Source organism: Haliaeetus leucocephalus, unplaced genomic scaffold (genome assembly GCF_000737465.1).
Source record: "Haliaeetus leucocephalus isolate CR32 unplaced genomic scaffold, Haliaeetus_leucocephalus-4.0 Scaffold263, whole genome shotgun sequence".
NCBI classification, from domain to species: Eukaryota; Metazoa; Chordata; class Aves; order Accipitriformes; family Accipitridae; genus Haliaeetus; species Haliaeetus leucocephalus.
In genome coordinates, this window is record NW_010972699.1 from 75,071 (window position 1) to 145,686 (window position 70,616).

The following is a 70,616-nucleotide window of genomic DNA, read 5'->3' on the forward strand; positions in this document are numbered from 1 at the left end:
CCATCCCACAGTGTCCTGGTTTCAGCTGGGATAGAGTTAATTTTCTTTCTAGTAGCTGGTATAAGTGTTATGGTTTGGATTTAGTAGGAGAATAGTGTTGATAACACACTGATGGTTTTAGTTGTTGCTAAGTAGTGTTATACCAAGTCAGGCATTTTTCAGCTTCTCACACCACCCAACCAGTGAGTAGGCAGGGGGTGCACAAGAAGTTGGGAGGGGACACAGCCAGAACAGCTGACCCCAACTGGCCAAAGGAATATTCCATACCATGTGGTGTCATACCCAATATAGAAACTGGGGGGAGCTGGCTGGGGGGGCAGGTCGCTGCTCAGGAACTAACCAGGCATCAGTTGGTGAGAGGTGAGCAATTGCATTGTGCATCACTTGTTTTGTATATTCCAATTCTTTTATTATTATTATTGTAATTTTATTATTATTGTCATTATTATTTTCTTCCTTTCTGTCTTGTTGAACTATCTCAACCCACGAGTTTTACTTTTTTCCCCGATTCTCTCCCCCATCCCAGTGGCTGGGGTGGAATGAGCGAGTGGCTGCTTGGTGCTTAGTTGCTGGCTGGGGTTAAACCACGACATGCAGTGACCAGATTATTCTTCTGCCACCCCATTCTGGCCAGGCAATAGATGATTATCAGGTTCAAGCCAAAAAAAGCCAATGCTGAACAGCTACAGTAAGTTTAACACTTTTGCAGCAAGACTAAGGTACCTGTGAACACTAATATATATTACAGCATCAGCTAGGAAACTTAATGTGCAAAAGGACTGAAATGGACGAGTAGATTTTTTTTTTTTTAAGAGAAGGCCAAGAGGTGAACTAAATGTCTTCAACTGAGGGAGGTTCTAGGGAAAACAGCCTTATACTCAGAGGTGCATGGCAAAAGGACTGGATGCAGCAGACACGGACTGCAGCAAGTACGGAGAAAACTCTTGACAACCTGGTGGTCAGACTTTTAACAAGAGTCCAGAGATAATTTTTTTCTTTGATTCTGTGACAGGCTTGGTTACTCTGTTTCATACACACCTCCTATGAATAGGATTCATACAGGTGTTTGGAGCTAAGGATTCATTTTTTTCATTGATAAACACATGGAAGAGAGAGGCAAGCCCATGGAAAGTAAAGGTAATCTGTCTGACTCTGTGCACAAGCAGTTTTGGAAGCAGTCATCCAAAGGTGCAAAAGGAAAGAATTTGGCTTTGCACCTGTGGCAGACTTAAGAGCACTTAACGTGGTTGGGTAGCGTTGCTGAATGCTGGTTTCCTGGGCTATGCATGATCAGGCTGCTTGCAGTTGAGGGAATTCAGTCCCAGTCTTTAGCCCCTGCAATCCAGAGAAAGCTGATGGAATTGCCTCTAGAGGAAAGGGGGAATGTGAGAACGGACTGCAGATACATCTAAAGACTGCTGCAGAAAGGATGGGCATAAATTCTTTCCCAAACTGCTAGACATAACAAGAAAAAATGGGGAGGATGTGTTAAATAAGCCTTTGATAAGTAGCTGCTGTCACTGAGAAATAAGTGAGGCCAATTCCTGGCCACATGACTGCATACCAAGCCAAATATTTGTCTGCAAACTTGATGAAAATTGTGTTTGGCAATGGATTTTGACATAACGGAGAAAGAGCTGTTATTTGAGCCTAAGGCTACTGCAACCCCCAGCAGCAAGTAACAGGAACAACTTGTTGAAAGGTGCAGAGGAGAAAGCGGGAAAGAGAGAGCATCTGACCCCAGTTGGCATTACACAAGTGTAGGGTGCCAAGGGGAAGAAAGCAGGGAGAAGACAAAGCAGATAGCTCTGTTGAAAGACAACTTTTTCTTGGAAAGAGGTGAAAACTGAAGCAGGAAGTCAACCTGAGACCTGTTGTCTGAGAACAGAAAGATGAGGAAGGAAGCAATAAGAAAATGCCTTTTCTCTCAAAGGTTATGAGAGAGAAGATCCCCCATGTTTGCTCTGTAGCCTGGAAAACACTGCAGCCACCTTTTCTTCTGCTGGAACTAGGTTTGTCTGACTGTAAAAGGAACTATGCCTTAAGCCTTATTGTTTCTAAGACTGCTCCTATCAGACATATAACTAATGATTAGAAATTTTTTTAGATATAAGCACCTGCATTCTATTAATCATAAAACAATATGCATAAGTTGCTTATTTGTCCTATGTGTCTCCCCCTCCATGGCTGGCTTGAAACCCAGTCAAGCTGAATCAACAGAAGAAGGATCCTACATCTTAGACCTAAGACATGGGAGTAAGTGATTAACTTTAGAACAAGATAAATTAATAGAATAGCCTGAGTGATTTTCAGAAATTCAAAGGTGATCTTTGATGTGTAAGAAGATAAGTGATTGTGGTGACCAAAGACCTTATGCCTACGACCACTAACTTCAATTCTCGTGTCGCGGTTCTTCTGATGAGATAAGATGGTGAATGATAACAACATGGGAACAGAGATCGACTGGAAAATTACAAAGACTTTGTACTGGGACAATGGGTGGTAAAAAGGTATATAAGATTGGGAAATTTTTGGAAGGTTGCCATTCACTGCAGTGGTGGCCCAACTCTGAGTTGTTAATAAAGCAAACCTAGAGAAACCCATGACTGAAAATCCTTTAACGCTGACTCCTCAGCGCTCTGCTGCAGCTTGAGAGGGAGTTTCTCTCTACTGAATGTTTTTCTTAATCTTCCCCATACCCCACCTTAAGGTTTTGTGGAAGGAGTAGAGGAAGAGGTACAGAGAAAAAAGATTTTTCCCTTGCAAACATTTGTGACAGATGATGCAAGCCACATTCAGCCCAGACAACAATAAAAACTTACTTGGGTCCACTACTCTCTGGGCTCTCACAGAGGTTTTCTTACACAGCATCTGGAGCTGCCGGAAGGACAAAGCCTCTCCGCAGAGTGGCAAGAATGCAACCCATCTGCCTGGAGGGTGGAGCTGGGATCCATACCCCCACCTGTGGTGTTCAATGCCGTGTCTTCCTTTGAAGAGCTGAGTGGAGGCTGAGTTGTTCCTGTTCTGCCTCCCTGGAAGGGGAGCAGCATGTCCCAGCCTTAGCTGGAGTCAGACTGTGGCCAGCTGGGAAAAGACAGTGACCATTTCTCCCAGGTCCATGAGAGGTGCTTGAAGACAGGACCATGGTCTCTGTTTTCCCTGGCAGTTTTTCCCTCTCTGCAGGAACTGCTACCCTCACAGCTCTGCCAGCAGCAGAGAGCTCATATGTGCTCCCACATCTCTGGTAGTGCCAGGTCAGGCACCACCACTCACAACCCATGGCCAGCAGCAGCCTAGGCTCCAGCAGAGGGAACAGCTGAAGGGCACCCACATGTTCTTTTTCAGTAGCAGAGCAAAGAGGTCCTGTCTTGAGTCTGCTTGTTCTACCCCTTCCATCTGGGACAGCAGATGATGGCCAAGCTGCAGCATTAAAAATCCTTTGGCAGCTCCCCACTCAGGAAAGCCCCTTCTCCTGCATGGAGGGAAAATTTGCTCTCTCCCCTTGAGCTCTTCTCTGAGAAACCTCCCCTGCCAGTCTCACAGGGATATTCATTTCCCTACCTACCCCTCACCTTCAAAACCAAGAATGGAGATCTGTTTGCATTACCTCCTTCAGTGAGGCACTTACAAAACAGGCCCTGGCTCATCTCGCACTGGACTTGAGAGCTGCATCAAGCCAGAGGTGAAAACACTTCCCTGGGGTATAGGCAAATATGTCAGAAGCAGAGCTAAATTACAGCACTCAACAGGGAGCTGATTGGTTAGGAGACCTCTCCTGAAATCATGTTGCAATGACATCACTTTTTTTTCAGGCCTGGGAAAATGATGGAAAAATCTGTTTCTTGGCCCTTTCCTTCTCCATGTGCAGTAAGTCAGCTGCCAAGAGGGAGCACTGTGAGTAGAAACTGTGCCAGGTTTCACCTGCATCTAGCTGACTAATATGGGAAGCAAACTGCAAGTGGTGTGGTTGTGATGGTGCAACAAAATGTAGAAACATCTGTTAGTAAGGGATTGCTGACCAGAAAGGACAGTGGTCCCAATCTTTTGGCAAAGTGACTATGTGGTTAGATGTTACCATTTTGCAAAAAACACAAAAAAATTATTTTCATCACCTGGCCTCCGTAGTATGAGAAAGAAAGTGTTCCTCTCAGACACTCAGTGTGTGTTAGGCAGTGGGAGTGAGAGCCACAGTCAGGGGCAGAAGGGAAGGGCAGGCTGCTCAGAGTTCAGGGCTGTACATGCTGTGGCTGGATGTGACCTGTGTGTCAGACGAGAAGACAGCGGGAGCAGCAGAGGAAGCATCTCATCACAGCATCTCCTCAGGTGTGGGGAGGGAAGGGTTTCCTCCCACCAGCTGCCCCTCTCTGGGGCATTGCATTGTGCCATTAATGCTTTCCCTGGATGAGCCAGCCCGGGAGGTGAGGGGTTGGGGCCTGTCCCCAGGTACCATGGATGAATGACAAGTGCTACTCTGTGCTTAACTGTTGTATAATCTCAGACTACAGCTGTATGTTGTGTCGCCGGTCCTCTCACCCCACCCTGCACCTCCCATCAGCTCCACCGGTGCAGATATGCTGCTTGCTGCAGACCTGCAAGGATCACTTCTGCCTCCTGTCACAGGTCTTTCCCCTCAAAGGAGAAGTTACCGACCGACTGTCCAGCAGGGATGCAACTTCTGTAGAGAAGACAGGCAAGAACTCTGCAGCCCCTGAGATTAAGCTGCAAGGAAAAAGTTATACCTACAGACTGTATCCTAACAGAAACAGGTATAGTGCAAGGGGAAAATAGAAGGAAAATGAAGTTCTTGGCTTGCTGTTTCTCTTATTGCCCTCTAGTTGCTGCATGTGTCTTCCCACAGTGACATGGGAGGCAGTAAGCTGCAGAGCAGCTAGGACACGCGACCACTGATGTACAGGAATGGTCCGATAAAACGGCCATGGGCAACAGAGCTGTGTGGTCTGCCTGGGGCACCTGAAGTGCCACAAGCAGACAGCAGAGTGGCAGGAGGGAGAGGCAGGAGCTAGAGGGGGAGACAGGGGAGGTGCTTGCCCTGTTCCCACAAGTGGGGCACAGCTTCCTGTGGCACACACGGGACTGCAGCGGGACTCCTGGGCTGCCCCAGCACCACTGTTACAGAATGGAGCCTTGGGGATCGTCCTGCTCCCATGGAATTGGGCCACCCTTGAGAAACAGCCTTCTCCACTGGCACCCCACCCTGCACGCCCACGGACACCCCGCCGTGCGCGTGCATGGTCCCCCTTGGAAATGCATGGCAGAACACCCCCTCTGATGCTGTTTGGGGCGAGCTGTGCTCCCAGCTGCATGCAGGCAGGTGGGGCACAGCTGCCCACACCCCCTGTGGGCTCACCAGCACTGCTGGGTGAGCTGGGCAGGCACCCTGTGCTCCTTGTGTGAGAAGCACTGCTGGAGCACCCTGCGGTGGTCTGAGCACCTTGCATTGGGCACAGCAGGTGGGAAGATTAGCCTTCTGGCTTTATTTCTCAGAAAATGTTTGAGGACGTTAAGGATCTTTTCTCAGCATTTAAGTGTACAGTGGCTTGTGGTGATCTTTAAAAGCCCACTGCTCACCATGCTGCAATACAATAACCTAGTGGCATTTTTCCCACTCTAAAAAATGACTTGTTTGATTTCGTATGCTGTATGATGAAAGCCTCCTACGTGGTTCTTAATGAAACTGAGGCATACAGCATGAAGTCATTACTAGTGGCATATTTAGCTTCCATGCAAGTGGACAGGCTTCTGTATCTTCCTGAAAGACAACTTGCTGCTCACAGAATTGCCGCATAGTGATAGAGGATTACATCTTGCTTACTGCACTGAAACATGGATAAATGATCACCAGGTACCACCATAGCTCTAGTTTTCCTTTTACTGGCAGTATTTTTGTAATGCAAAACAAGATACTGAAGGGTAAAAGCACTGAAGATAGCAGGAGTAATAGAAGAAGAAGAAGAAAATCCCCAGCAAAACAGATCTCCAAACACTTTAAAAAAAAGAGAAAGAGAGTGAGAGGAGCAGAGAAAGGTGTCTGTGCTGCTACAAGAGTGTAACTGAATGTTCTAATATGGTTGCATTAATAAGCATGAAAACTAACTTTCATCTGAAATAAAAGAGTACAAGTCATCAGTCTTTCAAAGTCTGGAGGGGAATCTAAAACCTGGACATCTCAGAACAGGAGGAGGAAAGGAAGGAGGGTTGGTACCGATTGGAAGAGGACTGCATTAAATAACATTGGCATTATGAGGCAAAACAGAACAAATTTAGGAGATGCCACGATTCAGGTTGCTTCTGGAACTGGAACTGGAACTGTAGTGGGTAACGATGACACTGTCTTCTTACAGTCACTTGTTACAGAGTGAAGCCTCAGTTAGTGCACAGTGTGGATCCTGCTCATGAAGATGGCGGCTACTGGGTGTTGCAGGAATGGCTCCATGCTTTAGAGCAGCATCCTATCCAGATTCTTGAAGTTGAGTGCAGAACTATTGTGAGTGTTTTCTGGATTTACATTGAATCGTAACTTTATAGAGCAGTTCAAATGTTTACTATGGTCAGTTTTCATGCTTTATCCCTAGCCACAGATTTCTTTCTGATATCCCAACAAATACAAGCTTAGATATGATATATTTGGCTCTTCTTCAGTTTTCCTGCTCTGTGGGCTATGGTTGCATACATTGTCAATCACATGGGGTTGTATGGAGCAGAATATGAATTCAACTGGCCCCATCAGCTTTGGGTAAGAAGTGTTTCAGTGCAGGAGAAATGCTCTTCCATAGTCATGCAACCTGATTTATTGGGCCAAACGTTGTTCTGACTTGCCGTATGCCATCTGACATCAGGTACATTAAATGGAGCAAGAGACAGGACAGAACTGGCTCTTCACCATCAGGAAGAGATACAATTAAGGCAAACAACATCTAGTCCTTCCCTGGTTGGTCATAAGCCTAATTAAAGTAGCAGAACGTCCAATCAGGAATGTATTTGTATGCCATGATTTGTTTTTTTTAATTTTATTTTTAAATCATGGGCATTCTTATTTTGGGGCATATATTGCATTGATAACAGGTCTAAAGTATGCTACAGGTTTTGGAAGCTGGAGCTGTTCCTCCATTACAGGTTATTCCATCTGCCATATAAAAAGAAACACAGAATTAGAGGTACAGTCATAAAAGTCCTTCTCAGTCATTACAGGAGGTTTTTAGCATTTTTAAGTTATCCAATGATCAATGTAGGTCATACCTATAGTACCCATATCTAGAGCTGTCTACTGTGCAAAGTAATCATACATGTAAGACTTCTTAGAAAGAGTGTTTTACAGTTAGTAGGAACCTTCCTCACTTAAATACTGATTACTTGGGAAAAATTCTTCACAAGTTTTCCAAATCATAGATAAAATACTTACTTTTGATATTTTAAGTTAATTACTATGAATTAAACTAAGATAAGACATCTAGATGGCTGTAGTAATTTCTACACTGTCATTTGAGGAATGTCCACCCCATGGGCTGTTGGGATTTTGGTCCAGTTTGGAACAAAAGGAGACTTCAGATGTAGCCTCTGTGGAGTAGAGTCACCAAGTTCTGACAGATGTTTCCTCAGACACTTGGGAGAGGCCAGGAGAGCCTTCTGCTTCCACCTTTCTGAGAGTCAAACAAATCCTCAGGCTATGAAACAAGCTTTCACCCAATGCCCACTGCAGCTGATGGATTTCAGTGGTACCCAGGCTGGGCCCACAGAAGAAGAAAAATGGATTTGACCAAAATAGGTACTACTACTACTACTACTAATGCTTGCTTCTAGGTAGTACCTAATCTGGGCTAGAAATGGCATGAACTGTAATTCCTCAACTGTTCCCCCTAGGAGCGTGTTAGCTTGTCTTAACTTCTGCTTCATGATCCATGGGACAGCACATTGACCACAGCCCCTGTGTACAAAGCAATGTCTCCCTGCTCTTTTCCAGGGACATACATATACTGCAAAGGACTGTCTGCTGTCCCCAGCTGCATGGGCACTGGTGCTGAATGTAGTTTCGCTAGTTTCTCAGGCACTAGCTCCTGGGCATTTGAGCAGGTGGCCTTTTTGACAGCCTGTCATGGTGTCAGGTTTGAAGACAAGCTGTCTTCAACCTTGCCAGTGGAGCAAGACTGAGGAAACTTGTTCTGGGCATTTGACTCTGCCATGTCAGCAAAGCTTTCTGCAGATCTAGGAGAGCATCACATAAGCATGTTTTTGAGTTAGGAATGAAAAGCTACATATTGTTTCTGACCTTTCTTTGCAGCCATCTTCTCTTCCTCTTTTTTCTTCTCTTCCTCCAGAGCTTTCATTTTTGCATCATACTCATCAGCACGGGTCTTCCACTCATTTCTGTTGTTCAGCAGCCCATCAAGCATAGGCTGAATTTCCTCGTGGAAACGTGAAAATTCCTAATGAAAACACACCTGTCAGTGCAACGCAGCGCAGAGGCAGTGCTTGTCCATCATACCCTAGGACAGATCCCGACACCTGACCTCCCCGGCAGGCTCATGCAGGGAAAGCATTATTGGCACAAAGAGGGACCATGCTGCAATACCCCAGAGAGAGGGAGCTGTTGTCTCCTCTACTTGTCTCTCTCACCCTGACTGGTGTTGCTGCACCGGGACTTACCTCAGCTTTGAATCCCTGTTGAGAAGGATGGGGTGTGCAAGGGTGTGCTTTGCTTACCTTATAGACAAACGTGCACACAAAATCGATGAAACCCACTTGAAGCTTCGGAAGCTCAGCAGCTTTCCTCCGGTCCATCATGGGCTGTGGGAGGACACAAGTTCACCATGATTTATGAGAACACTTCACTGAAAGACACACCTCTATTTTTTCCCCAAATTGCCTTGTTGTGCCAGCCTGGCAGTTCTGCCAGGCTGTCAGTAAAGGCTGTCCATCACAGCCCTCTTCCTCTGCTGCAGAGGAGTGAAGTGGGCTCATTTCCTTTGCCATTTTAGCAGAAATTTGAGAGAGCTATTTCAGTGTCTGTGGATGGGGAGAAGTACAGGGAGTTTTTGCCCTTGCACCTCTCAATCAGGTATCTGAGAGAAGGTTCATGTTATAAAGTGCTGAAGACGTTTTCAATTCTCTAAAACATAACTGAACATGAAATTATATTCTTACATGGCCTTGCTGCTTACTCTATCATTTGTGATGCCTCTGTGGGTAGAGGGGGTATATGAAAGTCTACTTAAAGAAAACCCAAATCACATAGTTGGAGGCTGCATTAAGGAATGACTCTTGGCTCTTTCAATGGCAAATGTAAGTATTTGTTATTATAACAGAAAAAATATGTTCAACCCCACTGCTTTAATGCATTTCCGTTTACCAGAAATAATTTCTGGACTCTACGAAGTTTGTGTTTGTAGTTTTTCTCTTTATTGGAAACTGTGCTTTCCTCTACAATGTATGTAATTAATTTTGCTTTTTTCTGTAAGGGACCAACACAAAGTCTCCAGGGGGAGAGTCACTCCATGCTGGTTCACAGCCATTGGGACCCATCTAACTATATAGAGAGCTGGACAAGAGGCTCTGTCACAGAGGGTCTTCCCTAGCTGAGTACCCACTTTTCCAATTGATTTTGGCAGGCATGGTGATTTCAGGAAGACACACAATGCTCTGAGAGCAGCATTGCTTGTAGTAAGTCTCTGCTGAGACTTGCTGTCTGAACTGAACTGTCTGGCTCTCACATGGTACTTACAATAGGCTGTTGCTGAAGGATGCTTATTTCTAAGTCTCCTTGCTCCCAGAACTCAGCTGCTACCAGGAGAGCTACCTACATTGCCAAGGAGGGAAAAAGAAAAGTTAGCACTGACTTCGGCTTTACAACTTGATGTGCTTCTGGTCTCCACCATGAAGCAAATCTCACTTGTAGCCCCTCTGTCGCTTTGTGTCCAACCCCAGCCCCAGCCTTTCTCCTGGGAAGGGCAGCAGTGGCAGTGGGACTGCAGCCATGTAGTGACAGCTCAACAACCTTATTGCACTGGAGCTCATTAGTCCACTGCTCATCTATTAAGAAACATTTCCAGTGTGTCTTCCTCAACGATTTGCCTCTTGGTCCCCGTTGTGGCTGCCTATTATGATTTTCTCAGCTGTCCTTTTTCCATGCTGAACAGGAAGGTGAGTTTTATTTCTTTTATCCTCCTTTAAATTGTAATGTTTCTTACTTAGCAACTGCTCAAGTACAGTTCAGGAAGGAACTCCTGAAGGAAATCAAACAACTGAGCAAACAGCAGGTATTGCTGTAAAAAAAAAGAACCCATACATTACATGCAAAAAACCTCAATGTAACCAAAAAAGCTAAATACTTGGGTTTTCTTCTTTTCTTTTTTGTAAACATGAATTTTCTACAGAATTCACAACTAGAATCTTAAAGATTGCTTTATCTATGAAAACCATGGTTATTCTAAAGTCCTTTTGGTAGTTTTGGTAGGAGACTTTGATTCAGCTTCTAGCAGCTTAGGAAAATGTATTACTTTGAAACATAAGCTAGAGAAATCTAACTCTATATCAAGCACCTGACCTTACTCTGGACTTCCCAAGGCTTTGTGATTGCTGACAAATCACAGGCAGTCATCATCATGGCCCTAAAAACAGGAAAGAAATTAGTTTCTTCTCTACAGCCTGCACCCTATCTCTTGCAGGGTCAGGATGCTCATGCCCCAGTATTGTGCCAGGTATCCCCCAGTCCCTGCTGAAGTGATAGATAAAGACAGACAGGTTGCTGTAACAGCCTGGGATCTGACTGGGACACTCATCAAGGGTTGCTCTCTTGATTAAAATGGATTTATGCTAGGGAACTGCTTGCTTCTGGTACTAGGATGTTTGCTGCTTTAGTCACTGCTGGGCTGAACTTCTTGACTTTACAGTAACATCGCTGGCTCCCTCATGGAGGTGTAGCAGTGCAGACTGCAGTGAGGTGGTGGGTGCACTTCATCGCCAGTGCATAGCATCCTGCAAAGCACCTGTGCAGTCACAACAACAGCATTGTGCAACTCAGATTGGTTGCCTCTGGGAAGAACAGCTCATGGACTGGATTCCTGTAGATCTGCCATTGCAGACTGCCCCTGCTTGTGGGGTGCAGGGTGGTCTGGTAGGAGTATATGGCTAGAAGGGATCCTGCATCTCGTTAGGAGTATATGACCAGAAGGACACTCCAAAAGCAGTCACTTATTGGGATGAAGAACCACTTTAAGCTTTTTTCCCCTGCTTTTCCAGAAGATCACATTTGAGTGGACAGTACTGTATCACACGCTGATTTTGCACTCAGTGCAGCACAAGGCAAGTTTTGGAGCTCTAACCAGGTGACTGCATCTCTCACCTTTCCAGAGCCAACTACTCACATTACAACCTCTTTCTTTGTTGTCTCCAGGGATAGGTATTCAGTCCAGGCAGTCATGCTATCATATGTCTTGGACTCATCAACGATCTTTTGAAACATTGTTCTCTTTCTTTGAGGGGAAGAAAGAAAAAAGAAAAAGCTCAAAAACAAGGAAACAAGTGTGTTAAAAACAGATGGCTGATCCTGGTATTGATAATCCTTCCAGAAGGATTTCAAGATATTGTCCTGGCATTTAGGTCCTCAAGGAAGCCCCCAACAAATCCAGGCACCATCACCTGCTTCTTTTAAGTAAGGGAAACTATTGTAAACGACTTAAAAATAAGTATAGTGGTGAGACATGAACAGGAACTTGAAAGTATGAGCTGCTGCAAGTTATGTCAGCCGAGAAATGCTTCCCCCTTTGTTGGCAGAAAGCTACTGGCTTTATATACTTAGTCTGGCCCTGTTAACCTTATTTATATACCTAAATATATGTAGGAAATTCGGGGGAGGTGTTTATGCACAATGCACCCATGTTTTGAGTGGTGTGAAATCCAGAAAAATCTGCTGTTTCAATGCTAGCAGAGAAGACATTTAGGCCAGATCCACAAAGTGACTTGTGTACATGTTCTGTCCATATCATTTTGCCTGGGTTTGATCTCAACCAAGCCTTCACTTGCAGACCATAGATCAAGGAGGCCAAAGACTGGCTTGTTCCCACCTGGTAAGGAAGTAGTGGTATCTGCTCCCATACAGCCATCCTACATCTGGAGTAAGAGGACTGGGTGTTGCACCCTCCTTTGTATTCCTCTTTTGTGGACTGTTTATATTTTGCATAATCTTTCTTCAGTGCAAAACACAGAAGCAATCTCTGGTCTCAGCAGTGTATTTTGAAAGCTCCTTGCTAATTAGGAAGTCATATGTTGTTGAAGTCCAGCCTTATGTCCCAGGAAGTCAGTGCATGCTGCTCCAAGATGTTTGGCATTTGGGGCTTTTGGGTGTGAAATAGACTATGACTATATTCACCTACAATGGACCACTTGTTATTTGGGTTATGCTGCTCACCCAGAGAAGTTACGTAGCCCTGGCCACGCCATTCACCATTTATAAGTACATTTAGTGCTGAAGTGCTAAGTAAAAAAAAAAAAAAATCAGACTTCTGTTTCTGTTAGGGGATCATATAGCACAGCCTTGTTGGAAATAAAGGGTTAAAAAGTCATGTATGTAATCTAATGAGTAAAAGTTAAAAATTCTTTTCAACAATTTGAGCTCACCCCACCAGCTCTGATGTCAGTATTAAAGGCAGCCTCCCAAAGGCAGTGTCTGTGAAGAGGATTGCTGCACGGGGAAGCTCTCAGAGCAAAGCATCACATTTTGCCTTTGCAAAGTACTAGCTGCTTTCTGCCCTTCACACACAGTGTATGTGACTGACTTACTTGAAGTAGAGTGCCAGGTCTGTTGCTATAATAGCAATTTCCATCAGGTGAATCATGTGCTCATGCTGTCTGCGGTTGAGGTTCTGACATATATTCAGCGACTGAAAAGCAAAGGAAATGGAGCTGCAAAATCCAAGCACTGTGGTGTTGTGAGTTCCTTGCCATCTCTCTTGAATGTGCTCACCATTTTTTTTTTTTAAATAGATTTAGCTTGCTCCTCTAAGGTGCAAGGGTTGTGAGCCCCGTTCACCGTATGTTGGTGCCTAGCATCCCCTTTTGTTCCCTGAACATGGTCAGTGTCCTGAAACTTGTTGCACAGCATGTGCCCAAACCCTGTGCCCTGGACCCAGTGTGAATTTGTCTGAAATGAAAACTTAGCTGGGGGAGTGTGTTGGCCTTGGCCCTGTCAGTAGGGCTACAGGAGGACAATCCTGTATTTAACATACTCCTATGGGGATAACGGTATGTCTTCTGAGGAAACCAAGTAATGCATTTAGGAAGCCCATGCGTTTTGGTATTGGGTGAACATAGAGTACTTGAGGAGTGAGGCAGCTGCAGTTTCTCAGGTATCTAAACCAGAGAAAGGTCTTGTGCTAAGCTGACAGCTCTGTTGTTGCTGAAAAACTTCCCGGAAGGTAAATTATTCATGTCCTTACATTACAGTTCATTACCAACCTCTTCAGAGAGCAAGAATTTTCCAAATTCCAAGTGATGTCTCTCTAAAATTGAGGATCCATGAAGTTTAGCTAAAGGATTTTGAGATCTGGTTGCGTACAGGAAAAATTAAAGATGTTAGTGCAGCACTTAAAATAGAAAGAGGTGTCCCATTTTATGTTTAATTTTGTCAAACACACAAGTTCATCTCATTTGAAAAGGCTTAAGAGTAATATTTTTAATAGCTAATGACATCAGTCTAGTAAAAGACTTTTGTGACACAGCTTATAACTATTTGGACACTGTATAAAACAGTCTTCCAACTACAAATTTCACCCAAAATGTTCTTTATGACTGGACTGTTGTTACCCAGCATAGTAAGCTTGTTTAATTCCTGAATAAATACATGTTGATATCTAGTCATAGGAACAGAAAAACCAGCAGTCCTTGGACACTTTCCTAGCTGAAAAGCAAGACCCTCTTGTACCCAGCCAGCTTCACTTGCATGTTTCAAAAGCTCCAGAAAACAGTAAGAAAGTATAACCAGCAAGCATTGCAGGAGAGCTGTGATCTGACATTACTTTAAGTGAGCAACAGAGGCTTGACCAATCAATGAAATCATGCAACTGTTTTTCTGTAGCTAGTAACTACCTACTGAGACCAGCACTCTCACACTCATAGGTGCTTTGTTTCTGCACGTGGTGAGGGCAGTGCCATGCATGGTGCTTTCTCCATAGATACCTTCCAGGAAAAAGTAGGCTTCTTATGTCCAGGATGCTCCTGGTGGCACCCTGAGCCTCCTGTTATGCTCAGGCCACTAGATGCCTGTGCTGCACTTGTTCCACCCTGTAATGGTAATGTAGTGTTTCTTTAACCAAAGGAGGTTTGCTAGGAGTTAACGAAAGCCCCAGAGAGCACTGCAAAGTTTCAGTTTCCCCACTGACCAAAGCATAAGCTCAAATGTAGCAAGCCAAAAAACAAGGTTATTTGCAAAAGAAGGTTGTTACCTCTGTGTATAAAACAGAGCTGTACTGGAGTTTGATGTGATCATAGCCTGATCCCGCTCCACACGAGAACAAGAGTAAATGGTTTGAAGTGGTAGGAAAGTGCTTACTTCATTTGATAAAGGTTGTTGGTTCCCCTGTGGTCAATATCATGGCACAGAGCAGCAGTTACCATTGCAAGGGCTTCAAGGTCTGAGTAATAACGCTTCAGTTTGCCAGTCTGGAGGGTGAGAATTTGCATGGCATCTGTTAGTGTCTCTTGCAGGAAAGGGTACTGAACTGTGACTGCTATGTGCTGGGGATCTCCTCACTGAAACAGTCCAGGAGAACTGAAAATACTTGTGAAGCTAAATGCAATACATGGTACATTTAGGTTAAAATGGGAAAGCAGCTGGGAACGGAATATTTCAGACTCAGGTAGGCATGCATGTTGTGCATATGTGCTCCATGCCTACCTGCAATGCTGGCTACCTGCAGCTACAGCTGCCTTGTGCCCTAGGGACACCCAGGTCCTCATAAGCACCCCTCCTGTCACTGGACACAAAGTAATTTGCGAAGGGGCTCTGCTTCTTTCTGAGCAATGAGGTCTCCAAGCTGAATCACCCAAAGGATTGTCCAGGAGTGTTAGGCATAATTCTGTTGCCAGTTGTGTGGGCCATACCATCTGCACTGGGTCCTGGTGCTAGTCCATCCCTAGTGTGGAGCAGCAGTATGACACTTGTTTTTCTTGTTGGGGCACCTGTTGGCCTGAGAGCCTGTGAGAAACGGCACTTGCCACATTCATACTAGTGATAGACTTACACCTGTACCTGTCCTGCCTGGAAATGGAAAGTGTGAGGTTGTCTTCCATCCCAGCCAGCTAACTTCATTCTGGCTCTTACTGTCAGAAACTACTGGAGGAAGGGAAGTCCTGTAGTTTCTCTCCCCTACCCTGTAGAAGGATTGAATCTGGAGGCTATTCAACACCATACACATCTGTACCCAAGAAAATTAAAGCACTCCATTCATTGGCCAGTATTGGCTGCAACTTTAAGTGTAACGCAAGGACTGTCACTTAAGGCGAATGGAGACCTTATTTAGCAGGACCTGTGCCAGGAGTGACAAACTCTTATCCTACACCAGGATTCAAAGGGAGCGCTGCATATCTCCAGGGCACAACAGAAGACCTCTTGTAAATAAAGCCATACCACAGAATTAACTGGGGTGGTGTTACCTTACCATCAGGAGAGTGAACATCGTCTGCGCAACGTTGAAGCCATGGCGCCAGTTGTGGTAAGTTATTTTACGATAGCCTTTGCTGACTGAGTACACAAACCTTACCAGAACCTACAAATTGGAGAAGAGGATGTTAGTTTGTGTGATGAAGCTCCTGCCCATTGCTCTTGCAATAAAGACCATGTACAGAAGTCATGGATGAGTTTCAGACAAAGTCTACAGAGATGGCCCCAGAAAGGAATCAGAAGCTGTAATACCATCAGGCTTCACTGATGATGTTGTTATAGTAAAGCCCAGTGGTGAGCTAAAGGGGACACTAAAACATAGCTCTCTGCTTTCTAATTTTTTTTTTTTTTTTTTTTTTAAGAAAAATGAAATCACAGAGGTGTCTGTGGGGGAAAGAAGAAACAGCAATGTCTAGAGGAAAAGAGATTTCATCCTACTGTTTGTGAATTTATTGAATTTCTGTGTTTCTCTATGTTATCACTCGTAAGATTTGCCCCTCCCATGCCTTGCGATTTACTAATACTGATATCTCTCTTCAAGGGATATGGGTCCATAGATGGAGAGACGGGTAGTGTTTATATCACCTAAATAATTACAATATAGGGCATTAAATAGCAAACTATTTTTCACCTCTACATTATACTTCTCTATGTGTGCTACCTCTTGTAGCTATATAGGTTTTCTCATTAGAGAGCAAATTAATCATGGATGAATTTTCATTTTTTAAAAGCTCTGCTGCTCAGAGTGGCAGCAAAGAATGACTGCTTTTCACACTTGTATCAGGGATTAGTTGTTCCAAAGCAGATATTTTGAATACTTTTTGACATTGACATGCTATAAGTAAGCAGCACAGCAGTAATTCCCATTCAGGACACTTCGCTTCCTTCCTACTTCCCAGCCTGCCTTTCCAGGGTGAAAACTCTTCCTGCAGCTACCTCCAGATCCCACTAGATGGCAATAAACTTCACACGATGAGCTGAGAAATCCCTTGGGGAGCAGCAGAGCTGCAGAAACGAAACGCCAGTTTCACACGTCCTGCAGCGGTTTGAACTGTGGCAAAAGCCGTGAACTTGCACATCAGGGGCTATGGGGGTCCTTGTGCCCACAGGGTCACACCGCTCCTATCGCCAGCAGTCAGGAAGATGGTACCAACTGCACCAAATGAAGTCACGTCTGTGTTTGCAGGGGAAAGAAAAGCGGAGGGACCTGCCAGTGTGTGTTTCAGTGTATGTTGGCTGAAAGCTATAGGGTACATACTATATAGCAAACGAAACATGCACATGAGTACGCACTGCCCTGTGTCGCACCTGGAAACTGTGTTTTTACACTGCGGCTGTGAGTGGCATTAGACACAGCAAGGGCAAGCAATTTTTTGCATGGTGTAGCCCCCATCTGTATAGACCCGACAGCAAACGCACAGCTGCATCAGGCAGTGCAGAGCAGAAGAGGCCAGCTTCATGCTCCAAACCTGCATGTAGGGACCAGGGGCTTTGAGAGGGGGGTTCCCTGCCCTCAGCGGGATGAGGGGGCTCAGGACGCACGCCCCTCTCCCTGCAAGCCCCTGTGAACCCAGACCTCCAGCCACTCCATGAGCTGTGCAGGGCATGCATGGGGACCTCAGCCATGCAGTGTCTGCTGGCCATCCAGGATGGGAGTCCCTATGTGTTGCCAGCTCCTACCTCCTGTGGGATCTGGAACTTTTTCACCACGCCGAGCTCGTAGTACATCTGAATGCCGCACTTCACCAGCTCTAGCTCAGTGCAGTCAAAATCAGAGAACCTGAATTCATAGATTTCAAACTTGGTGGGCCCCGGGAGTTCTTCTTTCTGGAAGAGAGGTGGGATGGTTTGTTGCTGTGCTACTTATGCCATCCCTAGAAACACCTGGAATGGATTTTCCCTAATAGAAATTTATCAGTCTGATGCTGCTAGGAACTTTACCTCTTAGAATATAACACATAAATAGACTGAAATGCAGCTTTTCATGATAACCCCATTAGTGGGGGAAGAGGGAGGGCATTTTTGGTCAAGTGCAAGAAATATTGCTTGTTTTCTGTTAAGTACTTTTCTTGTTGATTTGATGTAGTTTGACAGGTCTTACAAGGGAAGGCTTACAGCCCTCCATATTTACTCCAGAGAACAACATGCGTGACAAGTCAAGGTGGCTGATATGTTTCCAGATGGACTTTGAACCCCTTGAGATAAAGTGGCAGAGAGCAGGTACTCCCTAGGAGTTGGGGAAGGCATCTGATAGTAATAACCTCAAACTCACACAGCAGAGGAGGGCAGGGTATGCTTTGCCTTTGCCCTTCACCAAGTGCCCTGTCTATGTGTACCACTGTGTGAACACTGGGAAATCTTCCCTGCATGCACTCAGGCAATATTTGTTTGCCAGGGCTGTCCATTCCAGTGGTACATTGCTCTTACCAGGATGCTTGCCAGCTCCTCTTCCTCACACTCGCTTGGCTCTTTCCCCAGCTTTTCTCTTGTTGGCTGCAAAGAGCATGGATGTGTTAAACTGGCAACCAAACCCCACTGGACTTTGCACTGTGCAGCTTTGGGGCAATCTAGGGCAGCTCTCATATGCAAACTGTGTTTCCTTTCTGGACCTTACTTCTATTTCCGGTCTTTCAACCCATTCTTCCCGGTAAAAATGTTCTCCCTCTCCTTGATTTTGGTTTGTATTTCCCCCACTTGCAAATGTCTCCCTAGAGCCAGCATCCCAGCTGGGTCCTCTAACTCCACATCCTCTGCACTAAGGAGGTCTTGGGGACATAAATCAGCTCCTCTTCCACTCCTCCAGCCCTGCCCTGAGTAGCACCTGCGTGAGCCCACCTCCAGGGCTGGCTTTGCTGAGGAAATTAGAAAGGACACAGCGTGGCAGTGTGCCGAGGTGGAGGGCAGACCACAAAGCCAAAACAAAAACTTGTTCTGCTGTGCAGTAACTGGGGCCCAGGTGTTGCCTCCACATGATGGTGGCTGGAAGCATTTCTGTGGGATGGGAGACCTATGTCTGTGCCATATGTCACAGGCCAGGCAGGCCAGTACACCTGGGGGTGTGCTGCATGTTGCAAGGCATTACCAGAATTTCCTGTATTTCATCCTTGTCACATTTCACATGGTAAAGCACCATATCCTGAGCAATATCCTTCCGGTTCTCCAGCTTGTTCATCTTATCATACGTGTCTGTGTTGAGCACAGACCAACCCAGGAACTGTGTCAAGGACTTGGTGAGGGGAGAAGAAGGAAATGGTGAAATAAACAAAACATCTGTTCCTCAAAGACACAGAAATATAACACTGCATGATATACTTTTAGAGAAACACAAGCTCCACTTTGGCCACAAGTCTAGCAATGAGCAACTGTGTGTTTGCTCCCAACCTCTACCTGCTCCTCAGCACAGCAGCTCCCCAGCTATTGAATCTGCCTTGGCTTCCAGAGCATCCATGCTGTGGAGGTTCGAGGACCCTCTGTCTAGTTCAGCATATGGAAAGCTATTTCTGTGTTGTTGCAAGTGTCACCATGCCTGTGGAAAGGCTGGTATCACGATGGTGACAGCAGGTCAGGAACCCTTGTATCAAGGGAGAGCAAGGTGGTCTCATTACCTTTCACATATGTTTACTCACACACCGTGTTTGCTCTCAACTTGTTTGCTGTCCAGCGGTCAATTCAAACCGATTTTTTTTTTTTTTTGGCAGTCTTTTTGATTAATAAGAGAAGTCTATTTCAGCAAATGTTCTGATTGATAACAGATGTCAAGAGCTGAATACCTATATTGGATTGAAACTAGCATAGAAGCGTTTCTAAGCAGCAAGCTGCTGTTCGTAGATTCGATACTGGCCACCCTTTGTATCTTAGCTACACAGATAATTCCTGTGTAATTTCTCAAGGGAGTTGCCCAGCCAGTGTGAGCCAGCTGTCATGTATGTGAACACAGGTCAGAATGGTCATGTTAGTATATCATAACTGCTCATGGCTAGGTGTCCAATCCAAGAATGCTGAAAAAAAATGATGTGAACACAGCAGGGTTTCTAAGACAAAACCCCCCAGTATTTCATATAGTTGCTTTCAAAACTTTCAAGCTGATGCATAGCACCTCTATAAGCAACAAAGAAACTCACTTAGCTGCAAAAGACTGGGGAGTGCTTTGCCCGTGTACAATGAGCAATAGTGACGTCTCTCAACCATATGAACTACTTCCAGCTGCAGCAAGAAACTATACCTCCATGAGGGTCTCATCCTGTTCGTCAAATGGTTTCCCATCTTTTCTGTTATAAAATGTGACAACGCCAACAATTTCTTCCCTTTTGTTGACTATTGGCATGGAGAGAACGTTTTTGATAGTCCATCCTGATTCATCTAAAGGACCTTCCTTGAAGCAACAGCAAGCAGAAAGACACCATATACTTAATATGTTTCCTAAATACATCAGCACTCCCATTTTACATCAAGACTACAGGCTAAAGAAATATTTACATGCCTAATATTGACTCTAAATTACATTTCTGCAAACAAAGTAGAATCCTTGATGGGACTGGAAGTTTTCACGGTACCTGAAAGTTAAACATCTCATCTGCAGCAGCATTCATAATGTTGCAAATCTAGGGGATCACACAAAAGAAAAAGTTTTACAATATGGGCAATGAGAAGTTTAAATACCAAAACAAAAAACTGAATTGATGAGAAAGCAGCATTCGTATGACTTCATCTCAGAAAGCCTTGCTGAAGCCTAAGCTAAGTACTTACAAATCCACTTTCAGCCACATAGGTTGGCAGTCCAGTAACTAGTGCCCAGTGATCCAGGGTAGGATTTCTGAATGAAAGAAAAATGCATAAGGGAAATAAAGGATATATGTTTACTGAAGAACAATCATGGAGCTGAAATGTATCCAGCTGATTGCACAATCCATGTTTACATGTTTCACTTTCTAGTTACTAAACAGTCATGTTACTTTCAAAGGACCCCTGTGTGTGAGCAAAAATTTTTCACCTAAGTTAATACTTTTCCTGCAAGGATTCAATACAGACTCATTCAGTAACTCATAAAATATCATAGTCTGCAGAGACGTAAGTCATTCCTGGGAGTGGGGGCCATGTTTCAGACCTTCAGCACAGAGAAAAATAAAAGGAAGTTCCCAGCTAAGAGTGTCTGCCAGCCTGAACTTTTGAACACTGCTGTACCTAAGCAATGGGGGCCTTTCCTGCAGCACTTAAGCCGATGCAAAGAGGTGTGACCAGAACTGGGCAAAACTCCTGTCGTGTCAGATTTGTCCAGGGTGTCCAAGGCTCCTCTGAAAAATTCAGTGGCAAGAAGAAAGGGTGGTTTTCAGGAAGAGGGAGTCTCAACGTGGTGTCAAGAGAGGAAAGGCCAGAGGTAGCCTTGAGATGGGGTCAGTGACCAGAGGATAAAAGAGAAACAAGTAAGCTGGAAGACAGGCAGGGGAGCAGGACTGACCATGAGAGGTCGGGAGGGTAGCAGAGGGGTGAGGGGCAGGGCTGGGACAGCAGGTGCCTCAACACAAGGGCAACCTGGATGGGCTCAGCCACTGACACAGAGAAGGCACCAAGCAAGAGTGATGCCTCAGCCTGGCAAGGAGAGTGCCAAAACTGCAGGCAGTCAAGGCAGTTCACTTCTGCGTCTAAAAAGAATCGCTGGTTGCAGTGACTTTTGGAGCCTGACTTGCAAGCCAGGATCCCAATATCCTGGAGAAAATCTTTGTGCCACAGAAATGTGAGTCAAAGCACCAACTTAATTCTGGCTCTCTTACTCAGTCTTCTATTGGTCCTTTGCATATCTCCTCTTGAATGACTTTACATCATGGGGAACCTTGGTTTTAGCTACACTTCATGTCAGTACCTAGCATACAGAAACTGGGCACTTACGGGATGACTTTAATGTCTTCTTTTCCATGTAATATATAATCGATGACCTTGTAGAAGACTATTTCCTACAAATAAAAAGAGTGGTGTTAAAATTAGTGGTGTGTCAATCCAGCCAGACAGGAGAGAGTTTAAGAAATCTGGTTCTCACGTACTCGGCCATCCGGGGTGCGAGGTCCTGAGTAGGGGGGAACTTCTCCCAGCTGGACTGGCCACAGGTCAAAAAATTCCTGGTTTTAAAATGAAAGAAGGATTTTTAGAGTAGGAAAGTGCATTCTGCCTTGAACCTCAAAGTAACCACTTCTCTACCATGCTGGTTTTGCTACTGTGTAAACAAGGCATGAAATAATAAGACTAGGAAGTATCTAAATTGGGAAGTGTCAGGTGCACTATATGGCTGTATATAGTCATATACTGCCTATACACAGGATGCTGCTTCAGTCAGTGAACAGCACAGGCTGTATTCACAGAGCAAACGGCTATGGCAATATTTTACGTGTTCTCATTTTCCAGAGTGTGGCCATAGGGCTGATCTACTACTTGCTAGCTTGCTAAAGTGAAATTTTTTTTGTTGTTTTTCCTAGGCTACATTATAATGCTGATCAAAGTGTTTTTAACACGCTAATGATCTTTTAATACACCTCTTCACAAGACAGCTTGCTATGAAGGCTCTGGCAACGTGGTGGACATCAAAGTTCATGGTAGCCTCAGCCAGCCTGACCATGGAATAAAGCAGGGCTCTGATGACAAGAATGCTGTTTAACTCCCACATAAAGCTTGCCAAAGGTGCAAACAATCAGACCAAATCAGAGCTGCAGAGGTAACTCAGATTCTGTCAGCCTATTTTTATGAAGCCAAATTTCACCAAAAAGCCTGGATAACATGCACATGGATGAGTCCTTGAGGAAGGTGGCTGCTTTGTTGTTGGGGATTTCCACAGGTATCTCACTATACTTCTAATAACCACAGACTTTGTGAGGCTGTGCTTATGGTCTAGACTTTGACCAGTATTGACATGGTCAGACACATTTGCCCTTCCTTTGTCTTCCCAGCCTCTGGCTCCTTTGACAGTCCCATTCCAGGGATAAGCTTTTCCCTTTCCCTCTCTTTTCTTTATCCCCAGCTCTTTATTTGCACAATGGAATAAAAAAATGCCAACCAAAGCAAGAATAATGACTCAAAGCTAGCTTGCACTTTGGCTGCCCCAGTAAAACTTATGTCCACACATCACCCCTCAGTGGATTGCAGCAACACAGAAAGCTGTACAACACACATATGAAGAATGCTTACCTTCTGCTTCGTCATGTCCAGGAGACCTACTGAGTACCGGTCACAGTTCAGGTATGCTCTCACTGTGTAAAAAGCTTTGTGGAACTGCCTCTCGATGTCTGTCAGTTCCTCAAAAACCTTATTAGCTGACCACAACAGCACCTGCGGATAAAATCCAAATGTAAGCATAGCCTCTTCTTAAGAGCTGGGCTTCCCAAATGTGTTTGGAGTAACAAGGAAACAATTGGGGGTTTATACTACAGTTCCTGAAAAGTGCAATAGCAACCTATACTGCAAAATGTAAAAGGATTGCTTATGCACACTGGGAATTCTTAGAGGAAGATGCACTCTGAGGAAGAGTCAGGTCATCGTGAAGTGCTATGTAAAAGTCCAGTCTTAAAAATATAGCTCAAAAAAGTAGTAGTGCTAGATAAAGAGATGGCCCCACTTACATTTTATACTCATAAGTAAAATCTTGCATCCAAAACCAGTTAACACCAAAAGTGTTATAAATTCCAGAGGCTGGAGTTGGAAATACCCAAATTAACACTTTCCTCAAAGCCTTTGCACAGCTGCTTTGTGTGCACATCAGCCTATGGTCCTTTTCCCCATCCTGTGCCCTGCAGGTGTACGCTTAAGAAAGCTGTTGCTCTTAGGCTCTTTCATTTGTAAAAATGCAGGTTATGCAGCAGATTAGGCAAGTATTTCTGGTAGCACAAGGAGGATCTTTGTGGGCCTAATGGAGAACTTAATTTTCTCCGAAATGGTAAGAAAGCCATCTATGCAATAGCCTAGCTTAGCTAGTGCATGTATGCCTGTATCTGAGTGTATGTGCTTTGCTTTCTGAGCCCAGGAGACATGAAGAGCAGTGCTTCAGAAGCACTGAGAGCTACTACCTGAAGCTGACTGGACCTGTGGTTTGAACAAGAAGTACCATTATGTGGCCACAGTCATGAAATGTATGTCTCACCTCTTCACTAGGTGCTAGTAGATATTTCTGACAATTCTGAGCTGCACTGGTCTTTGTTTCTAACCCATAAATTGGGACAACTGTGCCACTCCTATGAAGTCTGAGATGTTCAACGTCACTGGCCTCTGAACATCCTTTGGATAGTATAGTGGTGTTGTCATACAAACCGTTAAAGGAAAATGAGCAATGGTTTATTTTTGGCATTTTACAGCATGCGATAAATAATGCTGAAATCCCCAAACCCAGGGAGGAGGACGGAGAGAAACACCTGAAGAATGGTCATTTCATGGAATGGTGTAAAGGAGTTAGGCAAAATGCGTTATATGGTCTTCTAATAAGACTCTTACACAGTATCTGAGCACAAGCAGACTGAACTGTCTTTGCACAAACCAATTTACTTACTTACAGTATTCCCCCAGTCTTTGCAGTTGGGATTTGCAATATTGAAATCCTAGACCACCTCTGAGAATGTCATTTACTCACTCTGTACTTTGGTACTTTTAAGTCTAACACAATGAACCATATTAACTCTCTCAAAGACCTTTAGGTCTAGATGGCCGAAGGTCTTCCAGTTGAACTATTGGCAGAACTAGCAGTGTGTCTTGCATCTTGTTCTCACTTTCCTCCCTTTCTGTGGGACTTGCTGATGCAGCAGTGATATGTGAACACAGAACTCCTGGGTTTAGCCCCAGACTGGAGCACCCTGTGGGAGGCATTAGGCCTTCCACTTCTTGGGTGTCCACTTTATCTTCTAGCCTCTTCCTTACCTCCCCCAGTCCTACTGCTAAACCCTCAACAGTTGTTTTTCACTCTGCATTTTCACTCTTACCTGGCCTCTTCGAGTCTCACAATTGTGAAGATAACTCAAGTGATAAATTTTCAAGTTCAAGGAGGCAAAATTCAAGTACTTCAGAAAAAGCTGAAAAGGCAAACAATGAGATTGAGTTGAATGTAGTAGCAGCCTCGTGTACACTAGATTTCATAACACCCCTTTAGCAACGTCATTGTAATTCCCCTGGACAAATGCTTTGCTTTGCACTGGTGTGAGATGAGGCTTATCTCACTGTAACTTCTCTGAAAGATTTCTGAGATAAGCATACTCATAATAAGGCTCTTCTGTAAGAGGGTAAGTCCCCTGTAGGGAAATTTGCACCAGTGGACCTTCACCAAAGCAGACATCCCTAGTGTAGAAAAGTCTGTGTTATGTGACAAAAGCGACAACTGCTTGATAGAAACTGAGCTACTGACCACTTACTGTTTCATCAGAGCTGGTGAAGTGTGGGCCGTTCAGCTTATTAATAGCCACAATGACAGCAACTAAATCTTTGCCGTTCAAGATGGGTGTTGCAAGGATGCTTTTCGTAGTGTAGTCGGTGAGCTCATCAACAAATGGACTGAACTGGGCACACTGTTCAATAGAGAATTTACAAATTAAGCTTTTTCCACAACATCTGTAGTCTTAAAACCAAGTTAAAGCACAGCCTCTCAAAGTAAGCTGCCTAAAGAAAGTTTTGCTTAAAAAATTATTGAGGGAGAGAAATGAATTAGCAGAAAATTGGACAATGTACAGGTGATAAAACTAGCAACAAGAGAACTGGCTGTGGCTTCTGACTGCAAGACCTGCACCTTTTCACTTTTTGCAAAGATCTTGCAAATCATAAGCTTTAACATGTCAAACTCTGTCAGAACAAGGAGGCTCTCCACTGGTCGTGCTCAGATCACTGACATTCTTCATGGCACCTCCTCCAACCTTTCCTCTGACTTCTCATTAACACTGCGAAGTGGGTACAGCCAGTTACCGTGCAGCACTGTGTAGCCACAGCTTATAGACCAGTGCTGTCTGGTACAGTCACTAGGAAGTTCACTCACCCTCATTTTTCTTCTGCTTTTGCCTGGGCCCTGAAGCTGCTGTCAGCTTGCAGCCTCCATGAAGCCATCTACCCCTGTTTCTGTTGAAAATGTTCTGCCAGGTATTTCCTCCCATATTGCTGGGCCTTTGTGCATGGGATGGTAGATGGCAGGGAAGGTGTCCCAATGGAGGATGCAGCTGGCACCAGTGGTGCATGGTTCCTGGCACTCTCCCCCTGTCCCTGAAAGCAACCCATCTCCTTCTGCCCCAGGATCATTTTGGCAGCAGTTGCAATATGCAGATAGCACTGTTATGGACTGGGCTGCACAGGGAGTTGCCCATGAGGGAATCACCATTCAAACCACTGGGAGAGCGCTAGGTCATGCTGTAGGGGCAGTCCAAAGGGAACGCATCCAGTTGTTCCTTATGTGAATGTCACTGTCCCGCTATTGCAAAAGAAAACAAAGCAGAGAAAGGGTAGTGCAGGGAAGGCAGGTGGTCCATCACCTCACCTGCACAGGGCCTTATTGACACCATCATCACCTGTCAACAGGGAGTGCAGGCATGGTCTTGCTGGCCCAAGATATTCTCTCTGCTCAGCTGAATAACTTGTCAGCTACAAGTCCTTCTAGCTGGGTTAGAAAAAGCCCCAAAGGTCTGATCAGATTCAGAAGGATGCACCAGAAAAAAAAATCAGTCCCTAATAGGTCTTCTCCCCATACCTCCCCCACTACTGGCCTTCCCTGCCAATGGGGTAGACCAAGCACTTAGTCTCTGTGTCTCCTTCAAAGGAATTGCCTTACAGCAATGCCTGAAAGCACTGGAGTTGGAGTGTAGTACTTGGATCACAGCACTGAAATCCTTCCATATTCTTGGAGAAATGTCTGAAGCCAGAAAGATTTAAAAAGTTTAAGTCACGTTCTTATGCCCCCCCCCCCCTCCCCCCCCCCCCCCCCCCAAAAAAAAAAGTTTGCAAAACCACATCAATGTCTCAGTACATTCCGTGGAGGACAACAAAGTTTTGCTGAAGCATTTGGATATGCTCGTATTGAGCAAAAAACGGATGGATAAAGAGATGGTCTCTTTGTAACTAACAAACAATCGATAGAGTAATCCCAAATGCCATAATTGGGTCACATGGATTTTAGTTTTATGCCTATGATTAGAACAAGCCGATTGTTATTGCTGCCATTCAGGTTTACATGATTCAACCCAGGAGTAGGGGGGGTAAATATTGTCATGAAGGCATAAAAATAAAACATTAAAATTCCTTGGATCCCTCCTGGTATCACAGTGTGCAGTGTTTGCTGAAAGAGTTTTTTTGGTCAAAGTTTGTCTCTTGCTGCTTGTGATGAAGATCACTTGTACACAGATTGCAGTTAACTCACCTGCTCTGAGGTCCACTCTCTCTGGTTGATAAACATGCCTCTAAATGCCCTTGGCACAAGCTTCACCAGACAGCAAACATTTTCAAATGTCATTTGTGGTAGAAAACCCTTTCTGGACTCACTGTAAAGGATATGTCTCTCTTTGCCAATTATTCATGGAATATAAATGTGTGTGTAAAACTTCATGTCCGTTCAGTGCAGATCTGACTGTACTGCACTCTCTCTTCTCTGCTGGACTAGATGTGATTTTGTTGTTTGGTGTTTTTTTTTTTAATTAGACAGGCAAGGTGTGACAGTGCACTTGTTTGCAGGCGTTAACACCTAGTGTAATTAATGTGCTTAGCTTCACCTCGCTCCATAAATGAAATTGGAAGCAACTTGCTACTGGTAGTTTGGTTTCCTCTATACAGCTATTACACAACACGAGGTTTGACCAAGCACCAAGACACCCTGCTACCTCTTGACCCCTTTGTACTAGTAAGCATGTGAGCCTTTCTTCTACCGAATGAATGAATAAATGGCAAACCTACCTCACTGACATCCTTGACGTTCATGGTTTTCTTGGTTTGTGCAACATAGCCCACAATGCCTATGTCCAGCGGATAGACAATCTCGCAGTCTGGGGAGACCAGGCATTCCTCCAGCGTGCTTCCCTCTTGGATGTTGAAAAGCCTTGTTGCCAGTTCAGGCGTGCCGTTTCTCTGCCTGTACATGAAAAGACTACAGCGGTCAGCGTGAATAAGGGACCTGATTCTTCTCAAGGTCTTGAAAACAACTTTCTCCATGTTGATGCTTTCTTGCATGTCTTGGATCAACTCAAAAAGGATTTCACCCTCATTACTATCCCAGGACTCTGTTCTTAGTTTCTTCTCAAAGTACTGCTTGGCAAAAGTAGGGTTGCCATCAAGAAACTTCTCCACGTCGTCTTCACTAATGCTCATTGTGAATGCCCTGGGTTTTCTGGCAGGAAGTAGTCCAAAGATCTGGCCTATGCAAACAGCACTCTAATTTCCAATGTAGTTCCTAAATTTTTGTAATAGAAGATGTTGCTTCTAGAATGACCAAGAGTGAGGTAATGGTGCAAAGAGAGCTTGTCATCAGGAAGAGGTATTCCTTTATAGTGCCGAAGGTGAGTCTGTGGGAGGACAGATCTTCTCAACCAAACAGATTAGATGACCTCTACAAGACCTTTGGGTCAACTTTCTTCTTCTTAATCTATATGCAAACAAAAACTGAGTACTCACTCACAATATCTGAAAACAGTCTCTTTTCTCTTGATAAGCAGAACACTTACTGAAACAGTTATATTGAGGCAGCAGCAACAGGGAAGAAGTGCATCTCCTAACATTGAAATAAGCTCTTTAAAGTCTAATTAAATATATACTGCTTGGGTCTAATCCTTGGCTAACAAGGTGAGCATCTTATTATTTCTGCTCTCCCAGCTCCCTGCAGTAGTAGGAAGTGCAACCTTCACAAAAGAGCACAGTGGTCAGAACAAAAATAGTGAGGTAACGCTGCTCTTTCAGGGCTCCCTCTACTATTGTGTGGTTCTTTATCTGCTGCTGTAAAGTCTGTTCTCAAATGGAAGCACCAATCCTGAATGCTTTAGTCCATGACTTGAACTTAATTTGCAAGGTCTGCGGCCTTTTCTTCTTGCTAGTAAGAACCAGGAGAGGAAAACATGCCTTTTAGTAGCATCCCTTTAGGAAGGAGTCTGGAGAGCTTCAGGTTGGGGTGGCTGGGTTGAAACACGCTGAGGAATCATGGGAAGCCCTGCAGACACAAAAAAACCCAAAACACTCAGGAAGGGAGAAAAATTTCCCTCATCACTATCAGTGGAGAAAGGGTGGGAATTATGGCTGTGAGGGACAGAAGTTGTTCCACATCAGTGAAGCCACCGTGCTGTGCAAACAGCAGGCGAGGGTCAGCGTCATGCTGGGAAGCAAAATGCCACAGAGGCCACTACTCTTCAGGGAAATTAAACAATGCACAAGAGTTTTTGTCAGTGGGGAACAGGGGTAAGTCCCACCCACTGCATTGCTGGAAGATAACCAAGGCTCACCTGCTCGGGGAGTAAAAGTCTAGCTTGCCTGTGCCTGTGAGCGTTGGCACTACTGCCAGGAGTGATGTAAACCAGTCCAAATGTGAACACAGGTGCCTGGGAGGAGGGTGACAAGAGAAAGAGCTGTGGTGACAGTGTTAGAAATACTTATGCAGGTAGGTCTGCAGGTCAGGAGGGGGACAGGTCAGGAGGGCCTTGGCTCCCATCAGCAGGGAGGACAGAACATATAGCTGCTGATCCACTCGTGTCCACCCCTGAAACAGGAGGTGAATACCCTCACATAAAGTCATGGGGGTATAGGGGAAGGGAGTTAGAGAGAAATCCTTCAGAATTCAGGATTCAGAATCCTTCAGAAGACTTCAGAAGATTGCAGGGAAAACAGTGGAAACCAAGACAAAGATCTATAAATCTATTATTTATAATTCTATTTTCTCCTATTACCTCTTTCAGTTCCCTGGGTCACTGGAGATGCAGTGTGAAAGTTGCTGGGTCAACTGGTTGAATATCTTAGATGCCTTTATGCTAGCATGGCAGAGACATGGTAATTCTCGTAGTCAGGCTATTAAAATAGAATTATTGGTCAAGAAGACCTGGAGGAGGTGATGTATGCAAGGGGTGCATACACTGCCTCCAACAACCATGTTCTAACGGAGAGACAAGGACCTGCTCAGCAGTAGCACGGTGGGGGTCTGCTCCAGGTCTCCAGAATGGGGGTGGATGAAGCCTTTTTGTGAGCAACAAGTGGGACTGTCCCAAGCACAGGTCTTGGTGGCAGTGGGGAATTTTAATTGCCTGACATCTGTAGGGATGGCAACACTTCAAGTTGCAAGCTGTTCAGCAAGGTCTTGCATGTTGCAGCAGTTTTCTGGGTACAAAGGGTGGCAGAAAGAGCAAAAGAAAATTTTCTTTGGTTTTGACTGGCAGCAAGGGAAAGAACTAGCTGAGAACTTGAGGGTGGGAGACAGTTTAGGTGAGTGAGACCATGAAATGAGAGTTTGACACTGGAAAAAAACAGGCCATTTTGTAAATTATGTGCTCTTGTTGATCTTAAGCAAGAGAAAAACAGGCAGAAAGTGTGTAAGCATGGCAAAATTATTGAAGATTAGTATAAAAATACCAGGGATGAGTAAAAATGGAAAGTCAGAAAGGTCAAGATCCAAAATTAGATTAAATTAGGAACATGAAAGGCAATGAGCATTTTCTGTTGTCATATTGGGAAGAGTAGGAATAGCAAGGAAAGTATTGAAGGACTGAAATGCTTAGAGGGTTGTATGAAGTAACTTCTAAGCTATTACTGGCTTTTTCTGATAATTAACAGAGGATATTCTGAGGTTCTGAAATGCCGGGAAAAGGTAGATGTAATGATTCATTCAGCAAAAGAGAACAAAGGAAGAACTGGAGAATTCCACAACAGACTGCTTTAAATATAGCTTCTACAAAAAGAACAAACATGTTTCTGTAAATAACTAGAGGACATAAGTAAGAGCAAGTGTGGTTTTGCCAAGAGCAAACTCTGTCATACCGGCATAATTTCGTCCATGTCAGAGTAAGATGACTGGACAGAAGGAAAGTAACAACAGTCACAGCTCTTGTCTCATGAGGAAATGACATACAAGATATGCTGTCTCTTAAGGTGAGGGCTTAGATGAAACAGTTAAAAGGTGGTGGCAAATCTATTTGGAAGATGAAGAGTTGTTAGTAGCTTACGAATGAAATGCAAGAACTTCTTGAGTAGGATTCTCAGTGGAGGCTGTATTAGATGAAGGGCATCTCAGTATTTCCACTGATGGGTGGAAAAATGCATATTAAAGCCAGCGTATGAGCCACAGTCAGGTGTCTGTAAATGTGAGCACCAACTATATTGCAGACAGTAGTGTACAGAAGAGGACTAGAAATCACCAAGGATGCGTGGAAAGACCTACTTATGTGGAGGACAGTCACCTGGTGAATTCATGGGGATGAGTCACTATCTGGGCTTATCACAGGCTGAACATGTGTCAACACTACCAGGCAGGAGGACATGTACATCCATTAGGATGAACCTTCTATTGTGTAACAGATTATGCCAAGTTGTACTAAACAGATATGTCACCCGGAAGACAGTGGGAGAATGTGACCTCTGAGGAAAGACTGAGGTTTGTCATGTCTCTTTTGAGTCATCTCTTTCCTAAAGAATACAGTCCCCAATTTTAGAAAAGGCTACTGCTAAGAAAAAGGGAACAGTCTGTTCTCCATAGTCATGTAGGACAGATTTCAGATCTGCACTGAAAGGGCTTCCACAACAGTGGGAAGAGATGGCTCTCACCTTATCTTAGATACCCCTGGAAACAGAGACACCATTCTTTTTCCCAGTGAACGCCTCTTGTCAAAAGTGATACACATGTAATGACACCAGCCTGCTGGAAGTGGTATGGACAGACAACTTCTTACAGCTGGAGGGAAAAACATTTTTCTGTGGGTCCAGCCTCCCACAGTCCATGGCCTCTCAGATCAGTTATATGTGAAGAAACCATTGCTTGGACACCAGGAAAAACTTCATTTGCAACAGTGTAAACCTGCCTGATGGGAGTGATTTTATTGATGATTAAGGCCCAATGAAAGCCAGAGGCATCCTTCTGCCTTCCAAAGACTGCACCTCAGTATCAAACTGGGCCCTTCCAATGTGCTGTAAAGTACAAGCCTTGTTTCATCCCACAATGATAGGGAGGGAAAAGGACTGGGTAAAGTAAAATCAGTTTGAAAACTTGCCAAGGGACTAAAGCATTTTGGATTCTGGTATCCCAAAGGAATGAAGTTTCCTATCACCGGGACTTTGAAGGAGGTCTGAAGTGAAGTGTAGCTCCTCTTACAGTTGAGCATATTGTGCTCTGGCAGTTTTTCTGATCTAGTGGACTTTCCTTGTGCCAGGTCAGATTTATGGCAGGAGACAAGGTCTCCTGGGATCTCATAGCCACTTCCCTGAATTATTTCAATGTCCAGGAATCAGGCTGTGTATGAAATGGATATTACAGCACAGAGCTATACAGTCGGAGGAGGTACTCAGGATGTCCCATGTCTGAACAGAAGGTCCTTTGGGCTTGGTAACATATGGTGTTTTCCAAGCTGTATGGCTTCACTCTATGTATAAGCTGACATAAATGGGTTTGGTGGCTGTATTAAGGAGTATGCAAACTGTTGGATGTGCTTTTGGCTTGTGATTTGGAAGCTGAAAAATTGCGAATGGGTGAACTATTCATATTGAATCAAAGTTGGCACTCTTTTGGATCCAAATCTCCCAGATATTCACACTTTGTTTGGTATGAAATGTTCTGTTCAGTTCAAGATAAATGTTTTTGTTTTGAAACATTTGTAAGAAAAACAAGCAGTGTCCAACAGTGACACTCCAGGGTCAACATATGAAAGATCCAAGCTCAGTTCCTTCCTCTGCAGGCAGGATTTGAAACGTAACAAGAAGATTTCCCCTTAACAAGGGGAAACAATAAAGGTCATAAAGTACTGAAGTTTATAGCTGCAGAAGTGGAGAAACTGAAGCAATATTGGTTAAGCCAAGCCAGGGCTGTGTAACTGCAGTGCAGTTGAAACCACGTAGGAATGGCAGGTGGAAATCTAAATCATCTGTGCAAAGGAAGTCAGCAGTGCCAGAGCAAACCCCTTGGAGAAGGGTGGTGGACTGACATACCCACAATTTAAAGCATGGTGCAAAGGCTGCAGGTGTTCCCTAGGCCTTCAGGGAAACTTAGGTGGCACCAGGAAAGCCATTGCTGGCGTACCAATGATAACTGAGGTGGATACAGTCTAAGCTTGCAACAGGATAATGCTGTTTGATTGGACTTAGGCAGACAATGGAGGATTTTGGAGGAGGATGAAGTTGCTATTTTAGGAAACTTGCACTAGGCTGTCACACAGCATAATAATAACTGAGCACGTGTGGTTGCACACATTTGTTTTTAATAGCTTTAAAACTGAATTGCAGAGTTGGCATAAGACTTCTGCTTTGTTGGGTGTTGGTGGATGTCCTTTAAACAGTGTTACAAATGGAAACCTCAAATGCTTGAGCTGCCCTGAAGGCTTGGCTGGTGGCTGGAAAATGAACTGGAGTCTCTGGGAATAAAATTCCTCCCCTCCCAACAACTCATATCACACTCTCTCCCCAGTCCTAGGATGGACACTACTAAAAACTCCAATTACGAAGTAAAATCATCCACCTGATGTGGTGCAAAACATACTGCCCAAGAGAAGCAGTACTGTTAGAGCCATTTATGTGACTGTGTCCAAAGCAGATGGTGCAGATATGATCTGCAAAATAGAAAGGGTGACAGCAAGTGACAGCAAGGGGTTGTTAGGTCTGAAGATGCTTTTGCCCCTCCTTCATGGGAACAATGTTTTCCTCCTAACCAAGAGGCTGTGGGGAGGGGAGCTGCAAGTGCCTAATTTGATTAAACATTATCCTTACAGGATGCTGTATTGACAGCTACACTCAAACCTTTCTGGCCCACTCATCCGTTGGCATAACGAGATTGCAGCTTATCTGATTTACCAAGTAATATTCTCATGCCACCTGCTTGTATCCAAGAATAAGCTTACGTCAAAATTAGTACCTGGACACCTCTCAGAAAATTTTGCTTGCATTTTGGCCAGAATGTTGGCTCCATCTTGTCATGACCAGGTAATATCAGCCCTCCTCTTATTAATTCTCTTGGAGAATTACTTTTAAATTAGCATACTAATTTAAGTATTGCAGGTGAATTGCAGGAAAGATTTTAATCTGAATGGTTCTCACAGAAAGGAAGTGGTGCTATGGACACATACATAAATACAAAGTTTTACTTTAGATAGTAGTGTGTTCTGTGTAAACAACAATCAATAGGCATGCTGGGTTAGCTTTCCAAAATGTTTTCAAGCTCCATAAATTGATAAGACACAGAAATGTCTTCAGCTTAACATGAGGCTAGTTCTCAGTTAATTGTTTTATTTTATTTCTGAAAACAAAACAAAACAAAACAAAAAAACCCCAACAACCAACTCTCCTCCCAAATGCAGAATCTTGCAAAATTTAAAATAAATGCCAGGGGGTTTGTTGGTTTTTGGGTTTTTTTGTGGTGTTTTTTTTTTTATAATTCCCTAGTGTTCAGAGGAGGTATAGGAGCACCTGCTATACTGGAGGTACTTCACTCAAGGGAACAGTAGTGTGTAATAGGCCGGACCCTGCACTGCCCAGTGCTCCAGGATGAGTTCTGGGTTTCAGAAAGTGGCAGCCCTTCCTTTGCACTCTAGCACATAAGTCAGTTTGGGATTTAGCATGTCTGGCTGTTGTTTTTTGAGAGACTTCTATGAGAAAAGGTATCTTTGCCATGCCAGAAGACTGGAAATGTACCTGAGTCATGAGTAAGTCCACCAGATCTGGCATGGTGATATGCCTTGTATATGTTGTAAAAGTGCACAGATTCTCTTCCTCTTAATTTTATGTAGAGATGGCTCAGTTAAAAAAATTATGACAATACAGTGGCAATGGCGATTTCTCCAGTAAGACTACATGAGTTTATTATCTTTCAATTGACAGATTGTATCCAAAGCTCTTAGCACAAATCACTGAACCTCGAATAAGAAGATTACTTAGTTGATCAAATGTCCTGTGAAGCTGAAGAACAAAAAAGATCATTAAACTCTTCCCAAACTCTACCATGTGCACTCCTTGTGCAACCACCTTCCCCAAATACTCTGGGCATGTAATTAAGGAAAACATGATGGTAGGACACATGAAATAATAAGGAACACTAATAACACAACCTAGGTGCTCAGATCTACCCAGAAATAGATTTGCTATTGCAGTGTCAGGGGGAAATGATGAAGAGGAGAGAAGAGGCTCTAAGAAAAGGTTTGCATATGTCTGCAGAACAAGAGGGCAACATCCCAGATGAGTGAAGTGATTTGTGGGAAACATGGACACAATGGGAAAAAAAAGGCAGAGGATAGGATTGTTTGGCAGAAAAGAAGTGGAGCAGAGAAACTGACTCTAACTTCAAGAGTAAAGAAAGAGCAGAAGAGATGATAAAGTAGTGAGGAAGAAGAAAAGGGCTATTGAGTCCATAAGAAGCTGAGGAAAAAACCAAGGGCTGAAACCTTGGAAATAATATGGAGACCATGGAGAGTACAGTGATTAAGAAAAGTAGTGATGAGCCAGGAGGGCCATGGGGGAAAAGCCAACAGAAAATGCGCATCCATGCTTCTGGAATTGGTTATTGAGGAAAATCCTTGGGCGTCTCACCAGGGAAAATCCAGGGGACACAAGCATTTCTGCAAGCCAGGGAGGCTGTTGGGTAGGGGTAAATCAAGGCTGAAAGGGTCCTACAGGGAGTATTTCAGAGTTTGCTTTTGGCTATTCAGATAGGAACAGGTGATGCTAAGTGATTCTCAACACAACTGCTCCAGGACAACTAAACCAGGCTGGGAAGATGCTCAGAGAAATACATGTTCAGGTGAGTTTATAGAAAGAGGCTGATGGTGCACTGACATAATGAACATGGAGGTGGCTCAGGGATAGGCCTTGCCAGGGTGAGTTGACAGTGCTGGGGACAGGGATGCAATCACAGAAAGTGGCTTTAACTCAAAGGACAGACTACTGTGAAAAACTGGGGAAGCAGAAGTGTGGTACTGAGTGTAGCCACCATGGATAAGAAGAGGTCAAGCCAAGAAATCATAAGAATCTGGGAGAGACTCTGTAGTCTCAGTGCACACAGCAGAACAGTGCAACATTGGCAGGTACAAGGCTACAGCAAAGAAGAAGCAAGTACTTGTATTCCAGAGACCAGCAACAGGGTTAGTCATACATGTCTTTTACTGGTCATGACAAGAATGGCCATAGCTCCCCATGGTGGGGCTGCAGGCACAGAACTGCAGGGAGTCCTGCAAAGGTTTTGACATTATTTGGGCACACTGCAGTCTGTCTCCTCCTTCTTCTCTCCTTGTGGGCAGTGGGATGCTTAATGTTCAATTCCTGCAGCAGAGGTTGCTGCAGTGATGGTATTTTTAATGGGCATTAGTAACTATCTCTTTGAGGCAACACTGCCGTTTTCAGTGTTTCCAGCTTGTTGCTCAGTCTGAAGTGAATGTAAGCTTGGTCTTTGGGTCAAGTGTATTCCCATTGCAAGTTTACAGATGTGGTAACACTTTGGTACCCTGATATTTGACTGGAATCTCTGGGCCTTTCTGTAAAATAAATTGCTTTGCTATCTGAGAGCGCTTGGCTGACAAGAAGTATGCCATGGTGAAAATGGCGAAGTTTCCTATCCATGGAAGATTTACCCTATCTCAGGTCTTGCAGCTTCAAAGAAAAATCAGCTCTTTAAAGCATAATATAAACAAAATCCTCTATGAAAAAAAAAATAGTAGTAATTTAATAAGATAGATTAGAAAAAACCTCACAGTTCTTTTCCCTTTTTCAAAGCAAAGCTTTTCTCCCACAAAGGAAGCAGAGATAAAGGTGAAATGCAGTTGTATGTGAAAGCCTTTGGCTTATTCTCTAGCTCTGTGGCTCACTAATCAACCTCACATTCACAGCTGCCCTCTCCTTGGAGTGCAGAGAGATGGTCTGACCTAAACCTTCCCTCCTTAGTTTGTTTCTGCCTTCTGTTGCAGATGGAAACTGTGTGCTCTAATGCTTACTAAGGCCAGGTGCCTGGCTAATGGCCTTTGGCTGCATGCACATAGAGATTCCCCTGGCTTTGGTAATTTGTGCTTCTGGTTTTAGCTTTTAAATCCATCACCAGGGCCAGCATGGACATCCTGGCTTATCCAGAACTACTCGAGTTCTGTGCCAGCAGTATCACTTTTTTAAAGCACCTTGAGATGCATGCCATGTAAGGACTTGTAAATATCCTGTTGGAGTAATCTGGAGCAATAATCTGGAGGCAGCATTTACTGTCTGCAATATGTAATGGAGGACATATATTCTGCCGTTACATCATGCTTTGCAACAAGTGAGAGCCTATAGATTTATTCCTGCATTTTTGGTGTTAAGCTGCTTTTGTTGCATGAACAGAAAAGGAACTGGACCTAGAATACTACATGCGTGATATATCCTACCTTCAGGGATATTCACAAACCCTCTGTGCCTCTTGGTTTTGCAAGGTATCCTGGGAATAACACCAGGGATTAAATAAGCCCTGGTCTGTTACCTTACTGCAAAATGTGGCAGGGGGTACTTGCTGCCTCAAGGGAACAACCCCCTTTTTCCTGCCTTCCACTGGGAGAAGAATAGGATCAGGCCATGGAGATACCCCACAGCTGTTTTTAAGTGCAAAGACCTTAGTCCCAGGCAGCTGAACTCCCCTCATGTCTGCAGATGCCACCCGCTTTGCCCACTTTGAAAAGGCAGGCTTTACAGGCTTCCTGTGCCAAAAGGGCTGATCTCTGCCCTTGAGGAGCTGGCAGGTTCGCATGAAAAGAAAAATATTGTATCTTTAAACAAATGTTGCAACTAAAATGAATAAACCTGCCAATGTCTGCAAATGGACCAGTTCCATAGTAGTAAATACTAGATACGTATATAGATATGTCAACAGTATGCCTGGTAGTAAATAGTAGAAAACAACCACCAAAATGTCCACCTCTTTATCTGATGGTCTCTTTTTCATCAGGATGTCTCAAGCCTGGATGCTCTTTTGGTACAGAATAGCAACAGGCCATTAGGGAAACTGTCATGGCTCAGAGAGTGAAATCCAGCAGCTCACTGATCAAGCTGCAACCATTGTCCACACAGGTGTGCAGAAACCAGGACATGGCACAAAAACTGATCTGCCTCTTTGGCCAGCAGGTCACTGTGTGTTAAAACCCCACTTCAGGAGAGATTTTAGCCAGCTCTGCATTCACGCTGTGCTGCCAAGGCAGCAAGATGCTGAAGGGTTTGGGAGAGAGGCTGTAACTTAGTTTTGCTGCCAAGCCCTTGACAACAGCCCTAAGAAAACAATTCCCCCCAGGCTGGCTATTCATCAGAACAAAGGAGCTGAGGCTCCTCAACTTTTCCCCACTTTGAGCAGCCTCCTGTTTTCACCTGTGAATTGGGGGGACATGTGTGTGTCTGAGATGTGTTGTGCGCACAGGATTATGTAAGTCCCTGCTCTACCAATTGTCAGTCAATATGTCTAGCAAGAATGACACTATCGTAATTCAGAAAGGAAAGGTGTCTTTCAGTTTATGTCATTTAAAGCTGTGAGGTATTTGAATGGAACCTTGAAAGTCATAAGTCAGTGATTTATAATGCTTTTTTATCTAATGATGTAACACACCCAAGAACCTTACCCTTGAACCACAGAGGAACAAACTTCAAACGATTTCATCTTCATCTGTATCGCATCACTCTCTTCATTGGGAAAGATCAGCATTTCTGAGCAAAAGTCACAGAAACTGAGAACCTCTTAGCCAACAGCCTTCTTGTGGTGTGCCTGTATGGGAAAGCCTTACTTCTCCTGCCTCCCACCCTGGTGAGGGAGTAGAGCAGATTATCACTGTCCTTTCAGTCCTTGACAGACCTGGGACTGGGACGCGGGCCCTCCAGCAATGCAGGCACATGTGTGTGACACCCCAGAAGGAAGCCCTGCATCCTCAGCAGCATGAACTAGATCTAAAGCCAGAGCAGGAAATCCTCCCAACTTACAGTGCAATAACCACTACAATGGCTGTCAAGGGTGACTCAATGCATTTACATGTAGTTGTTCTCCAGCACCCTGCTAAACAAGCCCACAACTTAATTGCCTGCTGGACAGCAGGGAACTTAATGCCTGATGGAGGAGGCTATTTAGAGATCTCATACTGTGCCATCGGCTGCTGAGCTAGCACATGTTGCTAAATCTGAGACGGTGGTGCAATTGTAGTAATTCCCAGAGCAGTTTACCCAATGCTTATTCTGATAATAAGGCAGAAGGAGGGGGGATGCTAGGGGTATGAAATCCAAAAATGTTGCTGCTGTATTTCATAGGATAGGGCAGAAGATAAGATTAATCATCTCATCTGCATACCTGTTGTACTGCAGGCCATTAAAACTACCAGTTAGTCTTGTGCTGAGTCCAGTACACTGAATACATTTTATTTGGTCAGGCCACCTCTTCTATTAAAAAACAGCCAGTTTTGATGAGCAGGTCTGAACAGACCCTTGGATATCTTCTTTAACAACCAGACCCTCCAGTGCACCTTTGTTTTTATAAGATCCGTTTCATGTTATATCAAATTTAACAGGCCCAGGAATATGTTTCAGTGCTTTGATGGCTCCCTTTTTTTCCCTATGCCCAGCACAAACTGCTGTAATATTGTGAAAATGAAGGTTAGTTTGATTTTGTTTTCCTCTTGCTCCAAACAGCAGATAATGCAGTGACAGATGTTATGGTCACCAACCAAAATCTTGTGCTGTGATTAGCTATTATTAGCATGTCTCTAATCCCCAGGGGATTAAGCGGTCACCTAAGCATGGCTTCGAGTGTCACCTATGTCTCACATGGACATAAACTAATCTGTTTTGTTGGAAACAGATGAAGTGATAAGTGTTTCGAAGCCCTTCTAATTTACAGAAAATACTGCAGTTCATTCTCTCTCAAATCTCCATGTCAGGGTGGAAAAGCACACTTCTGCACTCGGATTCAGTGTCAAGAGCAAGTCCTTTGAAAATCTAGTGGGCATCTAGCCCTCAAAGACCAGTTTAAGAAGTTACTTTTTATGTCATTCTTTAAGTGGCCAAGCATTTTCAAGAAATTAAATGGGCTTTCTGTTGATTATCCTTTCACAAAGCAAATGCTGCTGGTGAAGAAGATGCAAGTACAAGAAGCATGTGCCAGGGGAGCTGAAGGTAGGCAGCACAGTGTGTGTGCAAGCCTATAGGTAACGAGCTGTGCCTGAATTCACAGAGATGGTTATCTTCATCCTTAGTGCTGGAGGCCGCCAGCCCTGTGCAATCCTTTCAGGGACACTGCTCGTCCCTGGAGCACAGTACATATGGTGAACAGACAGCTGTCACTGAAGGATTAGTTCAGCAAACGGCTGTTTGGCATCTTTCTAGAAAATCAGGCCAAGGGGTCCAAGAAGGACGAGGTAGATCCACATGGCCCAGGACATGAAGCAGCTGGTGGCTCATCACAGCAGCTGGGTGTGTGCCATCTCCCCACACATCCAGGTCTTGGTGTCCCTGGATAAACCCAGCCAAAATGCCCAGGGAGAAGAAGGGGCTGTTGTGCGTAATACTGGCCAGCCCCAAATTCTTCCACCTGCCCCAAAGCAAGCCAATTACAAAGAGCCAAGAGCACATGGCTGGGGAGGGCATGGAGGCTACCCCCAGCCCCTCCATCAGATGGAGGGAGGCATGCTGTGGCACTTGTTCCTGGTCACCCCCAGCCTGGGACAAGGGTGGTCTTACCTTCCTGTCCCAGTTACTAGCAGGTCACTCCCCTGTGAACTTGCCCAGGTTGCCTTTGAAGCCACACAGATGGTGTGAATGGGGTATGCTCAGTCCCTTTGCCAGACATGCGCGTGCAAAGTATCCTTGCCTCCCTCTAAAGTGTAAGGGGAAGCTGCACAGAGACCAAATCAAAGTTTCTTCCGGCAGCAAGCAAGGACTGTCTTTCCCAGATAATGGCCAACCCTAAACAAGCTGCCTGGAAAGCAACACAGGTCACACCAGCTACAGGGTGAAGTTGCATGCTTCTGTTTAGGAATTCCTGGGTAAGTGGTTGTAAGTGGTCTCTGCAGCAAGTCCAACACATCCAGAAGGCTTTAGCCTTTGCTCTGAATGTCCAGATTGCTGGATCGGTACCAGTGGGAGAAGTAACTGCTAGTGCCAGCAACTCTTAGATGAGTGTCTGAAGTCTTCAACCTCCCAGCTGAGCCTGGGTAAAAAGACTACATGAGCAGCCTTTGCACTTGGGGAAATTCTTTGGGCACTTGGAGAAATTGTAAGAACAGCAGGCACGTTTTGCTACCAAAAATATTTTTCTAGCCATTTCTGCCTTCTCATCTTTTTATGTTTTATTGTACCCCCATGGAAGGCTTCTAGGAAGAATATCTTGGGAAGGAGAGAGCTATAGTATTTATGTACCTGGAAATGTTGACAAGATGAGCTGGGAACAATGTGTATAAAGATGTTCCAGTGCACAGGAGAACTGGGAACTCCAAGATTTTGATCGTGAACATGAAGGCAAAATCTTTATTTTTGCACTTTTTTTTCCCCCAGTAGATAATACATAACATTTTTTCTACTCTTGCAAGGATCACCTTAATTTGATGATGCAGATATTGGAAGAGCTAATCATATATCTACCCCATGCAAGTTGTCAAATATGAACATGTGCCTATGCAGATGAGTATGTATAGTCCATGAATTTCTCTGGTTAATGCTCTGTGCTTATTCTCCTAACACGTGTTAGAAGCAGAAAGACTTCAATGAGACAAAGGTGTGGTACAATCATATCAGCAGACTTATTAGCTTTCTGGGCAGCTTTTTCCATTATGTAAAAGCTGTGGTTGTATTAGTATAGCAGTCAGACCCACCAGTGTGAGGATTACAGTTGGTTTTTACATAATGGATTATCCAAGATTAAGCGTTTTATTCAGGCACACGAGCAAAAATAACCAATTAGTGACTTTGCAGATTCATTATTTAAAGGCAGCTGGAGGGCAATTGACACAAAACTCTCCTGCTGACTGCAGCCCAAAGACTGAAGCCGAGTAGTCTCAGGAATCTCCAACATCTCTACCCCAACAGGTAGGTCTCTCTTCAGCAGAGGTGGGCCAGATTAACATCTCTTGCAGTAGGAAGTGCAGCTTGCGTGGCAGCAGCTGGGAACAGAGTAGCTGCTCGGGTGTTTGGAAGTCCTGGGTTAGTAGCTCAGCTTGGATCCTGCAGGCAAGTTTCAGGTAACTGTTTTATTTTGGCATGAGAACAGGTATTCAGGGTCAAATACCCTGCAAGAAGGTATATGCAGGTGCTCTCTTCCCAAAGTGTGAGAAACAAATACACTGGGATACAGATGAGATGGGATACCTGAGGAGAAAAATAAAGCCATGGCCACCTTGTGGCTGTGCTGCAATGGCAGATCAAGCCTCTAGAAATCAAATATTATTTGTCATGTTTGTAGAGGGAATGGTCTGAGGGCTGACAATACCAAGATGTATTTTGCCATTAAAGTAGGCAGCTAGGAAGAGCCTGTTTCAGTGATAAGGATTGGCCATAAAGAACACAGCTTTGCAGGCTTGAAAGCAAAGTGGACACTCCCCATGAAATAATTAGAAACAACATCCTTACAACCTACAGTGCTTTACCAGAGCTCATCAGAATTATTATTCTTGTGAAAACAAAAACTCAAAAAATTGCAAATTTTTATCAACTCTTACCAACCTTATCCAGAGTCTGGATTGATTTATAATGTAAAAATATGAACTGCAATATTACTACTGGTAAGCAAAATATACTTGCAAAGTAATTGCCATTGACGCTCAGTTTTGGCTGGATTTAGGCACCACAATGACCCAGTGGTTTCCCAGTGGAGGAGTCGGTAGTCTAGTCAGCATGGAAAGTACCTATTTTTAAAATGAGGGGACTGTATCTGTAGGCACAGCACTAGCTACCCACATCTACTGCATGAAATAAAATTCCACATTTGTTTTTGTCTTGCAGAATGAAATACGCACAGTATGTTTTCCTGGCCTCGGTCTTCTCCACTGTTGAATATAGCCTAGCTCAGACCTGTGCAGTGGAGTCTTTCTCTGTGAAAGACAATTTTGATCCAAAAAGGGTAATTATGGTTACTTTAACAGTATTTGTGAAGAAGCTTCATGTATAAACTATTTTTCCAGGTTATGGGTTCTGTTAATCTAAAGGGGTTCCTCACCAAGAAGTTAACTTCTTTTATATGCTCTCTCTCAGACACTGTTCTTGTAGTTTGCTTTTCTCACCACTGTTTAACCTTCTGAGCATTATGGTAAAACCAGCCTTGAAAGTCAGAGATGTTATTCTGTTAGGCATCGTCTTCTGTCAACTCAAAGCTCAGTACAGATCCCAGCTTTGAGCGATCCTGTGAATGAAACAACTTAGATCCTCATCAGAGAAAAAGCCCAAACGCATGCCCTGGGGGACTTGCATCCACAACCAGCCATTCTTGGGAGTCAGAGCAAACTGAAAATTTATCTAGCTGGGCATGCTGAACACAGACTGACTCTTGTTTAAACGCAGCATTTAATCTGCTTGCCTCTGAGGAGGAAATCAAGGCTAACTTGGAATTGGAAAGGTCCAAGAGGTGTGCCAGTACCTATTTTGACTGTCCCTCAGCAAAGATCACTTCCAGCTGCAGCTGGGGTGAGGCCAGCACCTCCTCTATATACAAGATTGGCTTTGCTGGAAACAAACCCGTGTCTGGGAAGAGCTTTGGGAACATCACAGTTTTAAAAAGTCAAAGTTTTTCTCAGGCTTCTATTTGGGAATTATGGACTCTTTTTCGGGCTGAAGCACGTAACTTGCCAAACAGCTCTCATTAGCTTCACTGAAGAATTAAATTTAACACAGCTAAGTTCTGCTTTCCTCAATATTTCTTCTAATAATATTAACTTTTGAGGGCCTTCCTGTCAGTCACCTGCTTAGATCTTGTGTTCATTTTACTAGATACTGCTTGTACATTTTCAGGGACCTATTTTTTTCCTAGAAATTTTCTTCCCCTTAATCTCACTTTGTTTCCCCCTGCTGCTAGAATCCCCAACACATCCTTTCCTCTTCATAGTGCACAGAGTCATTGCTTTCTGCTTCGCTGGGTAGACCCTTTTCACTGTCAGAGATCAGCTGTGGCCCCCGGCAGCCACAAGAGCATCTCCAGCCAGCTTGCTAAGGTCTTTGTGGCTGCAGTTTGGTATCGTCAATGGCATCTTCCATGGAAAAGCAGGGGCCTGAATGGAAACAGGGAAGAACGAGCCTGACTCCCAGCAGGCATCTTGGGATGGGAGAAGCTTTCAGTGTGGGGTCACTGTGACAGGAATGTCTCACATGACCATGAGTCCATGCACACAGAAGTGCAGAGCTGCTAGACCCACCCCTCCTGGCAGAGAGGCAAGGGTTCATCAGACAGTATAGCAGGACCTGTGTGCTACATACTCACCCAGACTCAGACTTTCTCCACAGGCCAGGCAATGGGTGGTTAGAAGGACACTATGTTTATAAATGCTTTTGTGCTAATCTTGCCATGGTGGTTAATCCAGGTATTAATAGGCTTTCATGTTAGTATGCAGGGAAATGGTATGCCCTGGCCAAGAAGGATCCAGAAGGCCTTTTCCTTCAGGACAACATTTCTGCTGAATACACCGTGGAGGAAGATGGCACAATGACAGCATCTTCCAAAGGCCGAGTGAAGCTTTTTGGGTGAGCTCTCTTGACTTTCAGCTCTACCTGCTGCCATGAGGTACTAGAGGAGGGTGACATGGATGGTGATCTATCCTGAGCACAAAAAAAGGCCAGGTTTTTTTCATCAAAAAGGGAAGCTCAATCAAGGTAATACATTAGAAGCCAGAGGTTAGACACTTTTGAGTCCAGGGTTACTTCTCAGCCTGGCTTTGGTCTGGGTCCCTCGCTAAACTACTGCATAAAGTCAATTATAAAGTCAAATCTTGAGTGATGGAATGATTAGGTAAATGAATAGCAACCAAGTGAGAGGAGCTAGCAAAGCCTGTGGGGCTGCAAGGGCAGGACAGGTCTCATTTCACTGAGAGGTTCAGGAAAAGGAGAGGAGTGTAAATGAGCACTACTTTCACAGATCTTTCAACACAGTGTTAGATGGACTTCAGAGGAAAACATGTGGTTAACTCTCGGATGCCATTGTGATGCCTGAATAGACAGATGGAAGAAAGCTTAAGAGTTTTGCCTGTTGCTCGTGGTTACTATAAGGAATTACAGCATGTAAAGGGATTAAACAGTTTTCTGGGTGTATGAAAGAAAATCTGGGGCTTCCAGTAGGCTAGCACTAGTTCTGTTGTGCTTTAACTACCAAAAACTGTCTAACTGCATGAATAACAAAATAGAGCAGGTGGCTATGAACCTTAAAAGTCTTAACAGCACAGCACTCCAGGATATTTTGGGTTGGGGCAAACGAAGCTTTGCAGACATACTACGCAGTGCAGCTGGGAAGATTCCTGAAAGGACTCTTCAGAAAGCAAGTGGGGTCTCAAGGCTGCCAGGAATTTTTTTCTGCAATAGCAGGGTAAAGGGAAAGCACAGCCTCTGCAAGGAAGGGAATGAAGACCCTTCCACTGTTTCACAAATCCATGTAACACCTGGCAAACTGTGCTAAGATGCAGATGGTATTCAAAGCAAACATATGCCAACCAGATAAGGGCATTAGAAGAAATGGATGATGAAAATAGGCTGTTCAGGCACCTACAGAGTTCCCACAGCCTGTGTGAAGGCCTTTTACTAGCTTGGAGAGCAGGGTGGCTGTGAGCCAACTCCCCAGTTCCACCCGGGGACACAGCAAATGAACCCAAAGGAGCCCAAATGCAGGTCAGCTCACTCTGCAAACTGCTAACAGGGAGTCAAGAAATTACAGCCATCATTTTGCTTGGTGGCTGTCTGCTTGTACAGAAACAGCTGGAAAAAAAACCTGCTGAGCTGAAGGACGGTCAAGGCACTGCCACAGTGCAGTTGCACAGCACAGGGGGGGACCAGACAGCAGCAACACAGTCAGTGATGAGGGAGATGTCACAGATTTTCATTACTTAATGACAAACAGTGACTTTTCGTTAAGAAAGGCCATGCCCATGCCTGACGCAGTTGTGCTGCACCATAGCCTGGTTCTTGCCCGAGTCCTGAATGAGGGACACCCATTTGAAGCTCACATGCTGCAGGGTTTTACCTTCAGTCTCATGGATCTCGTTGCAGGTTCTGGGTGATCTGTGCCGACATGGCTGCTCAGTATACAGTACCTGACCCAACCACTCCAGCTAAAATGTACATGACCTACCAAGGCCTGGCCAGCTACCTCTCCAGTGGTGGTGAGTGAACTTCTCCAGCCCCACAGTGCTGGTTGATAGCTTACAGCTGCCCAGATTTCTGTGTTTCAGTATATGAGCAGGAAAAACAGTTGAGCTCACATTGCTCCAAGCAGAGACTAAGCATCCTTTTCTGGGGGGATGCTTTATCCAAGCAGTGCTTTTTATCTCCACAGAAGAGGCAGGATCCAGAGACTCCCCAGACACCCCACATATAGAGCATATATATTAACAGGGAGAATGCAGCTTAGAGGCAATGGGCCACACACATAGTTTTTGTACAGCCAAGTGGGGTGCTGAACCTAGGGAAGCAATATGTCCTGGGCCCCGCAGTGGGCATTATAAAAGTTCTGAGGGTCAATTGTCCTTGTACACCTCACAGCTAATGGAGGCAATATATGGACCCACATCTGCACTCCAGCAGCAAGGCGCAGTTCTCCTCAGACAGACACAGCTGGTCCCCATTGCAGAAACTGCTTATGTTGAACCTCAGTTATGCAGCCTGCACACCCTGTACTTTGTGCCTGAGTCTCCCACAGCTGTGGGACTCCAGCTGTGGAAGTTTGGCAGGACCTGGCCTGCTAATGTGTCAGAAAGAAGTACATTTATTTAGTAGTGGCAGATAAGCCACACCAAAATGCTTTTAGTTGAGCAAGGCTGGAAAACAGGACCCATGTTTTGCTGAGGCTTCTTGTATAGCAAATGTAATCTGAATGGCCAAAGTTTAATCTGTATGCCCTGCCCGCCCCCCATGCCTGAGTGAGAGACTTAAAAGCAATTTCTTCTCATTGAAAACCTCAGAAGTCCTCATCCTCCTAATACTTCTAGCCTAGAAGAAGAAACCAAAGGTGAAATGTTCATGGGGAACAACATGGTGTCAAGATGCCGTGTGCTTGTCCCAGTTCTTCACTTCATGGTGCGGAGATAAGCTGGATGTGGGAAGTGACTTAAGATCCTTTGGGAAGCTATCCCTGTCCTGTGCTGAAGTGAAGCATTTTCCTGCAGGATGACTAGATCCTCCTCTGCTCTGTTTTGCCCACCATGACAAACATGTGTGTTTTGATATTTCAGGGGACAACTACTGGGTGATTGACACTGACTATGATAACTATGCCATTACCTATGCCTGCCGCAGTCTAAAGGAGGACGGGTCCTGTGACGATGGCTACTCCCTGATCTTCTCACGCAATCCCCGTGGCCTCCCCCCAGCCATTCAGCGCATTGTGCGTCAGAAGCAGGAAGAAATCTGCATGTCTGGCCAGTTCCAGCCTGTGCTTCAGTCAGGTACTTTGGGCTAATTAGCACACTCACTGAAATGGCTGCACTGGCAGCTTGTAGAGTAGGTGATCACATTTACTGTAAATGCAACAGAACCGTAGCAAATAAGTTGTCGTCTTTTAGTACCTTTTTAAAATGTTATATCTAATACAAAAGCAGCTGCAAAGGGAAGACCATGCAAGGGTGAGAGCCTGTTACAGGGTGATTCTGCAGCCTTAAGTTTGTCCTTACAGGAATCCTGTTTGCTGAAACTGGCACACTACCAAAGGAAGGTCAGCTTTGTTACTCTAATAGACAGGATAGGGACAAGTGTTAAGAGCCTGGTGTTTCTGCACTTGGCCACCTGGATAACAGCACCTTACCTTAGGTCTGTGCACTGTCCTCCAGGAAAGGAGGCGAAGCTGCCTCTAGGAAGGAGCACCCTCACTCTTCTTAGCTCCACCATGATTTGTGTCCTGGGCAGTCCTGGGAGTAGCAGAGATGAGGGACTCTGAGCGGCTGTTCTGACTGTGTCTGCTGGCAGTGGGAGTCAGCAGTTGCATCACATACAGGCGAACAGAGTATGTCTAAAGCCCATTTTGAGACAACTTTTTTTTCTGGAGGCATGGAGCTGATCTTCTAGCTCATAGGCTGTCCATGTGATAGGCAGATAACTTTTTAGGTCTATGCTGGAGGCAGAAATTTCTCTCTGTTGGCAGCTGAGTGCCCACACTCTTCACACGCACACTGCCCTGCTGGAGATTGACCCTTTACTAAGCCAGGCCCGAGGACCTGCACTGGGGGATTGCCACAGTAACAACACACATGTTCTGCACTGCTAGACAAGAAATAGCAGCTAAAACCTCCTTAATGGCACATCATTGTGTGAGGCAGTCCTCCACTACAGAGCAGGCGCTGGCATCGTCCAAGGTTATGGGACTGGTATGGGCATCCCTGCCCCATGCCCCTCCATATTGCTTACTGTAGCAGAAGGAGGGCGGTTGGTTTGCGGGGTCGTGCCTAGGCACTCATGTAAGCTGAAAACTCATGGCTAGCTGGGACTAGCAAAGGCTGTGCAAGTGCTATGCCAACAGACACAGAGCAATGCAAACAGCAACTTTTGCACCCCCCCCTCCCCGCTCCTGATCTAGTACTGTGATTCAGAAGTACTCTAGGAAGGTTGTAGTTACACCTTCACTGAAAACTCAGCACTTCTTTGCAAATTTACTTCCAAGGACTAAGTTTACTTTTCTTTCTTTCCAGGGGCCTGCTAAAAGTACACTTCTGATCCTATCCTTAAGCACAGAAACCAGACCTCTTGGTCTTGAAGTTGCCACTCAGCTAATAAAAAAAGAAAATCATAGTACGGACCAGTGTGTTTTTCCCGAAAAACACATGAAAATGTTGGGGGGTTTGTGAACTGTGTGGAATACAGTATTGATATTTGAATTTTCAAGGGAATACCTGATGTGGCATTTGTCAATAAATGTTTTTTTTAAAAAAACCACCTCTGGAACTGCTTTTTGTTACCTGCTGTCCTGTCTGGGAGCAGGAAGAGCAAGGCTGCTTGCTGAGGGGAGACAAGATGGCAGCCAAGGGTGGCCCTGGCACAGTTGGGGCAGTGTCCCTCCCTGGCACCAAGCAGGGGGAGCAGGGCAGGTGTGGTGACAGGGACAGGTCTCCTGCCAGTGCTGCTCATCAGGCAAATGCATGGTGACAGGGCAGGTCTGGGGTTCACCTGGGAAGTCCAGCCAGTGAGCGAGGGCAGCAAGGCACAGGGCAGGGCACAGGCATGCCTGCAAGGTGGCTCTGGCCAGAAACGGGACTGGAGAGCAGGTCAGAGGCAGACTAACCTGCAGCAAGGTTCCCAAGGGGGCAGGGGCCTGGGCTTAGCTGAAGAGGGTCTGTGGACCATGGAAGGCAGGTGAAGGTCCCAGGTGAGGCTGCACAAAGCAACAAAGGCTTGTGGGTACCTGGAGGGCCCTGGCATACACAACATACCTCTCGCACCAACATTTCTACTTAAATTCTGAAGCTAAGAAATCCTGTTGAACAACAATGCTGAGATGAGGCTGACAGTGTGATCCTTGCTGCCTGGTAATATCTTAGGGTTGTATCTTGTACATCTCAATACTCAAAAGTCTGCACAGAGTATTTCTAACCAGCCCCTAAATCACAAATAAAGCAGGTGTTCCTTTCAACAACACTAGGACATTGCTTTAAATGAGCAGTTACTCCCCACTGCCTTCATAATCCAACCTCTAGTATCTGAGAGGTGTAGAACTGAAAGATAAGAGAACTGACAGGTTTTATGGCCAAGAATTTCCTAGACAGAGGGAACCAAAAGAATAGTATCTAGACAACTCCATGTAGAAAAAGGGTAACTTGAGTCAACATTTTTTTACATATATTTCCGGCTGCTTTTAGTAAAATCACATTAACTTTTAACGTTTCCTATGAATAAAACTACCAGTCCAGAACACCCCCAGCACCTGCTGAACCCTGCAGTTTTTCAGCAGCACAAAGTTTTACAAGTCATGATTACCAAGCATAGAGAGAAGATCAAGCCGAACAGGCCCTGCTCCTGGGGCTTTCAAAAGATATGTGGCACAAGGTTGATACTGAGTGAAGACCTTCAGAGCACTACTCTATAAACAACTTCTGCATGATGCCTGCACAATCTTATCTACAGTATCCAATGATTATCTATCATCTACTGCATCTGTTGAAAGGACCATAAAACCCCTGACTAAAGACTCTTCTCCAAGGCCAGAGACATTTTCCCAGGGATGCAGGAAAGTCTCTCAAGCTTGTGTTTCCCAGGATTTCCAGGTGGGACTCCTAAGGCTCTCAGCCAGCACTGAATAAAGGTGTTCCTTGCTCTTCTGGTCTATGCAAAGCTACTCTGATGGGGAACAAGATAGTGAACTACCATCTAAAGCTAAGGACAGAAACAGAAGAGCAGCAGCAGGCAATACAAACAAAAATCCACATAGCTAGAGACCATTGAGTGTTGAAAAAATATCAGCCTTTTGTGCTGGACTAAGTGCAAGGTCAGTACATTGATTGAAGGTTCACCACTTGCCCCCTATCCCATGAGGAAGTATTGGGGTGGAGACCTGTGAACTTAGGACCTGTATCACCAGTGATTAGACAATGCTAACCCTTAGCTGAAGGAGCCTGGCCTTTGGCCAGGACATGCAGACCAATACTACCAGTCCTACAGAAGTGGGATTTTTAATGTCTATGGTTATAATAAATGTATGACTAGAGCAGATGGGAGTTACAGCAAGAAGGATCTACATGCAGAACCAAGTGCATCCTTATTGTATTTGGTATAGTCTGTCCAGACATGTTAGGCAGTGAAATCCCTCCTGAGCCACACAAGGTTGTGCCTCCAGGTTCATAGGAGGATAGTGGTGGTTCTGGGAGAACATACCATGTTGTTATGCCTGCCCCAGGAATCTGCCTTGTTCTTGGGGGAACTGGGGGAACACATTCCCATCAGGACTGCATGCAGACCCTCATCACATGATCTGGCAAGTTAATAATCAGATGGGAGTTAGCTCATATCCATTTTTCTCCACTGACTGCAGGAAATGTGAAAGATGAGATAGGGTAGAGCAGGCAGCTACAAGTGTATTCTGATCTGACTTATACGTCCCTTGTTATTCCACTGAGTTCAGCATAAAATGCCCAGGGTATGTCTAGAGGCAGACACACTTCTGTCTGCTGTTTGAGCTGGCTGATGAGAACCAGTCTGTTTTTCCTGGTTGTAAGTGCAGGTATAGGTCCCAAGTCATAATCTGTCCTGCACCAACTTTCCACTAAAATGAGAAGAGAAAAAGCTGTTTACGAATGAAAAGGACTGTTGTTTTACCCTCAGAAGGTCCTTTAGTGCTGGCAGAAAGGCTATGACTGTGCAACAGCAGGAGGAACCCCACAAGAACCTCCTCCCAGCAAGGACACTGCAAGTCCTGAGAACTGATCCTACGACACCATGTTGAGTTAGACCAGTTTTCCCTAGGCTGTGGTAACAGAGGCAATCTATGCATTTAAATTCCTAATTCAGCCTTGAAATTTCTTATGGTCCCGCTCCCTTTTAATGTAATGTTGGAACTCGCACCAATCAAGCTATCTCTTACATCTTGAGAACAGGCTTTACTTCCCAAGATTAAGTTGTTGACACAAGAGTTTTGAGCAGTTACCAGAACACAATGATCAAATCCTGTTTTTACAGGCTTGATGTCAAAGATTAAAAACTGATTTTATTGGGTAGCACAAAACATGGTAACACATGCAGTATATATACAATTAGACAATATAAAACACTCCTTTGAAAGGTTTTTCCCTAGCATTCATCTTCACAAACAGTTGCACAACTGTTACATAGCCTCAGAAGCTTTTGCTTGAAGAGCAGGCAAAGAATTTCATCTTGCAGTTGCACTTAGATTTTCCCATTTGGATTTATGGCTAGCAAGAGACAAACCTGCTATCCCACTTAGTGCTATGCACATTTGGCACTTCTGAAAACTGAAACTGGGGGGGGGGCTGATCACTGCCTGGTAACGGAGGGGATGGTAGAGTTAAACATGCAGTTTTGGAAGCCCTCTCAGACAGAGCCAGTGACAGATGGTTACAGAAAACTCAAGTATTAAATAGCATTTTTCTGTAGACATTAAATTATAAAAAAGACAAGAGCAGCCCAAAACTTCTACACTTTGTTGGAAATAAATTCAAGCCTGGAAATACCAAATTCTCTTCTCTGCTGCAACTGTTTAGACTTGCTCATTGCTTAAAGGAATAAGTTTATACCAAAGCAGCAAAGAAGAAGAAAAAACAATCTTGCTAAATATTCAAAACTTGTTTCTGAACAGACAGTGTGCCATTTTTGGTCAGCTCTGCTTTCCATGCATATTTGCCACTGCCAGGAAAATACCTGAGAAGGCGCTGTGCCTTCCACACTTTGGATGATGTTTAATGTAAAAACCCTAAAAGAGCGACCTAGTGACAGATTTTCAGTGGCTGGACTTGACCCTAAGAAACTGGATATTATTTGTATCTATAACTTGTTAAGCTCTGCCCTTGCAAATAAAATTTCTGCTTTTTTGTGGCTTCAATAAGCAAGACAATAATGTATGAAATTTTACTTTGAAATTTTAGAGAAAACAACACTCTTATTTTGCTTTTTAACAAGACCAAAAAGTAAGCATGAGAATTACAAAACCACTTCAAAGAGGCAGCTGCAAGCACCATGTCTGTCACTGCTGAGAAGCAGAAATCCTGGACCAGCAGAACTTCCAGCCTAAAATCTTCTAAAAGATAATAACTTGCCCTAAAGGAAATCACTTGCCATAGGGACAGACTTCAATACAGTGGAAGAGGAAGTGAATTGCCAATCTCTGTTCTGCACCTTTGCAAAAGCCAAACATTCTACCAGGTCTGCATCATTTGCCTCATATATGCCATCACTGACTTCACTTGCGTGAGGTATAATTTGTCTGCTAAATAAAGCAGGGCAGTGATTTTTGATCTTCTATTTTTCGTGATTTGCAAACCTATACATTTTCTACTACATCCCTGCGTAGCAAAAGCAATACTCTTCACAACAGCTATGCTTCATTTTTTTTCAAACACCTGTAACTAGTGCATGGTCCTTGGTTTGATAAAGACTGCTGTATTCTGATTGCCAGTGTGGGAAAATTTTAAAGCAGAAGGCTACTTAAATAGGACATCCTAAGGGGGTCAACTGTCCTCTCAAGCTCATGTATCTTCCCCTGCTTCAGATGTACTGAAACCTCTCTGTACTTGAATATTTCTAAAATTAATTTTTTCTGTTGGTTTCACTTCATATTGGCAAAAGAATATGTCTTAACTGCTAGATTTTATTTAACCAAATATTCTAATTCTTCACTTAGGGGCAGTTATAACAGCTTTGAAATGTATTTTTACTATCTCCATCCAAGTAGAACTTCTCACTAACTTTTCTGAAACTGAGAAAGTTCTCAATTAAGTAGACTCTGATGGCCCTTTTCTGTGCTGCACAAGCCTTTATGGGCAGATTAGGATGTGACAAGTGCTCTTTATTCAAACTTCAGTGAGGCAAGAAGTATTTCATCTGAATTCTGTGACAAAACCTATGTTTTAAGGCTAACTTTCTGCATAAGCACATGAACAAGTAACCAGAAGTTAAGGAGATGCAAGGCCTCATCTCATATATACTGACTTTTTGTATATGTTTCTTTTCTGCGCGGTAAAAGTGAGGCCTTTTGAGGTAGTCAACTCTCACCTACTGTGCGAAGTTGTGGTTTTTTGTTTGTGACCTGACCTGAATGTTTCATCAAATACACAGTCTTTGCTGTTATGTTGCTGAGGTGGCTGATGTCAGCAAAGAGAGCAGTAGGGGATTTGTTTGTGTGACAAAGTTGCTCTTCTTATGGAAAACAATCTGGCTGTTTTCACTGGCATTACCCTTCCCTCTACAAGCATTTTAAAGGCACAGTTCAAACTGTGCCAGTTGTGAAAAGGGGAGAGTAAAAAAACACCCCTGCAATTTCAGTGAACTTTGCTGTTACATAAAGTGCAGCTGCAAGGACAGCCAGAGATGTTCTGTAGCCCATGATCTGGGGCTACCACATGCTTGTGCACATGCTTTGCAAAGCACAGAAGCTCAAACTCTTCTTGGTTAATTTCCTAACTGGCTGTCAGTAGCGGCCCTGTTGTTACATTCATGAGTGTGTCCTCCTGTAATACAAAAACACAGAAGGCTGTAACTAGCATTTCAGCTTTCTCCTGGCCACCCAAAGCCAAGCCTCAGGTCACTTACAGTCTGATGGGGATGGTAGAGTTAAACATGCAGTTTTGGAAGCCCTCTCAGACAGAGCCAGTGACAGATGGTTACAGAAAACTCAAGTATTAAATAGCATTTTTCTGTAGACATTAAATTATAAAAAAGACAAGAGCAGCCCAAAACTTCTACACTTTGTTGGAAATAAATTCAAGCCTGGAAATATCAAATTCTGGGGATGCGACATTAGCTGTAAGGACTGTAGAAGGGCAGGCTAGGTGACAGCAATGGAGAAAAAGAGAGGCTTTCAGGATTACAGCCTCCACCACAAAGAGGCAGTGGCCGACAGCCCCAGTGCAAACAGGTGACTTGGGCAAAAGCAGAAAGCAGAAAACGCAGGAAGTCTGGAGGCTAGAGCTTCCTGTGCCTTCTTCCCCTTTGAGGACGAGCTGCTACCCCTTCCCCTGCCTGTCTGAGGGGAATAGCTATGGCATCCAAATAACAGCCACAAATGCAGAGAGCGCTGGGTGGAAACCCCTCTGTGAGAGGGTGAAGAGCCTCATACATCTGAAGACATGGCAAGTGCTCTGAAATAACCCACTGGAGCATGTGTGACTAACCAGCAGGGAAGCAGGGATCCTCCACTTCATACTCTGGACACCTCTGGTTGCTGTGTGCTTTTCCATCAAACCATTATGTCAAGACAGCCTGGCAGCTGAGGCCGGCAGTTCACTCTCAGATAGGTCCTCCTTCTGCCTTTGCTGCCATCCTCACTCATACAGTGAAGCGAGTTCTTGCTGCCGTTTGTGACCTCTATAAATCTTTGATTGTCCTGGCCATTAGCTCAGTGTAAAATAGGGAATAATAAACACTTATGCCCATAATTCCTAGTTACCAAGCTGAATCCCAGTCCTACAGCAGCCTCTTAGAATTGTACTACTTGAGTTGTCAGTTGTGGCTGTTTGATAACGCTGTCTTTTGAGCTCTGAAGAGTTAATAGGGGCAGTTGCTTCTAACTTGCATTCTTAACTTGCTTCATCAGCTCCTTTCAGTACTCCCTCCTCAGCTTGGGAGGAGTTTATTTTTCTGGGGAGTTGTCATTTGCAGGGAGGATACACCACTCTGTTACCAAGCCAGGCACCACTCTTCAGAGTCACTTGAAAGCTTCAACATACTCCACAGGAAGAGAGGACAGGCCTGCCTTCCCCCAGTAGTCAATGGCACGCACTCTGTAAAAGCCAGAGACTGAGCTTCCTGCAAATGAAAAGGTTAGAAATGGTCACTGTGAAAGGCCTGTGGTGCTTGGAGGATGTGGAACAGGCACAACTCCTATAAAATGTAGGTTTGTGGAATGGGCTGGGGAAGTGGTGAAATCAGTTCTGCACTCTATGTAAGTGTGTCTGTACCTGTCTAACTAAAAATGATTATAAACTCATGGCCAAGTACTGGCTCTTTTTCTTTGTTGGACCAAGAACCTCCTCTCTCCTCATTAGGATTTGCAAGTACAGCTACAGGACTGCTGTCCCAGCAGCCCCTTTGGAAGAAGGCTACAACATCTGCTGCAGCCCACAACTAGAAATTTCCTTTTTTCTGACTTACTTTTCTGCCTGAATTATGCCTTTGGAACAGGTTATGTGGGGACAGGATCAACAAAGAAGCAGAACAAGAAACATGCAGGCTGACTGAAAACCCTCTGCTCAACTCAGGAAGCAGCACCACTTGCTCCAAAGGTATGTGAGTTGATGTTCTGTGGCTCTGTTGGTTTTCATCCTTGATCCGGTTCAAAGAACACAGCCTTCACTAGCAGAGTCTTTAACCTCACAAGCAATATAAATGGTTTTTTTTTCTCATTTATTTACTTGATTTTTATGTGTGCTTTAGTATTTAATTTTCTTTTCTAAAGAGTAAGAATGCTAGAAATAATAAATGAGAAGGAAGTACCTAGCAATAAAGGCTGCTGAGATGTGAGATTTTTTCAAGCAGTCTTTTCTTTTTTGCTTTTGAAACAAACAATTAAATCTGGTAGGTTCCCCAGATGTGCAGCACTAGATGATAATGAATCCTAATTTCAAAGATTTGCCTTAGCCATGATTTACAGTCTTTGCTTACCTGTGTAGCCTTCACATTGCAATAATAGCTCTGAACTTTATCATGCACCTACTGCTGATGCTAAGCCTTTCCCAGGCTAAGACGAGCTTGTGTTTCTGATGAAAACCTCTCTGAATGGCTCTTTATTAGCATCAGTTTGAGGCAAGGTCTGTCTGTGTTTCACACAGCTCTGATCAGTGCTTATTAGTAATACTTGTTGGACAGTCACATTGAGGATTAGACCAGATTTGGTTAAAAAAGCCCCCCAAGAAACAACCCCCTCTCCTCCCCAAAACATCACTACTTTCTTTCAGTGTTTTTCATCTGGGTATGTTTCTATTGTCTCTAGGCTGTACTTGAGAAGAAATGGCCACAGGCTCTGGGAGAAGCTTTGCCTGTTGACAAAGACGAAACTCGATGCCCTCTAATGTGAAACATGTAAGACTTAGGCAGCCAGTCAGGGCTAAAGAGAAAGCTCTAGGAAACAGCAAAAAGAGGGCTCTGTCCTTGGCTAGGTGTTCAGATAGCCAGGACAAACTGTCCTACAGGAGGACCTCTTCTGTTCTTACAAGGGAGCACCTCAGTAGCTTAAGATTGCCAAGCCATAAAAGGGTATGACAGGGACAGGTGACCACAGTGAGAGCAGAATTGCAACCTTCCCCTGGAGCAGCTCAGAACATGCTAAATGCAAGCCAACCAACCCCTCCATGGAAGGTGGACATGACCTCCCACTTATTTGCGTGTTGATGCCATATCCTTAGGCAGTGTAGTACCTCAAGACTCAGTGGTACAAAACAAGTGTTACCAAGGCAGTTTGCTCCTACTTCCCTACCCCAAAAGCATTGTACAAATTTAGGCAGAGGCATGGCCAACACCTGTGGGACTAAGCCCAAACCTTAGACTTCCCTTGCTGTGAGCCCACTACCAAGAGCACAACATCAAGCTCTGGTCACATGGAATAATTTCTTTTGTTCTCATTTTTGCATGCTTCTACATCAGCTACAAGTAGAGACAAAAGTGCTGCTTTGCCTCTCAGGGAGCTTGCCAGGCCCGCAGCTGGGTGATTTTGGTTTCTGTGGCAAGGTATTTACTCATGGCAATACTAAGAATGTCCTCATGACTATCTGTCCATTAGTGCTTGTCCTTGAGAACAAGGCTTTCACTGAGAACATGGTCCTAAAGGAAGGGACCTGCTCTTATTTGTGATGGCAGTGTATGTCACTAGCAAGCTATGTACCTTCAGTAGTTATTAAATGATGTTTCACATACTCATGAGTGGCACTACTAACATGACAAATTACATAATATGCATATTCTTGCCATACCTGGACTGTAGACCCAGAGAGTGAATATTGTGTCTTTGACATTAATCCGCTGGTATGCTTTTCCATCTGGTGAGAACTCCACTTCAAATGTCTTTATACATCTAGAAAAGAAAACCAGATAGCTCAGTAAATACAACTGATAATGCAGTGAGCAATCAAATCCTAATCTCAGGGCCATTTCAAGAAGGCCAAAACCAGGAAATATTCGGTTGATTCATTCCTACCAAATGTGGGATAGCATGCATTGTCAGTATTAGGAAGAACCACAGCTCCAACAGCCCACAGAAGAACACCCAGACTGACTTGCTATATTGGGTATTTGCAGCATCACAAGCTGTTAAGCATCTTTTACTCCCAAACCAGGGTTTTCAAGGCTGAAGCCTCTATTAAGACTGGCCTGAAAAGAAGCTAAGTCAGTGCTTCCTGAGGGAGTCTGGATGTACACTGGGTCACCTCTGACAGTTCAGGTACAAAGGGTTTCCAGTCTAGTACAGCTTACTGGAGCAAGGAACTGGAGGTTTTCTCTTCCAGCTCACACCCCTTACAGGTATGTGCAAGATCCCACTTAGGCACTTGCTGCTAATACAACTTTTATCACGGAACTTCCTGTCTGCTATGCTGAAGGCAAGTCCCTCAAAAAGCTATTGGATGGTGGTGAGCAACAGGCAGATTCCCTTGCTCAGACCACAAATTAGTCAGCGTTGCTCTTCATAGTTACTGCATGTAGGTCCTACAGTTCATTTTGTCAGACAAATGCACTGTAAAATCTCTAAAGGAGCAAGTAGTCATTAATTTGTGAACTCGTTTCACTTTCTAGGACTGGTGGCAGCTTAGGGAGTAATGTTATGGTAACTTGATATCAATTTTATTTTAAAAGCTACTTACTTTGAATTTACACAGCCATCGTCCCACAACACAATGACCTGCCCCTTTGTGAGAGGGATCAAACGAACACTGGTCACCTGTCCAAAGACACAAGCCCATGTAAGAAAACTGTACAAACCAATCAGCCAGGTCAGATTTCTGTGTTCATCCTTCCTTACTAATTATTTGCTTTGATTTTTTCCATTGAGACTGGAGAAGAAGCCTAAATTCCTGGCTCTGTGGCTTTGCAGCCTATGTCTCCAACCTGTCAATCTTGCACAGTACCTTCAGAGGTTCTGGGCACCACTATGAACATGAGTGGGACTGAATGAGCAGATACCGATGTCTAATCTATGACAGCCATGATTCCATTTTATTTTTAGCTATCAATTATTAACTGGAGACCTGCTATCAAGCCTGGTACCACATGATGCGATTTTAAAAAAGATACTGCACTTTCCAGTACTACATTATTATTTTCCCACTATGGATAAACTTGCATTTATGTCAGTGATGGCTCCTATCACCTGCTGTGGAATGCTTTATCTTGAATTATGCCTTGGACAGTGTTCTCATCAAAGGATAGAAGAATTGTTTATTTACTGAGTCTTTTAACAAATAATAGGCCCAAATGATAGTCCAGCTCTTCTTAGTGAGACTTAAAGCAAGAAGCAGTTTCTACTCTGGTGAAATGTGACAGTAGAATACAACACATACTTGATCAGGAACAGATCTGGGTCTTGCACAGATGTGGATCAGAAAGACTGAGGGCACAGGAAAGTCTTGCTTCAGTGTCAGGATGCCACCTTCAGGAAACGGGAATGGGCCTGTTGCCACCGGGTCCTGTGGAGCCAAAAGAGAAGTGCTGTGAATAATCTTGCATTACAGCACCTGAAGGCCAACTGTTACATCAGTGTAAATTGACTGTGTATTTACTTTGGGACTGTAAAATTCCAGTAGAGCTGGTGCTGATAAGTGGCTTACAGCCATCAAAGTTCTTCAAGCTGAGAGACTTCTATCTTGCCTGTTTTCCAGCTCCTCATGAAATGGAGGGTTTGTCCATCTCACAAACTGGGTTGATCACAAACGCCCTTTAGGCACAATCTGTCACTTTTAGTAACCTCCAGTGGGTGCCTTTCAGGCTAGTGGTCTTTACAAACCACACCCCTGTCTCTTAGCTATGGATTCGCAGCGTGCAGTGAAAGCTATTGCTAGCTACAACAGCCACTCAGCTAGTCTGTGAGGATGAGGTTTCACCAGATGGCCAAAACTATCTAAAACCCTGCTGCTGCCCTTTGAAGATCTGATGACTCCTGTAGTATCCCAGCGGCCTTAGCAATAGTGGGTTATGGTGACTGGGAAAGGAACACATAGTACTGTACACCAAAGTCAGAAGGCAATCACCATCTATGGGCCCTGAAGGGGACAAAGGTGGCCTCCTTTATTTTAACCCGTGGGTCTGAATGCATAGGGAAGCTATGGGAGAGGGAGCTAAAGTGGGGAGAGGAGACGTACTCCTCAGTCCACTCTGGGGTGCATTCAGAACTGGTGAGGATGAGGGGAAACTGCAGGCCTCCCTGTGAGCCCCTGAGAGATGTCAAGCATCTTCTGAACTTGCACCAGGTAGTTTCCACCTCAGGGAGCTGTTTGTTTTCTGTTATTGAAAGGGATTCATTTCAACTCTCTAACACAGCAATTTGGCCCTTCTGTAACATAGAGGGCAATGTGTCTTATTTGGGGAGACGGAACAGAAAGGGTCTCCAAGCTCACTGAAGTTTCAGAGAGAAAGTGGAACCTACTCTGGAGCAACTCTGCCTCTTTAGTTAAGGGTAGGCTAGCAGCAAAGAAGCTGGTCATCTACATTTAGTCTCTTGTATAACATAAATGCGAAGGTATCAGTTGTGTATCAGCTACATTTCTCTGCATGACTTCAAGTGCATTTTCACATGCATACAGGATGTGCATGACGGTGGGCTAAGGAAATTTTGACTACCTGAGCTGATTTCTTGTCTCTTTAGCTGTAGTTAACCAATTCACAAGCACTCTAGCCATACAACACTTCAAGCAAACACATGGTCATACCTCAGCATCCCTTATTTGCTGGAACTGTTCTGGGGAAGGAAAGTCAGGGCTTCCTAGCTTTTTCCACTTCAGGTAGGGATTGGTTTGGTTGTTATCCAGGTAATATGTCACATACACCAGCTCTTTAGGAACACAAATGAAAGAGAGTAAACTCTTTACTTGGATTTAAAGATGAACAAGAATAAGTTTAGCAGAAGCTGTTTAAGTCTACCTTCTCAAAAGTGATTTCAGCACTTCGGCGCCTGCTTCCACTGGAAAGTCATGAGGCTAGCACTCTTACAAGGCTCTACAATTTTATTTGCCAAGTTTAAATTTCAAGCTATTACTTCCATAACCTGAATTGAAACCCTCTTATTTATTGCACAGGTGCTGCATGCATTTATTGGACAACTGCATCAACTGTGTAATGATGTGGTCATGCTGGCTGTCTTGGAGTCATCCCAGTAAGGGAATTGTTGCCTGGTAATATCCAGCCAAGAACACTGAGATCAATAGCTTTCCAAAAAGGTAGCACTTGCAGCTGCCATTAAAGGCAGGGTCAAAGTGCAGACATTAGGCAAGAACCCTTTCCTAGAAGAGCATCATCATATCTCAGAAAATCTGGGTGTGCCCAAAAGATGAGAAAGTTAGCAAATGAAACTCACTCTTGCAATGAAAGGCAACTTAGCAGAAGTGTTTCCGTAGATGTTCTATCCTAAAGATCAATTATGTGAGCTGCCTACATGATGTTTGTTTACCTCTAAGTTTGGGGAAGTGGGTGGCGTTCACTGTGACGGTGCTGATGTTGGATGAAGTCCTGTTATCCTCACTTGAATACATCAGTAGAGTAGCTTGCCAGCTGTCTGAGGGTTGCATCTTACTTGGGGTGTGCACAGATGCCAGGACACCAATTGTGCTGTTTTGAGTGCTTTCACCTTCACTGCTGTTCACTTCTGCAAAAATCTGCTTTTCTCCTTTAAAAAATGTGACAACTCTGTAAGCATCACTGCTAGTCAGTCCTGTACCAGCTTCTGATACAGGAAGGGTCAAAACATGGGGATCTATAGGTTGACCTATATTCTAGCTTATTTTACCAGGCATAGCATTCAGTCAGGCTTATTTTACAACAGCAGAGCATGCACTTACTACAGCAGTTCTTCTGCTTAGAAGTTCAGCTAGCAAGATCTAAGCATGTAACAGTGAATTAGAATCTTCCTTTATTATGCTGCATGGGTCTTCCAGCTGTGGTGATTTCTTAAAGACATTTACAGCCTCATGTGATGGCACAAGAGGGAGGGAAGTACCAGTCAACAAAAAGGGAGTGGCTGGCATACAGAGGGTATAAACAAAGCAGTAAATTAAATCAAATGGATAACAGACTGTCAGGAACTGAGCTATTAATTTCTCAGAGGAAATGAAGTTTCAATTTAACGCAGCTGATAAACAGAGGGTAGGAGAAACCTGCTTTTATCAATGGTGAGATGGCTGGAATAATCTCTCCGGGGCAGGAAGCTCCTAGGTAGAAAAGGTTATTGATGTGCTCTTTAATCAGTGGGTACTATACCTAGCAGTGCCAGCAAGCCCATGACAGTCAGCACTGGTTTCCGCACCATCTGGACATGAGGTGGCTTTGTATTGTTCATCTGAAAACGTGCTGTCAGAGTCCGCTGTGTGAAGTAATGGGGGTAGTAGCTCAAGAAGGCATTGTCATTACTTAGCAGTGTGTAGTTGATGGTGTTGTTGGCCTTGGCAATGAGCAGGTTTTGATGCTGGATGATTACCTGCAAAGTCATAGAGAAGATGGAACTTCACACTGGAGAAAATCCAACAAATACACAATGGCTGCATTTTCTTTAAAACTTTACACAACATTGAAAAGAGGTGTCACTCTGCCATTTAGAAAAGTTTGAAAAACTAAACTGTTCCTCACAACTCTTGGAAAAACTAATCTTTAAGTGATACATTAACCACTGGAAAATTTGAAGTACCCACATAGTTTTGCCAGTAAAAAGTCTCTGAAATAACTACTACTAGTACTCTGCATAAATTATGAATATATTTCCTTAGATACTGCACTACAAATGATGCTCCTCTGTCTTGAATATTAAATTAGTAATCTGGATTTATCATCTGAATTAAATCTAAATGATTCTCCAATTCTGGAGTTACTTTGTACCCATTACACAAGTGTCTGGGAGCTGGTCCTGGATTCTCTTCCACAATGACTCATTTCATCACTTGGTGCTAACATGGAATTAGTTTTCCCAGTATTTCACCAGCTGTGCTGCTTTCCCACAAAATGTCGGAGCTCCCAAGCTCTGCTTACCAGATTGTGCCTAAATATCAGAATCAAACAGAACTTCAGAAGGCTGACAACTAAACAGGTCTCATAATTCCATCCCTGAAGGAACACAGGGCTCCAGCTCCTATCCACCCAAGTATTAATTTTCCATTGGATGTGTCTTTTTTTTCTCCCTTCATATCACCATGTCATTATAAACACTGTTGTTTGTTCTCACAAACTCCCTGCAATGCAGTCAGTGACTTGTTGCTTTGGAGAAGACTGCTTCTGTCCGCAGCCTAAAGGAGCTGGGAGCCTTTGTCTCCACAGGAGCAGCTGATAAGATGTATCTTGTTTCTGGGTGATATACATGCCCCCAGGTTTGGGAATTACTACTTTGCACATGAGTGCTTGGACTCTGGATGCTGTATAAGGTAGCAGCTCACAAAGCAACAGGCCTGCAGTGGGAATTATTGTTATGCAGCAGCAAGAGCTGAGCTTGCTCTGGGGCCAGGCTACAACTCCTGCAGGGGCAGGAATGCTGAGCATTGTCTTCTCCTTCTGCTTTTCTGATCAACAGCAGTAATTACTAGCAGTAACTAATAAGACCATGTTTACAGTCATTATCCAAAACCAAAGAATGGGCTTAAGCTGAGAGCTTAAGGTACTTCTTAAGCTGGTGTCTCTTGATGAGATAAACTTATGAAGGAGTTGGGAAATAATGTCTCACATAAGTGAGGTGATAGCTAGCAGTAGTGAGATAATAGTAGTAGTATTACATGAAGAGAGGATGTGTGCGTATAGTCTTATCAGGTGGATCTAACTGGGGGACTGTATTCAGTATCTGACACATTCTCCAACACATGGAAGGCTAGTTCTCAGTTGTTTTTTATTAAAGGGAAGACGAAGAAAATTAATACAAACTAAATAAAGCTACAGAAAACAGACTATTCAGGGAAACTCCAGCTGTATCCACAGGGAGCTCTCCTTTTGTTGGATCTATTGTTCTGAGTAGCTGCTTAAGAATTTACTTTAAGTCTACTTTTGCAACGGTGTTAACGCATCAGGAGACCCTGCTGTGACAAGTCTGTCAATGAACTGAGTTACCTTTAAAACCATAGCTGCATAGGTCACATCAGCTCGCCACAGTTGTGGAATGGACCATCCAACCATTGGATCTGCTTCATCGTTGTATATGGCAACAGAAGCAAAATTTGGAAACAGCTTCTGAATTTGTTCAACTGCTTCTACTTCCTGTTGCAAGATGTAGAGAGAACTCCCACCTCCCTGCAACAATATTTCATATCTGCTTAGTGAAAGTGAGCAAACAGTAGTAAACACACAGACATAACATACAGACAAACATATTCTGAAAACACGTTCCTGGAGTCCCTGAGGAGCTGTGGGCCAGACAGTATTATTATTTTTACCTAATCCATTACAGCAAATGCTGTTTGCATGAGCTTCTCCTAGAATATAAAATGGAAAAGAGGTGGAGGAGTTGTTTCCCCCTGGGAATTAGGCAAAGGCAAATTTGCTTTGAGGTGAGGTCTTGCAGCTGAACATCTTCAAAGTTTCATTAGAACAGGTAGCCATTCTTCCTGCTATAGGCGGACACTCATCTGGAAATCAACTTCATAAATGAGAATAAAATGTAACATGGATTGAACTGATTAAAAAAATAGCGTTAAACTGAAATCTTGGACTGACCTTCTTATGGAGAGCGATGTAGTCCAGCCTTACACCAGTCTCCCCTGTGAAGAAGTTGGTTCCATTGTAGCAATGACACAGAAGACTCCAGCACATGGGTGACTTGGGTAAGGCGTGGAAGGAATCCCCAGGCCCTCCAAATTTTAGTAGAGGACTGGCTGCTCTTAATCCTTCTGAGCAAGCATCATAATAGTTGAGAAACCCTGAAGTGCAAGCAGATGTATATATCAAAGATGATAACTCAAAACAGAATCTTGATATAAAACTTCAGGGAGACTTTATTTATAAATTTATTATTATAACTTTATTATTGCCTTTATTGGCAAGACCTCACAAACTGGGCCTACTCTTTCCTGTGCACTGTCAACACAAGATGTCAAAACCTGAGCTGCATTCACAAAAGGTCTTGTGAGGACAAGTTCCCAAGGCATGCATATGTCAATGAACAGTTTTCCTTTTACTCCACCTTTACCACCTTAACCCCAGTAACCTTAATTTATATCCAAATAATGAACTGCATCTTAGTGTAAATCCTGTTCTGTTTTCCCTGTTCTACTATCCCTGTATTTACACTGATGTCCAAGCAGGGAACAAAGTGTAGTGAGTAACGTGACCTTAGCAAAACAGACTAGGTATACCTTCCACATTCCTTACCTCTCCTATCTACCTTATTTCTTTGCCAATATCTCTCCTTTCTCATTGTCACCCCTCAACCCACCCCCCGCGCCTGTTTCACTTTACTACACTAGTAAGTGCTCCAAAACATGCTTACCGTTCACTGTCATAGACACATTGTCAAAGTCATGGTGGTCTGGTTCATTCCATGTTTCAAAATTCCATTTAGCAACATGCTCCAATCCGTACCTATCTGTAGAAGAGGCCTCATTTATCAGTGAACTGCATATTCAGACAATCCTATCAATTAGTCACTGATCCAGGCAATCCTATCAATCAGGGCTGCAGGTGAGGTTCAGCACCCAGAGCTACAACAGGTTATAAATATTACCTATTTTTAATAATGAGGGAAATGTGGTTTTGGTAGTTTCAGAATGATCTCTCATTTTCAATGAAATGCGGCAACATTTGAAAAAGATGAAACGTGAGAGGGAGGTGACGTGAATTACAGCCTTGTTTCTAGGGCACTCACCTAGTCTTAATTAAGGTTGAGGCTTCTGTTTCATTAGAGGTATTTGAAGCTGGCATGTGGGAAGTGTTCAGGTTATCATGTCCTAGTACAAACTAGTGGTTTACAACCACAACAACATAATGAAGCTAAAAGTCAGTCCTCAGAGGCAGGCCAAATGTGCTACCCAGAACACACTACTCATTCAGGATGTTGGTCATGGATCAGCAAAAACAAGGGGCTATTATCCCAAAGTCTGTTCTGGCATGGTTTTTTTCCTGTTCTGTGCTGAAATCCAGGGTCTTGAAATTGATCACAATACACAGAAATTTTTGAGGTAGTTAGAAGGGATTACAACAGAGTAAGCATTTTTTCTCTCTCTCTCTTTTTTTTTTTTTTCAGCAGGGGAACTTACCTATGTATCTGCTGGCCAGAAGTGTAATTAAGTTTCTCCATCTTACTACCTGTTCTTTATCTTCAAAATCTAAAAAATATCCTGATGGATTTCCCATCAATTCAAATCCTAAAAAAGACACAAAAGATTGGTCTCCTTTTTTTTGTGAATGCTATCTCCTTTTGGTTAATGAAGGTGTTATTGCATTATCTGAAACAAACTTGTTAATGAAGAAGCATCATTAAATGGTCTTTCTTTCCTGTTTCTAAATGTCCTCACCAGGAATATTTCAGATTTGAGGTTGCTCACATTTGTTACTTGTCAATGACTACAGTAATCAAAACTAATACTTAGCATCATAAATTCAGGGCTCAGAGGGAACTTTAAACAGTGCATGTTTGCAGAAATTCAAGGGAAGCTATACCTTGAGTATCTGCTTCTCTGGCCCTTTTAGGTACAAGTTAATGGGTACAAAGTTTTCTCCTCTTCAAGAGATCTCATTTCCCAATTCATACATCTCAAACTGTTGTTGAAAGCAATGTAAAACCATTTGTGTTGTCTTAACTGCCATAATAGTATTTTGCTCACACTGTTTACATTTACATAAACATGAGGTAAAGGCAAGTAGGAAAATAATGAATTTTCATCAAAAGCAGCTTTGGCAAAGCTCTCTAAGAATTTCCTGATGGTTGCACAACATGGGCAAACAGATGTAGCAAGTTGTGGAGGTATGGAGCTGCCCTTACCTGGAATTAGCTTATTTTCCCACAGGCGATCCATAAGGTTATCCAAGGCAGTAAAATTGTAGTGAAGTTTCCCATTCACCACTCTGAAGAATACAGATAATAAAAAGTACAAATGTAAATATTATAGCAAAGGTGGCACTTGGTTGCAGATAATGGGTCAGATGTCTGCCTTCTTTTGGCTCTCAAAATTTTCATATAACTAGGGTTCTTGGAACTGTACACAAACTTCCTTCCTCTAAAGTAATGGGTGTTTACCATAAGCAAGTCCTGTTTCTTGTCCAATCCATGCCCTTTTCCTATTCCAGCAGCAGCAACAGAAGCAACATAATGAACTTGCTTGCTGGATTTTGAGTTTTTAACAGGATATTAAGATTTCTAACTCTTTGCTGAAGTGAAATTTACCTAGACTTTTTTTGGCTAAGCTGTTTTTTCAGTTTCCATTTGATTACCTACTGCTAGGGCAGCTGGTTTCCAACTTAACTCATATACAGTCTTTCTTAATGTTCTCTTAATTTGCAATATTAATACAGTTTTCTTAATAGAGCTTCTTATGGGTCTAGGTCCAGCTGAGAAATAAATTTGTAGCTTTCAAAGAATGCTGAATTTATGTACAAAATGCCTGTAATTTTTACTTCATTGTTAGCATTTGCTTACTATTTCTCCTCTACTCCCAGGATCTCAGGCTGCACTCCTTTTACCCAGCTTTGAATACATGTGTTCAAAGACTTAGGAGTAGCCCCTGACACATCCCTTTGTGTTAGTGAATCTTGCAGGAGTAGAGGCAGTAAAATTTGGGCATGCACCTGCATGGGCACGCTGGCGTTCCTTTTACCCAGGGGATGAAAACTAGAATTTGCAATTTATCTGTGATACATTTGAAGATATGCTTTAAATTCCTGAAAGGCTTTTCATGCCTAGTACTCAGTGAAAACAAATATAATGTAATATGTGAGTTGGTGTATGATTCCCCATAACTTCTGAATTCATGGCCTGAGTTAACTGAAATCTGACAGGACAGGAGAAGTTTTGCCAGTATGAAGTGTCAAATGGGAATTAAAAATGAACTTCTGTTGACAATATTCTGTTAGTGTGACTTACTGCCATTTGGCCCATGTCATAGCCTTGGCCTGGCACCCAAATTCTGACCTCAGTATGCCCTGAGCAAAAGGCTCTGTAAGCACCCTTGAGATAAATCCAGCCCTGATCATATAGGAGGGCTGATCAAGGTCTTGCCAGTGCCTCTCAAGCTGATTTCTCCAGCCTTGCCAGAGCACTACACCCAATTTCTCTGGTACAGTGCAGCCTGAGCTCTGCCTCTGTGATCTTGCCTACTCTTTCCTAGGCACCTTGCCTCTGCTTGGATGGAAGGCTCTACAAAGGAACTGCAGATGCAATGTCCTAGATATGACTGAAGGTTTCTGTAACTGATCAGTGCTAGCAAGGCATGGTGGGCACACAGGATAAAAAGTGAGAATGGAGCAGTCAGCAGATCTCTTAAATTGATGCTGGGCTCTGTGCTGGGATTCACAACTTGTTCCTTTCTGTGCCTTCCCATGCATTTCTGAGCCTCTTAGACTGAGGCTCTTCCTCTCTGCTTTCTTGCCAAGGGAAGGTTTCAGTGAAGAACCTGTAACAGCAATCCCAAAGTTCTCAGAGAATTAAGAAGGGCTGGCAGAATTACCTAGTGAATAAAGAAGGGAACTGTGCAACCGGAAGAGGACAAAGCACTATCAGCATCTCTGACTATGATCTAGAAGAGGAAAACAGGGCAGGCAAAACAAATGTAACATAAGCCATATCCACTGTACCAGCTCCACCTGTGATTTAACCAAGCACACTATCTTAGCCCTAGCATGGTCACACTCTTTTACCAAAGACCTGAAGCTGGCTTTTCTCTTTTAAAGTATGTCCTCCCACCATGACAAAAATTGTCATGTCTGCAGCCACTGATGGGCTTGCAGTTCCTGCCAGAGTCAAATGGTGCAGCTGTGAAAGAAGTAAATAGCAGTGAATCTTTAGTATCTGTATGAGCATTTTAGAAGTTACTGTTGAACTAAAGAATGGCCATTTGGAACTAGGGGGTTTTTTTGGCTTAGACAGAGGTTAAAAAAAAAGTCTGACAGTTCTATTCCAAAGTTCAAAGACAAATATTTTGTTGCAAAAGGTAGCTTTGCTCCCTCAGATCCATTAACTATTTCCAGTTGTACCCTGTGTTCTATTGAAATATTTGCTTACATGCACACTTACAGTCAGTGAGTGTAAGAATGATTAACCCTACTGTCTTGTAAAAACTTAATAACACCATTTAGATAATAGCAAAGGAACTAGTGTCCTCCCGACTCCAGCCTAAGGTCTACATAGTACTGTGTGAAAACATATGGCTAAATAAGGCCTTCTAGCTGATGCATGTACATTTAACATCCCAGCAGATCTACATTTTTCCTCCTGTATCAAGTAAAACATTTAAAGCAGAATACAATTGCTCGCCATGACTGACGTGACAGTACATGAGATCCTGTGTTACGTGTGTAGATGCAGAGGGACTTCTTACGTCCTTTGGCTGATGTCACTTTATGAGAATCTTTTCTTGCTTGCAAATGGATTAGGCAGTATGCTCCTATTAATAAAATGATTACTTGACTGATAGGATTGCCGCTTTCTCAGATCTTGATCTTATCCTTACCCATACTACTTTTTTGATATGAAATTGGTGCTTTTTTAAAATAACCTATACAGGATCACTAGAATTTGGGTTGCATGGTTGCATGCCATATAGTGTCTGGAAGCCATGCTGACTGCCGCATGTGACCACAGCAGGAACCTCACAAGCTGGTATTATTTACACACATTCTGCATGAGGAAGATCGGCTCAACTGTCAGGCTGTTACCGGGAGTGCTATAAATATAATTTTATAACACTGAAGACCAGACCAAAACTATTACAGGCATGTGACGAGGAAAATTCCTGACCCACGATAAATTCACTTGATGCTGTCAGAGTTGTTCAAAACAGCTTTGTATATCTGACCTAGGACCTGCTGGTGCAGCATCACATACCTATGATTGGTCCTTGGTAGCAAGCTCACAGACTTTTACATTCTTCTACCTTTTTTTTGCCCGCACCTCTTCTGATATCTCTGCCTTTAAGTCATGGTTTCTAGGCACCACTGAGTTCATTTGTGAATGTGCAGAAGACTATGTCCTTGTCATTTCATTTGAGTGCTTGCTAGACTGGGATTGTTCATCATTTGCTGTTGGGTATTTCTCAAGTGGAGTGGCAATCACTGTCCTGTCTGTGCCTGGCTTTTAAATGTTCCTCAGCTGGGCTTTTTCAGGGAGACTTGCCAGATAAGGCATTCCTGATCCTCAGTCATAACAAGCAACTACACTAAAGCACATTTACTGTCATCCTGGCACCAATGCCCTTATAAGCCCCAGGCCTGAGGCTGCTGTACTCCAAGACTGCTGCCTGCTGGTGAGGTGTCTTACCAGCCTTTGTCATGGTCTCAGTTCCAGACTCATTTGTATGTGCTTACTCTTGAGAGCAATAACTGTGCTGTGAACATGCAGAGCAGTGATGAGTACAGAGGGAAGCCGCTGGCTGTCACAAAATCTTGTTGTTGTCTTCCTTGGAAAGGCTTGCTTTGTCAGCCATCCTTTGCTGAGTCAAAGGTTATAGGCCCATGTTAACAGCTTTCCACTGCTGCCCTTTACTGGAGTAAGGTTTTTCCAGTATGGAGGGAAATTCTTTCCAGGTCCATAGGCAGCTACTGGATAGCTTGCCAAAGAGTTATGAGATAATCATGTTGTGCTTCTTATCCATGCCACTTTCAGCTTACTCCCATTCATGAACTTAATCTTTTGGGGAGGGCAGGGGTAAGCTAGCTT

General features: G+C 43.9%; 3 protein-coding genes across 3 annotated transcripts in view; 1 reads left to right on the top strand and 2 right to left on the bottom strand.

Annotated features, from left to right (window-relative positions):
* Nucleotides 1-7,085: 7,085 nt before the first annotated feature.
* Nucleotides 7,086-28,124, bottom strand: PDE6B (phosphodiesterase 6B, cGMP-specific, rod, beta). The gene is made up of 22 exons (XM_010569168.1): nt 27,557-28,124; nt 25,045-25,197; nt 24,619-24,708; nt 22,841-22,981; nt 21,706-21,780; nt 21,554-21,618; nt 20,417-20,483; nt 20,224-20,271; nt 19,893-20,042; nt 18,753-18,896; nt 18,098-18,163; nt 17,351-17,497; nt 15,669-15,776; nt 14,561-14,670; nt 13,468-13,555; nt 12,793-12,893; nt 11,379-11,486; nt 10,559-10,622; nt 9,737-9,811; nt 8,719-8,802; nt 8,285-8,441; nt 7,086-7,144 (listed from the first exon to the last, which is right to left on the bottom strand). Exons 1-22 carry the CDS (start codon nt 27,965-27,967, stop codon nt 7,086-7,088), a joined length of 2,511 nt encoding a protein of 836 aa, XP_010567470.1. The 5' UTR covers nt 27,968-28,124.
* Nucleotides 28,125-41,772: 13,648 nt separating this feature from the next.
* Nucleotides 41,773-48,855, top strand: LOC104832806 (purpurin). The gene is made up of 6 exons (XM_010569172.1): nt 41,773-41,830; nt 42,743-42,860; nt 44,334-44,470; nt 45,983-46,095; nt 47,164-47,376; nt 48,613-48,855. The coding sequence occupies exons 2-6, from the start codon at nt 42,744-42,746 to the stop codon at nt 48,621-48,623; spliced, it is 591 nt and encodes a 196-aa protein (XP_010567474.1). The 5' UTR covers nt 41,773-41,830; nt 42,743; the 3' UTR covers nt 48,624-48,855.
* Nucleotides 48,856-54,830: 5,975 nt separating this feature from the next.
* Nucleotides 54,831-70,616, bottom strand: part of IDUA (iduronidase, alpha-L-) — a 44,223-nt gene continuing 28,437 nt past the window's right edge. The window contains exons 3-14 of the mRNA XM_010569171.1: nt 66,729-66,811; nt 66,004-66,111; nt 65,238-65,333; nt 64,466-64,668; nt 63,863-64,042; nt 62,039-62,255; nt 61,233-61,448; nt 60,496-60,617; nt 59,131-59,256; nt 58,435-58,511; nt 57,550-57,650; nt 54,831-55,390 (exon numbers count right to left, since the gene is read on the bottom strand). Coding sequence (XP_010567473.1) covers nt 55,290-55,390; nt 57,550-57,650; nt 58,435-58,511; nt 59,131-59,256; nt 60,496-60,617; nt 61,233-61,448; nt 62,039-62,255; nt 63,863-64,042; nt 64,466-64,668; nt 65,238-65,333; nt 66,004-66,111; nt 66,729-66,811 — 1,630 coding nt within the window. The 3' untranslated portion in view covers nt 54,831-55,289. The remainder of the gene's footprint in view (nt 55,391-57,549; nt 57,651-58,434; nt 58,512-59,130; nt 59,257-60,495; nt 60,618-61,232; nt 61,449-62,038; nt 62,256-63,862; nt 64,043-64,465; nt 64,669-65,237; nt 65,334-66,003; nt 66,112-66,728; nt 66,812-70,616) is intronic.

Bases quoted from the DNA above. Each gene is read 5' to 3' on its own strand.
- PDE6B (XM_010569168.1), bottom strand. From the start codon at position 27,967: ATGAGCATTAGTGAAGACGACGTGGAGAAGTTTCTTGATGGCAACCCT. The intron at 22,982-24,618 runs GTAAGAGTGAAA...TTTTATCCGCAG, and splicing joins GTGAGACTCGAAGAGGCCAG to GTGCTGTTGTGGTCAGCTAA. The intron at 15,777-17,350 runs GTAGGAGCTGGC...TCCAATTTGTAG, and splicing joins AGTTCCAGATCCCACAGGAG to GTTCTGGTAAGGTTTGTGTA.
- LOC104832806 (XM_010569172.1), top strand. From the start codon at position 42,744: ATGAAATACGCACAGTATGTTTTCCTGGCCTCGGTCTTCTCCACTGTT. The intron at 44,471-45,982 runs GTGAGCTCTCTT...ATCTCGTTGCAG, and splicing joins GGCCGAGTGAAGCTTTTTGG to GTTCTGGGTGATCTGTGCCG. The intron at 46,096-47,163 runs GTGAGTGAACTT...TTGATATTTCAG, and splicing joins CAGCTACCTCTCCAGTGGTG to GGGACAACTACTGGGTGATT.